The 72,089-nt window shown below is 33.6% G+C and overlaps 1 long non-coding RNA gene across 1 annotated transcript; it reads right to left on the bottom strand.

Moving 5' to 3' along the window:
- Positions 1-43,303: 43,303 nt before the first annotated feature.
- LOC126884402 (uncharacterized) lies at positions 43,304-51,930 on the bottom strand. Its single transcript, XR_007698008.1, has 5 exons — positions 51,689-51,930; positions 51,506-51,629; positions 51,344-51,450; positions 50,314-50,449; positions 43,304-47,179 (listed from the first exon to the last, which is right to left on the bottom strand). It is a non-coding gene; the product is annotated as an uncharacterized LOC126884402 (long non-coding RNA).
- Positions 51,931-72,089: the final 20,159 nt, after the last annotated feature.

Below are 72,089 nucleotides of genomic sequence, written 5' to 3'. Positions count from 1 at the left end.
TATCCATCCAGCATTGTTGTTAAGAGCAGCTGGTGTGGAAAGTTGATTTCCCCAAAACTCATGAATTTCTTCTTGGCTTGGGTAAGACTTATCGAGATTGTCTACGGTGAAATTGAGTTTTCGATCGAACGCCTTCTCAGCAGTCTCAAAAAGGGCATTGTCGGATTTTCGGTTGTTACTCACTTTATACCTTCTTACTCTTCCTGAATAAACTGAGAGTCTTTGTTTTAATGTATCCAGGCACTGTTGGGCTGTGTTGTTTTCTGGATCGTATCTTGAGTGTCTTGCAGTATTCCGTATTATTTCTTCAGCTCTTCTGATGATTCTTGTACTTCTTACACCTCGTATATATTCTGTGACTTGACCAATATCCCTACGCAGCAATTCAATCTTTCCGAGCAGTCTTTTTTCCCAGGGTGCAATTCTGCTACCAATCCTTCCGTTATTAGTACCCCGTCGTGTTCTGATCTTAATGCCCATTACATTAGCAATTGCTGTTGCTGCACAGTAGATTAGCATGTGCAGATACTCTAATGTGTGGGCTTCTACGACATAATTGGGTAGGACTTCAGTGTTCACAATTTGTAACAGCACACCTAGTCTCTTACAAGAGTTTATTCGTGGTAGCGGTTGTCTGCTAAGTGGGTTTGTTCCATTAAACTCTTGTACAGCACGTGCCATTTCGCTTACTAGGTTATCATGTAGCTCGTTGTTTTCCTGATCTGTATTGTCAGGTTGAGTTTCTTGTACGGCAAGCTCAGGAATCTGCTCATGAACTTCATTGGGGACTTGATCTTCAATTACAACATCGTTATGAATCTCCCGTTCGACTTCGCTTCTGATGGTATTGCGTCTAGTCTCTGGGATAAGGTTGTTTCTTATAATTACCCGGTATTGGTCTGATACTCGTTGCTCCGATACTTGAATATCTGGGTACGTCCTGCAAAATTCGGCATACAGCTGTTGTCGGTAGCCGATTGTTTCTTTACCGAGGTTTGTCACCTTGTAGTAGAAGCGCAAAATATTTTCATTAATGGACACAGTCCATTTCATGCCACAGGATATTATTATTATTATATTATTATCCAGATTAAGCCATACGGCTCACACTCCCTCTAAAGGGAAAATTGACTCATCCCAGATACCTACGGTATCAAAAGGATTGAGCTCTGGTGGGACTCTTTCCGTGTTATCGAGCCCTAGGTGACTTGGTATGCAGGTGTATCTCCCAAAAATTTTCGTACACATCTGGCCGTTGCAAGTAGTACTGCTTTCTGCATGGTCTTATAAAGATGTTCATTAAGACCCAGCTTTTTTATGCTTTCGAGGAAAGTCTTCGGAATGACTCCAGTAGTAGACATAATAATCGGTATCGTCTGGGTACTTTGCATTCTCCATTGTCTCCGTATTTGAATTTCCAGATCTCTGTATTTGGCGATCTTTTCAGTAAATTTAGTACGTAGATTATTGTTGTTAGGAATCGCCACATCAATGAGGGTTGTTTGTCTCGTTAATTTATTGACTAATACGAGATCTGGTCTATTATGCGCCACTGTTTGGTCTGTGAGCACAGTGCGGTTCCAGTATAGCTTGTAGTTGCCATCCTCAAGCATACTCTCAGGGACGTATTGATAATATGGGAGATGGTCGGTTTGGAGAAGTCCCAGCTTGATAGCTATCTCCTGATGAAGGATTTTTCCCACTGCGTCATGCCGTTCCTTGTACTCAGTTGCAGCAAATGCCTGGCAGCCCCCTGTAAGATGTTGGATGGTTTCTTGGGCTTGACATCCATATCGGCATCTGTCGTTTTGAAAATGAGGGTCTTTAATGATATATTTCAGGTAATTTCTGGTTGGTATAACCTGATCCTGAATGGCCAGTAATGAACCCTCCGTTTCAGGGAACATCTTTCCTGATGTCAACCAGTAGTTCGACGCTATATTGTCGACATTATCTTGGCTGACCTCATTGGGATGTCGCCCGTGCAGAGGTTTACCCATCTAGGCGCGCACTTTTTCGTCCTTAGTAAGGTGGTTTATGCGCAGTTCTGCTTCCCTCAGTTTTATCGGTGTTGTGTCATCTACTGCGCAGATAGCGCGATGTAGAGTAGATGTTTCAGCCTGCATCTGAAAATAAGATCTTAAATTAGCAATTTGTTTGTCTAATTGCTCACCTATATCCATAAATCCTCTTCCTCAATGTTGCGTGGTAATGTCGTTCTTTCTACAGCACTTTGTGGATGGTGTTTTTGTGCCTTTGTGAGGTGCGTTCTTACTTTTCGCTGAAGATTTTCTATGTCCGTTTTTGTCCTCTTAACAATGCCAAATAAATAGCTAAGCGCGGAACATGCGTATGTGTTTAGTGCCTTAAACAAATTTCTACTATTAAGGTGTGAGCGAAGCAGCTGTTTTACCCTTCGTATAAATTCAGTAGTTATCTCTGTTTTCATTTGTTTATGGTCAATTCTCCGCGCTTGCTTTACTCCAAGATATTTATACATATCGTTTTCACCCATGGCCACGATGTTCTGGCCATTTTGCATATCGAATCCTCCGGGCTGTACTTTGCCTCTGACTATATTTAAAATACGGCACTTGTCTAGTCCGAAGTGCATGCTAATATCATTAGAAAAAGTTTCTACAGTTTTTAGCATCTCATCGAGTTGGTTTCGAGTGGAAGCCATTAATTTCAGATCATCCATATACAATAAATGATTAAGCTTCGCCACCACATTGTTGTTATTTTTGATGCTAAAACCTGCATCTGTGGAGTTCAATAGCTGAGATAGTGGGTTCATAGCTAGACAGAACCACAGTGGACTCAAGGAATCTCCTTGAAACAGGCCCCGGCTGATTGCGATATTTTCAGTTTCGATGTTATTTTCACCAGGTATTTGAAGGTGAATTCTAGTCTTCCACTCCGTCATTATATGCTCTAAAAAGGTCACTATATTATCATCGACTTTATATATTCTCAATATATCTATAAGCCATTCATGCGGCACTGAATCAAAGGCCTTCTTGTAATCAATAAAGGCAGTAAAAAGATTCCTCTTTTTGGAATATGCCTGATTAGAAATGACTGAGTCGATGATGAGTTGTTCTTTGCAACCCATGGAACCCTTAGCGCATCCTTTCTGCTGAGGCTCTATGATATTGTTCAGAGCACAGTGTTGGTAGATACGCCGGGCTACACAGGATGTGACCAATTTATACAAAGTTGGAAGACAAGTAATTGGGCGGTATTTGGCTGGATCTTGGGTGTTATTTTGATCTTTCGGAATTAAGTAAGTGGTTCCCTGAGTTAGGAATGATGGTATATCCTGCGGATTAGAAATAACATGATTAATTAGTGTTGATAAGCATTCATGAACACTCCAAAACTTCTTGAGCCAAAAGTTTTGAACTCCGTCTGGTCCAGGAGATTTCCAGTTATGAAGCTCTTTGATGGTATTTGAGACTTCTTCAGTAGTGAAGGGTTCGTAAAGGGTGGTAATGTAGTGTTGGCAGTTCTGTGTCGTATCTTCTATCCATCCAGCATTGTTGTTAAGAGCAGCTGGCGTGGACAGTTGATTTCCCCAAAACTCATGAATTTCTTCTTGGCTTGGGTAAGTCTTATCGACACGTTCTACAGTGGAATTGGGTTTTCGATAGAACGCCTTTTCAGAACTTTCAAAAAGAGCATTGTCGCTTTTGCGGTTGTTACTAACTTTGTACCTCCTTAGTCGTCCTGAATAAACGGAGAGCTTTTGTTTTAATGTATCCAGGCACTGATGGGCTGTGTTGTTTTCTGGATCATATCTTGAGTGTCTTGCGGTAGTCAGCATTATTTCTTCAGCTCTTCTGATGACTTTTCTACTTGTTACACCTCGTATGTATTCTGTGACTATACCAATATCCCTACGTAATAATTCGATCTTTCCGAGCAATCTTTTTTCCCAGGGTGCAATTCTGTTACCAGTTCTTTCGTTATTAGTAACCCGTCGTGTTCTGATCTTAACGCCCATTACATTAGCAATTGCTGTTGCTGCACAGTAGATTAGCATATGCAAATATTCCAACGTGTGAGCTTCTACGACATAGTTGGGTAGGACTTCAGTGTTCACAATTTGTAACAGCGCACCTAGTTTCTTACAAGAGTTTATTCGTGGTAGCGGTGGTCTGCTAAGTGGGTTTGTTCCATTAAACTCTTGTACGGCACGAGCCATTTCGTTTGCTAGACTATCGCGCAACTCGTTGTTTTCCTGCTCTGTATTGTCAGGTTGAGTTTCTGGTATGGGAATCTCAGGAATCTGCTCCTCAAGGATTTCATTAGCGACTTGATCTAAAACTAGCTCTTGGTTATTAATCTCCCGTTCGACTTCGCTTTTGATCGTATTGCGTCTAGTCTCTGGGATAAGGTTGTTTCTTATGATTACCCGGTATTGATCTGATACTCTTTGCTCCGATACTTGAATATCTGGGTACTCCCTGCAAAATTCGGCATACAGCTGTTGTCTGTAGCCGATCGTTTCTTGACCGAGGTTTGTCACCTTATAATAGAAGCGCAAAATGCTTTCGTTAATGGACACAGTCCATTTCATGCGCTGCCTCGGTCGTCCCGCTTGAGTGAGCGCCGGCTGATGTTCCAGCGCAGCACCTTCAGCGAGTGGAGCTCTTGCTGTTGTTTGGCTCGCTTGTGGTTGTTGTTCTTGTTGTTTGGCTGTAGCTGTTTGTGTGACAGGGGCCCGCCTCCTCAACACCCTGCCACCGACGTCCCGCATGCTGTCACGTCCAGCGCCTGCTTATTATTATTATTATTATTATACAATAATATCGAGCCAAAGCAAAGCTTATATGGCTCAAAATACAAAATAATTGTAGGTCTTAAACTAAATAATATAACATAAAATAAATTCTTACAAAATAAAAATTAAATTAATATAAATATTCAGAAGAATTGGTTTTTACAAAAGTTCTTACAATAGCAAATTAAAAAAAAGATACAAAAATTAGAAAGTATACATAAAGATTACAATTTTTTTTCATAAAGAGAAAACATAATTTACTTCTAATAATTTACTTCCCGAATGACAACATTATCATTGTTAGCTGCATTATTATTATTTACAATAGTTGTTGTGACAGATGGAGTGTTAAATAATATGTGCTTTAACATTGTAGGTGGGTAAAAATTGTTATATGGGTTATATGGTTTTTTTTTTATATCAGTTTGGTGGAATGACTCATCAGCAATTCGTTCAATCCTAGTTCGCATTTGTTTTACTAAGTTAAATTTTACTAAGTGTTTATAATAAGACCAATAATTCGGGTATTAACATTAATATTAATACCTGGTATATTGGTTTAGGAACCAACTAAACTTATTTGTTGTTTTGCATATTTTTTTTTGACAAATCCTTTAACATCTAGGATCATCGAGTTTTCCTTGTCACAGTTAGTTAAAAAGATGAGGTAGCCTTTTTATTTACTTCAATTTTTATTATCTACTTCCCTTTCAGCTAGTATAATTCACTTTGTCTACTTTTTTTCTGTCTTGGTTTTAAATACTAATACGTTTCAGTATCCCCACTCTAGATTTGCTGACTCAGAACTCCAAAGCTCGACGTTGTTTCCTTCGATACAACTGAGAAACGGTAGCATTGTGAACGTCTTTAAACCTAGGTTTCTTCGTTTAATTTAAATTCAGAGACAACATCCAGGACAATGCCAGCTCTCACACGGCTCTTATAATATCTGAGTATTCATACAATCCAAAACTATATTTTCCTTCCATTATTAATTTTCAAAAATTTTTGTATTTAAATTTTTGATATGTCTTAAGTATGTATTTATTTTACAGGTGTAAAAAAAGTAAAAATTTTTACGGATTCCCAATTTACCATAAATTGTATGACAAACTGGATAAAAAATTGGAAAAGAAATAACTGGAAAACTGCATCTGGAGGACCTGTCAAAAATAAGGAAGATTTGCAAAAATTAGATACAATAATTGGAAATTTTTCGGAAGTAAAATGGGTGAGTTTAATTTTAAATCTTAGCGACATTGATTAATTCCTCTTGTGAAAATATGTACAGGGCTATTCACTATATTTTGACCCCCCTAAAACTGCTTTATTTACAGATTTAGAAAAAAATGTAAAATACAAAAGTTATTCGATTTTTAAATTATGATTTTTTTGACATATATATCGTACTAATGACGTCATCCAACTGGGCGTGATGACTTAATCGACTATTTTTTTAAATGAGAATAGGAGTCGTCTGATAGCTCATTTAAAAGGTTATTCAATTCCCTATTCAGTAATATAAACATTAACGTAATTATTTATACAGGGTGTCCAAAGAATTTTTTTTAAATAAATTAATTGACACAAAAAGAAAAATGTATGTAATTTATTTAATTCAAAATACATTCTACTTCGGTTAGAAAAAAGAAATAAATGTTTATTAAACAAATAAACATTACTTTTCACTTAAATTCAATGTTTAAGCTGCCACCCATCTGCCTCTTGGCAGTTTGAACATTGAATTTAAGCAAAAAGCAATGTTTATTTGTGCAATAAACTTTTATTTCTGTTTTATAACAACAGTACAAGATATTTTAAATTAAATAAACTACCTACATTCTTCTTTTTGTGTCAATTAATTTAATTTAAAAAACATTTTTTGGACACCCTGTATAAATAATTATCTTAATGTTTATATTACTGAATAGAGTAATAGAGAATTGAATAACCTTTCAAATGAGCTATCAGACGACTTCTATTCTTATTTAAAAAAATAGTCGATTACGTCATCACGCCCAGATGGATGACGTCACTAGTATGATATATATGTCAAAAAATCATAATTTAAAAATCGAATAACTTTTGTATTTTACATTTTTTTCTAATTCTGTAAATAAAGTAGTTTACAGGGGGGTCAAAATATAGTGAATAACCCTGTACATATCTATACAGTATAAATCAAAGAAATATGGAACATAGATTTTTAAGACACAGTGTTTGAACTGCATTTGAGATAGTGGACCAATATAAAAGTTCCTGACATTAAAACCAGAAATCATAGCAACATTAACATTGGCATGTAGAAAATATCTTTGAACTAGAACCTCCTACTTCTATTTCTCTTTTTAGGAGTTTACTAAAATAGCGAGCCCAGCCGAATGAGCCGAAAGTAGATAATCGGACTTAAGGGTCCGCACCGCGCCAAGGAATAGAACCGAACCGAACCCACTACATGCACAGACAAGGCGATTACAGATCGTTTTCTATGCATACGCGGTACGAATGGGTTATTATTTTTATAAGTTTATGGATATGTATTTAAAACATATAATTTAACCTAAAATATTTATTTTAATATTTATAGTGCTAAATATTTCATGTGTACGTATTTATGGATAATGAGATTGGCATTATACATAATATTTTGTATATTGTTTTAAAGCTATTTCTTTGTGGCGTTTGTGTAATTTATTATTCTAAATGGGAAATAAGCCACAATTTAACTTAAAAAATGATTTTGTTAACGTTTCGACCTCCACTTCGGACATCGTTGTCAAAATACAAATTATTAATAAATTAAACAAAAATGTTCTTGCTTAGTGAAAAAAATTCTTTTAATAATATAATTTAATCTAACTCATTCATATTGGCAATTATTAGATGATTTTTTTTACTAACCAACAACATTTTTGTTTAATTTATCAATATTTTGTATTTTGACAACGACTTTCGAAATAAAAGTTAATGAAATCATTTTTTAAGTTAAATTGTGGCTTATTTCGCATTTAGAATAATAAATTACATAAAGGCCACAAAGAAATAGCTTCAGACAATATTTTAGGTGAACAAATATGTTTTAGGTCAAAACGGCAAACAGGTGTATGTTTTCAAAAAACTTTTGATAGTGTGTAAAAAATATTTTATTATCAGCTAAGTACTTTCGACACATAACGTGCCATCATCAGAGCTTCGTCCTCTTATAAAACCTTCATAGAAGAGCAATTGCTAAACGACACAATAAAAAACATGGATACTGGGCAAAAGCCACAGATATAGGGTATAATAACCCTTTAAAGTGAATAAAATCACATCTAAATTCTTTTAATAATTAATAAGACAACATGGCTGAGTCAAACCATTTTGAGCCCACGTGAACAGCAGATCAGCTGAGGAAGACTTTTATAAGAGGACGAAGCTCTGATGATGGCACGTTATGTGTCGAAAGTACTTAGCTGATAATAAAATATTTTTTACACACTATCAAAAGTTTTTTGAAAACATACACCTGTTTGCCGTTTTGACCTATTTAGAAGTGTGTACAAGTCTTGCAGTCTTTTCCAATTTAAATATGTTTTAAATACATATCCATAAACTTATAAAAATAATAATCTATTCGTACCACGTATGCATAGAAAGCTAGAAGTATCTGCAGTCGCCTTCTGCATGTAGTCAGGTCGCCGGTCGGTTCGGTCCTATAATAATCCTTATACCTGATTCTGACCTAGAAGTGGGCTAAACTAAGTATTTGGAATCAAATGTAACTGATTTTTACAGAGCAACAAAACCGTCGTATTTTAAACTCCTAATTAAAAATGTTGTCATTATGGTATATTATAAAATTCAACACGTGTTATTATTTTGTCTAGGTCATGATTATAAAATTAGGTTTGCTAGAATGCATAAAAACAATTTTATTCAAAAAGTAGTTTTTGTATTGAAAATAATATTAAATTACTAAATAAATATTAAATCCATCCATCCAATGGCACTACAGCCCAAATCGAGCCTTGGCCTCCTTCAATAAGCTTCTCCAATCATTTCGATTTACCGCTGTTCTTTTCCATGAACGCGTTCCCAGAAAGTTCCTGGCATCCTCATCGACTTCGTCTTCCCATCTCTTTTTAGGTCTTCCAACAGGTCTTCTTCCCTGCATTCTTGAATTCAGCAATTTTCTGGGGATTCTACTCTCATGCATGCGGACCACGTGCCCTGCCCACCGTAATCTCTGCAGTTTAGTGTGTTGTGCTAGAGTTGGTTCGCTATATTGCTCGTATATTTCTCTATTATACCTAATTCGCCAGTTGTTATTTTCACTTATTGGGCCCAGTATCCTACGTAATACTTTTCTTTCAAACACATCTAATGCATTGGCAGATTTTTGTGTCACCACCCATGTTTCGCAGCCATAACTTACTATGGGCCTGATTATTGTTTTATATACCCGGAGTTTTGTTTTCCGGTGTACGTCTCGCGATTTGAATATGTGGCCCATCGCAAAATAGGCTTTATTTGCCAGCACAAGCCTTCTATTTATTTCCGATTCTTCTTCATTGCTTGCAACCAGATCCATTCCTAGGTACGTGAATCTATTCACATGTTCTATATCGTCAATAAAGTGTTGTTGCGCCGGTCTATTTGATCTGGTTTGTATGAGTAGTATTAAATATTAAATAATATTATAAAATAATAAATTAATAAATAATTTGATGTTTTTTTCATTGTCTTAATTGTTAATTGTTAATAGAAAATCTAACAAGAGCATAGGCGTCAAATTTCGGGCCAATGCTTTGTCAATGCATGTATTTTTTTCGAATTTTATATTTATTCGAATAATAAGTATTTTTGAAAAATTTAAACGCAGAATGAAAGATTACATTATTATCGAGGGCCGAAAGTCCATTAGAATAAAAAAAGTGTCATTTGAATGAGATATTTAAAATTAAAAATCACACTCAATTTTCTCTTCTTTTCACCCCTGTAACTCATTAAAATACACATTATATAAGTTTTCAGGGGCTTTTAGCACTCGGTAATAATGTAATCTTTTATTCTGCATTTAAATTTTTCAAAAATACGTTTTTTTAGGATTCGAAAGAAATAAATGCATTTAAAAAGCATTGGCCCGAAATTTTGCACCTACCCTCTTAAATACTAAATACAAAGTAAACTTTAAATACCAGTATTTGCTGCAAATACTTATTAGTTACTATTTGTTACTTTTAAATTAAAATTTCAGAATAGCAACCTTTTAACCTTTTTATAATTAACTCGAGTTCTTCAATCAGAAATAATTAGACCACCTTTGGAAAATAACCGTTCGCAAGGCACTGATGTTCCAATGACACTAAGACGTTCTTGAGCTACTTGTGCATGATAAGGAAAATATGTTTATTTTCTCTCCACCATTTTAACGAATCTTCATTTTGCGGCAACCGATCGCATTCCCTAAATCTTTGCATTTCTATTATTGCCCTGCTTGTGGTAGTGCCTCGTGGTTGATCCTGCGATTCTATAATATCATCCGGATCTGCAGATGTTTTCTCATGGTCTAATAAAGTTTGAGTCGTAAATCCTTTATCTTTTTGTTTCATTCCAAGTTTTTCTGCAATAAGAGCGATTCTATTTTCTGTGCTATTTCCGCATTTGTTGGATCCTTAAAAGGAATTAGTCGAAAACTTTTTGTGTCAAGAAAAGTTGAAATCGACAGTTTATCGACTGTTTAATAAAATTCCATTCATACATTTTTGAACTAGTGTTTACGTACATAGTTGTTATGCTTATAATAGCCTTAACAATTTATAAATCTTTCCAACATATAAAATGTGGAAACATCTTGCAGTAATTTGAGAGGATTCCCATTTCCTGGATTTTTTGAAAATCTAAAAGTTTAGCAGGTGCTTGTAGAACTCTTTTTAAAGTGGCTTATGGTATTTTTTATTTTGGTTAAATTTTTAATTATTTCCTCATATCACTTTTGATAACAACATCTGAGGTGGAAGTCGAAACGTCAATAAAATCATTTTTTTAAGTTAAATTGTGGCTGATTTCCTCATCCTTTAAGCCATCGTTCACAATAAAGTTTATTTATTGTGTGTGCAAAGCCTCCAAAATGTTTCATTTTCATATCATTTTGTGTACCACCTTTAACATTTTGTGCATTATGGGAAACAATAATGTATTAAAATTTTGTTTTCTACGTTCTCTAAGTTTTATAAGACAGCTTTATCTTAAAAATAATGCATGATGCATAATTATCATCCACTTCTATAAAAACGTTCCATGAACTACTAAATTTTTCTATTTTTGTTTGGCACTAGTGGCATGGTATGCGTTCTAATAGCAAACCCAATTTTATAATATAAACAAAATAATAACACGTGCGTAGAATTTTACGATGGTCCATAGTGGTAACACTTTTTATTAGGAGTTTAACATACGAATATTTCGTTGCTCTGTTAAATCACAATTGAATCCGTCATTGCGAAAACAATCTATGTCCGTATTTTGGGTAAAATGACGACGCTTTTCAACGCCATGAAATTTACATTTAAACGTATAAACATTTAAACTTTTTTTGCCTTTCAGAAAGATTCATTTATAACCCATAATACTTATATAAAATATAGTATTATCTCGGAATATCCAACTATTAATGGACATATTTTTAAGTTTCCTGAAAAATTTACACATTGTAACATGTATTGTTTTCGCAATGACCGATTCAATTACAGACAAAAATCACAATGAATAAAATATCACTTTATCGTAATTTAGCCCGCCTCTAGACTCGTTCGGCTGATTTAAAACAGACTGAAATGGTAAATGTACACGGGCTTTTGCATTTGCGTGGCTTAGTTCAGAATCCAGCAGTCGACTGAAGTATTGGACTTGTATAATATAATAATTATTTGAAAATATATTGTTGGCCAACCGCCTAGAGCCGAAATACATGTATTTGCTATGATCCCTTTAAAGCTCGCTGGACCTGATACAGTATGGTATAAATAAAAGGAATAAATTCGTTATTTCGTAAGTAGGCGACTTTTAAGGAAAAATCCTGGAACAGGTCGATTTTTATTTTTAAATCATGATTTTTTGACACATACTAGTGACGACAACCATCTGGGCGTGGAGACGTAATCTATGATTTTTTTAAATGAGAATAGGAGTCGTGTACTAGTTCATTTAAAAGGGTATTCAAATCTCTATTCAGTAAAATAAATATTAATATAATTATTTATACAGGGTATCCAAAATTTTTTAAATTACATTAATTCACACAAAAAGAAGAATGTATATAATTTATTTAATTTAAAATATATTTTATTGCTCTCAGAAAACCGAAAAAATTTATTGTAAACATTGTTTTCGCTTAAATGCCTCTTTTCAGTTTGAACATTGAATCTAAGCGAAAGGCAATGTTTATTTAAAACTTTAAAAGGGGGTAAACCCTTATATTCTTAAATACCCTTAAAAGTATTTATTTGTCAAATAAGCATTTTATTTCTGTTTCCTGACAGTAGTAAAATGTATTTTGAATTAAATTAATTACATAGATTATTCTTTTTGTCTCAATTAATTTAATTAAAAAATTTTTTTCGACACCCTGTAAGTATAAATAATTATGGTATTTTTTATATTACTGAATAGAGAACTGAATAACCTTTCAAATGAGCTGGCACATGACTCTCTTCTCATTTAAAAAAATCATCGATTACGGCATCACGCTCAGGTGGATGACGTCACTAGTATGATGTATATATCAAAAAATCATAATATAAAAATAAAAATCGACCTGTTTCAGGATTTTTTCCTGATTCCATACTGTACATATATGTATATACAGTGATGAACGCGCTAATAACCGGCAAACTAACACAAAAGATGGACAACATAATACATTCCGAAACAAAAAAAATGAAACTAGTGGAGGTGGAAATTATCGTTATAAACGTATAAACTAACATTACATTACGTAGTTTCCCACCTTTAGATGTATCATAGAATTATGAAAACTATCACTGTGACATTAGAATTTTATTAAATACTCCTGTCACAGACGTCTTAAGGTGGGAAACTATGTAATGTAATGTTATTTATTTATTCGTGTATAACGGTAATTTCCACCTCCACTAGTTTCATCTCTTTTTGTTTCGCAATTTATTATGTTTTCCATCTTTTGCGTTATTTTGCCGGTTATTGGCGCTCTCATCACTGTATAGAGTGAGTCACCAATAACGGGACGGAAGATTACAGCCAAATGGTAAAAGATTTGAGAAAATTTTTAAATTAATAGATTGTAAGTTGATAAAATTTAATTCAAGTTATTTAAGAAATTATAATATTTTTACATCTAAATAGTTGGATATTGGTTAAATATATTTCATGATTGATTATTACACATTTATTTACAGGGTGTTCAAAATTTACAGTTGCATTATTGGATTATTCAATGTGTCATATGATGCTTACAGTCAGAAAAATGAAAGAATACCCATGAACGATCATATCAATCACTTATTTTGTATTTGCTATCTTTTTCTATAACAAACATTTGTTATTTATAGAAAAAGACAGCAAATACAAAATAAGTGATTGATGTGAATATTCATGGGTATTCTTTCATTTTTCCGACTGTATATTAAATGGAACACCATGTATATTAATAAATTATTATACTAAACAAATTTTACTCTTTCGAATGGTATATGGATGTCCTATACCTAGGTCTCATCGTTTTTGCGTAATTTACAATTTTCTTAAAACGGTAAATTGATTTTAAAATATTTACAGTCACTCTCGATATTTAAACCTATATCTTGGCATAGTTGTTATAAACGACTGTACTTGTAAATAAATATGTACACTTTTAGTTGCTGTAAAATAAATTTTTACATATTAAATACATAACGAACATAAAGAATTTTAATAGAACCATAGTATCATATGGTTCTTCTCGGAGGCACTTTTCAGTACGTCACAAGTGACCGAAAAAAAGGTAAGTCCGTGATAATACACATTTATAACATTTATTCTAACATGACATTTAAGTTAAATGTGACAGTTGTCAGAATCGTAATCAGCCAAATATGAAAAGGGTATTGCAGTATAACCCTTTTATTTGCGATTTGGTATAAAAACAAATCAGTTGTGTTTTTTGCATTTAAAAAATGGCATTTTCTTTGATTTGTATAGTCTTATAAATTCTACAGATTATAGTCGTATATATAATTCGTAAATCATTTTTTGTTGGACCATCTATCAACAACTAGAATAAATGATATAAATGACTGTGATCACAGACGTACCTTTTTTTGTCACTTTTAAATTAATACGTTAGAAATAAATCGAAAAACTGTGACGCACTGAAAGATTTATCTGAGAAAGAGTATACATAAATAATACAAAATGAACCACAACTTACTAATACTATAAGTAAAAAATTATCAGTTATGTAATAGATCTTCAAAATGCTTTCCATCTTGTGCAATACAACAAGCGATTCTATCTTCAAATGATTTGCTTACGTTATTTAACATAGCTGGTGTTATAGACGCGAAAGCGTTCGAAATTATTAATTTCATATCATCTGGAGTAGTAGGAAGTGAACCCATTTAAAAAAAATCCATTTTTGTCAATCATGGTGACCTAGGTGGCCAATTATATGGTCTGCCTCAACCTATCCATTTATTTCTAAATTTTGCGTTAAAGTAGTTATTACCATCTCGTCCAAGTGGAGCGACATGTTTGTTCCGAGTCCACTAAGTGGACGGTTTTCAAGGAGGATCCAAAAATCTTTTTTTAAGAAAATTTAAAAAGTTGTTCCATTCAGATTTTCGTCAAAAAAATACGGATCGATATCGTACTCACCCAAAATACCGCCCCAAACATTATCACTCCATCGGTGTTGGCGATCAACAGTACGAAATAAAGCATCATTCTCTTCCACGCATGAAACAAAAGACAAACCAGCTACCGGCTGTTATTAAGTAAAAACACATGTTATTTTTATGAACGCTCTAGACTCAGTATATTATTGAAAAGAGATAGGTACAAAAAAACGCTTAGGAATGTTTTCAGATTTTAAGTACAATTTGAAGTTCCTGGTTTGTTTACTTTTGTGGCTATCTATTGAATTTTTTGTTGTTTTTGTTGAATTTTTGCATTTTAAAGTTTTTTATATGTATTACAAAAACAGTTTTTTCATAACTAATTTTATATTGGAGTTTGAAATTGCATGGTAAGTGTATTTTATTATGTTAAGTGACAGGTAAGGAACAGAGGAACAGGAATATAAGGTTGTGTTAAGTTTCCGCCAAAGTGAATGAAATGACAAAAAGAAAATATGTTATTGATTTTTTTTATAAATTGTTTATTTATTTATTAATCACTAATGAAATTAAAATAATTTATTAAGCTACTTCAAATGTAACTGTAATTCTGCACCAAAATTTTAAAGCAAAACGTACATTTGACATTTTATGTTTTGATAACGTCAAATTTTAACCCATGATCGGAGCAGTAGCTACTTAATGTCACTTGCTGTTGCGTTTAGTAAAGTACGCCGCACAAACCTTATGGAAATGAGGTGCCAGTGGATTTAGTTCATACTTTGGGAAAATACTCTTTGAAGTATCCTGATAAAAAGTTCTCATGGGCACATCTCGATCGTATGGAGGATTTTCAAGATATAGAGTCACAAACTCGGAAAATTATAAGATTTACCGGGTATTCCAATTCCCTGAGTTACTGGTCATCTGGCAACATGTAGAAGTTTGGATTAAATAAAACTACTAGTAGTCTAGGATTTTTTCCTGGCTATCCAATTGCGACCTTTACTTTGACCTTGACCTTCAACGGACGTCATCTTCTAGAGTTTCGAGGGTTTTCAGCATTAAATTGATATAAACAGATTACTCATAGGTTTTTGGCTAAACACGAATATGCCATTAGAATTGACCTCCGGAGGACGTGGTGGCCAGGGCCACTGCAAGGGATGTCATCTTCTAGAGTTTCGATGGTTTTCGACATTTAATTGATGGAAATGAATTACTGGAGGGTTTTGTGAGGTCGCTAAACACGAATATGCCACCAGAACTGACTCCCGGAGCACCTGGTTTCCAAGGTCAATGAAAGGAGCTCCTGGAGTTTCGAGAGTCTTCGGTACTACATTAATGCAAACGGATTACTTATAGGTTTTGGGTTGCTGAACGCGAATACGTAATCAGCACAGACACAGGAGCACCTGGTGCCTAAGACAGGTTATCTTCTGGAGTTTCGGAGGAATCAAATGGAGGCATTTAATTGATGCACAATTAAATGCCGAAAACCATCGAAACTCTAGACTCTAGAAGATGACGTCCCTTGCAGTGCCCCTGGCCACCACGTGCTCCGGAGGTGTTCTGATGGCATATTCGTGTTTAGCGATCCCAAAAACCCACGAGTAACCTGTTGATATCAATTTAGTGCCGAAAACCCTCGAAACTCTAGAAGATGACGTCCGTTGAAGTTTAACGGTTCGACACGTTACGACATTATTTTTGAACTTTTTAATTATTTTTATAATTATTTCTTTTGATCTTTTAATTAAATTTCTCTAATTTTCTCGTAATTCCCATTTATAACTATTATTTCCTCTTAGATTTTAAAAATATTTATTTTCAAAACTTCACCATTTTCACTCAGAGAAAATTTTAATAGTTTTAATTTTTTGGTTACACTAAAGTCACTTCCAACATCATTAATAAGTATCCTATAATTATTTTAAAAAAATCATCTATTCTGTATTTAAATTCCAAACTCATGTGTCTGTAATTTGAAATGGTCATATACATTTACATTCTGTCAAAGTCCAATTTTGTCATGTACTTTTCAATAATGGGAGATTTTTTTGTGTGGTAATGGCTTTTTTTACAACTACAATCTTTACTAAAAACAATTCCCTAGTTTCTCTTTTTCTCCTTTGGTTTTTTCTTACACTTTTCCATTGAAACTAAGACTGGGAAAATATTTGTTTTAGCCTTTTGGGGAAGTAATACAACATGAACATGGGAAGTCATAGACCCCTCACCCACCTGAGAGGAACCTATTCCGGCTACATAGTCAGTCACCTGGGAGCAAGCGGAGCGTTCCAGCTCCATTTTCTGTCTCCTCACCTGTGCTTATAGGAAGCATGGTTTTGCACTATCCTGGTGCTCATTTTCTGGAAACCTTTTGGTTAGTCGTTCGAGGAATGGGTTTGTTTGGGAACAATCAGTTTGGTGATGTTTTTTTTTTTGGTTGGTATATCGAACCGGGTGGCCATGGGGCCCGTGCTGCAGCCTGAGTAGGCTTATTGCACACCGTTCGGTCTCGGGTTAAACCATCATTGGGTTTTTGTCCCCAATGGGTTCGGGATTACTTAACTTGAAGTTAAGTCGTCTGTTACCTATAAGAGGTCCATTCTCCCAGCTAGCAGGACAAGACCCTTTATTAGGTTCTTTACCTGACTTCTGACACTTAGGTTCGAGTTTTCGACCCCGTATTGCAGTCGCCATCGGGTTTGGGCTGGACAGTCAAATATGACATGTGAGGCAGTTTCATCTGCCTCCCCACATTTCCTGCAAATAGGGTTTCCGTGAAAGATCCCCATGTTGTGCAGGTGTTTTCTTAGGGTGCAGTGTCCGGTTAGTAAGCCAGTTACCGCCCTAAGCTTTTTCATTCCGAGTCGTAGGGCCTCATCGGTTAGCGAGGGGTTTGGCCGCCCCATCATTAACTTGCTGTGCCGCTGTCCCGAAATATCGTTCCAGTGTCGGGTGTGCTGCGCAAGGATCCATTTAGCAACGGCTCCTTTGACAGCCGATTTGGTCACCCCTAGGCCAGGCTCAGGCCCAGTAAGGGGGACAGCCGAGCCCTCTCTCGCAAGTGAGTCGGCTCTTTCGTTTCCTTCAACCCCCGTATGTCCCGGCACCCACCCGAGTTCCACTCGGTTTCGGTAGACCAGGGTTTCCAGGTGTTGTCGGCATTCCAGCACAAGCTTAGAGTTAATTCTCCAGCTGGCAATGGCCTTAAGTGCTGCCTGACTGTCCGAGAGAATACGTATGGTCCTATTCTCAAGGCCCATTCGAATATTCTCTACGACGCAAGTCGTGATAGCAGCCACCTCCGCCTGGAATATAGTGGTGTACTGCCCAAGAGTCATAGATATGCACACCTCGGGTTCCACACCATACACTCCAGCTCCAGAGCGCCCGCCCATCACTGAACCGTCCGTGAACCATGTTAGCTCACTCTGCGGTCTTTTATCCCCCTCCACCGGGGGTTTTAACCCCAGCTTGAAGGGAGGATCAAATTTGTGAGTGACCGGACTCCAGTCACTCACCATATCCAGGATGGGGTCACGAATATGCCCCACAATCCTGGTGTGCCCGTATGACCTTTGCCTCCAGACACCATTTAACTGCAGCCTGTAGGCCCCTAGCCTCGCCTCGGCCATTACCAGAAGGTGCAGGGGAGGGATGGTGATGGCCATGGTGATTGGTGATGTTAGTAACTATTGTGTTTTTATATCTCAGACGTTCTGGTTTAATGCACTATGTTTATTAATTATTTTTTTTTAAGATTTAGCTTACCTTTGTTTTGTTATATAACATATTTATAGAATAGTGTAATAAGTTCCCAAACTATTGTATCTATGGTAAGTTACTTGTGCACAAGGAATAAGCGCAGAAAAGGTTTTATACTTTATAGGTTTTTATACTTTATTATTGCTTTGATTGGTTGAGGTTATTCGGGTAAATTTAGGTTGTAATATTAATTGCTTGTTTCCCAGATATTTTGTTGTCTATTCGCTTTACTTCATTTATTCGGTCATTTTAAGTCGTTTGTATCTTAACTTCAATTTATTTAACGTTTATTCATTAACTTTGGTTAATTAATTCTATTGTATTACGAGGAAAACGAAAAGCCCTAGATACAAAGTTTACTACTTTTTAAACAATTAGAATAATTGAAATAAAAATATAATAAACAATATTTTAAATCCAAGACTTTTCGTTAATAAACTGCTTTCTGGCTGCATCCCATATCTCCGGATTTTACAATATATAATCACATAGAGACGACGAACTAGGAGAAAGCAAATAGAGGACACTTAGGCCACGCATTTACCTTCTCTTCGTCTAGGAAAAGGACCGAAAGACAGTTTCTAAATACTCACAAATTGAGTAAAAATGAAAAAGATAAAAAAGGGTTCAAGGCAGGTTTTGTTTATATTCGATTCAGAGTTGGACCACCATCTCCATATAGTAACTATTTCAGAGAGATTATGCAGTCACAACTCTGAAGGGAATACAAACATTCTGCCTCTTTTAAAGCAAACCATCGCGATGCGATGAACCCGCCTTTTGAGACGCAAAACAGCGACATCTCTCGTATTACGAGGAAAACGAAAAGCCCTAGATACAAAGTTTACTACTTTTTAAACAATTAGAATAATTGAAATAAAAATATAATAAACAATATTTTAAATCCAAGACTTTTCGTTAATAAACTGCTTTCTGGCTGCATCCCATATCTCCGGATTTTACAATATATAATCACATAGAGACGACGAAATAGGAGAAAGCAAATAGAGGACACTTAGGCCACGCATTTACCTTCTCTTCGTCTAGGAAAAGGACCGAAAGACAGTTTCTAAATACTCACAAATTGAGTAAAAATGAAAAAGATAAAAAAGGGTTCAAGGCAGGTTTTGTTTATATTCGATTCAGAGTTGGACCACCATCTCCATATAGTAACTATTTCAGCATCCTTATGCATCATCAGTGAAGATTATGCAGTCACAACTCTGAAGGGAATACAAACATTCTGCCTCTTTTAAAGCAAACCATCGCGATGCGATGAACCCGCCTTTTGAGACGCAAAACAGCGACATCTCTCGTATTACGAGGAAAACGAAAAGCCCTAGATACAAAGTTTACTACTTTTTAAACAATTAGAATAATTGAAATAAAAATATAATAAACAATATTTTAAATCCAAGACTTTTCGTTAATAAACTGCTTTCTGGCTGCATCCCATATCTCCGGATTTTACAATATATAATCACATAGAGACGACGAAATAGGAGAAAGCAAATAGAGGACACTTAGGCCACGCATTTACCTTCTCTTCGTCTAGGAAAAGGACCGAAAGACAGTTTCTAAATACTCACAAATTGAGTAAAAATGAAAAAGATAAAAAAGGGTTCAAGGCAGGTTTTGTTTATATTCGATTCAGAGTTGGACCACCATCTCCATATAGTAACTATTTCAGCATCCTTATGCATCATCAGTGAAGATTATGCAGGAAAACGAAAAGCCCTAGATACAAAGTTTACTACTTTTTAAACAATTAGAATAATTGAAATAAAAATATAATAAACAATATTTTAAATCCAAGACTTTTCGTTAATAAACTGCTTTCTGGCTGCATCCCATATCTCCGGATTTTACAATATATAATCACATAGAGACGACGAAATAGGAGAAAGCAAATAGAGGACACTTAGGCCACGCATTTACCTTCTCTTCGTCTAGGAAAAGGACCGAAAGACAGTTTCTAAATACTCACAAATTGAGTAAAAATGAAAAAGATAAAAAAGGGTTCAAGGCAGGTTTTGTTTATATTCGATTCAGAGTTGGACCACCATCTCCATATAGTAACTATTTCAGCATCCTTATGCATCATCCCTTCAGAGTTGTGATTTTTACTCAATTTGTGAGTATTTAGAAACTGTCTTTCGGTCCTTTTCCTAGACGAAGAGAAGGTAAATGCGTGGCCTAAGTGTCCTCTATTTGCTTTCTCCTATTTCGTCGTCTCTATGTGATTATATATTGTAAAATCCGGAGATATGGGATGCAGCCAGAAAGCAGTTTATTAACGAAAAGTCTTGGATTTAAAATATTGTTTATTATATTTTTATTTCAATTATTCTAATTGTTTAAAAAGTAGTAAACTTTGTATCTAGGGCTTTTCGTTTTCCTGCATAATCTTCACTGATGATGCATAAGGATGCTGAAATAGTTACTATATGGAGATGGTGGTCCAACTCTGAATCGAATATAAACAAAACCTGCCTTGAACCCTTTTTTATCTTTTTCATTTTTACTCAATTTGTGAGTATTTAGAAACTGTCTTTCGGTCCTTTTCCTAGACGAAGAGAAGGTAAATGCGTGGCCTAAGTGTCCTCTATTTGCTTTCTCCTATTTCGTCGTCTCTATGTGATTATATATTGTAAAATCCGGAGATATGGGATGCAGCCAGAAAGCAGTTTATTAACGAAAAGTCTTGGATTTAAAATATTGTTTATTATATTTTTATTTCAATTATTCTAATTGTTTAAAAAGTAGTAAACTTTGTATCTAGGGCTTTTCGTTTTCCTCGTAATACGAGAGATGTCGCTGTTTTGCGTCTCAAAAGGCGGGTTCATCGCATCGCGATGGTTTGCTTTAAAAGAGGCAGAATGTTTGTATTCCCTTCAGAGTTGTGACTGCATAATCTTCACTGATGATGCATAAGGATGCTGAAATAGTTACTATATGGAGATGGTGGTCCAACTCTGAATCGAATATAAACAAAACCTGCCTTGAACCCTTTTTTATCTAATTCTATTGTATTTCCCTTAGTCAGGCTTGTGTCTGCTTATTCATATTATTATTTATATTTGTCGGTATTTAATTTAGTTGTACGTAGCAAGCGTACTATAACCATTTGCTAAAGGGTCTCATGTGAGTTGTACCCTATAGGTAAAAAAGAGGTATTTTAATTTTGTAACATGTAACATCATTGTTACATTACGGTATATTGTTTAATATTGTAACCATATACCTTTTGTCATGTTAGAGTCACATCCTATTCATTTTGTAACTCAGAGATTGTGCAAATCTAGGTAGTTATTTTTAATAAATATTTACTTATTTTGTATATCATTTATTCTTATTATTCCTTTATGTTGTAACAATTAGAAATTGGGTGGAAGAAGAGTTCTAGTAGGCTGAATACTATTTCTTAAATAGAAAGGGGTCTGGAGAAAAATTAGGGGATATTTCTAAAAGCTACTTGCTGCGGCAGCTCATGGTTGTGCGGTGGCAGGTCATAGGTTCGTTTAAGGAACTAGGGAGTATCAACTACTATTACCAAATGAAATAAGAGTACTTACTCAGATATCCTAGGGTGTTTACATAGAAATGATCCTGGATATATTTTGTTTGAGGGCGCCTTACCAGGAGTTTCTTTTATACAATCCAATATTTTCTTGATATGTATACTGTAAAATACTTTTAAATATGTGGTTAAAATTTTTGCTAATAGGTAGTTATAAATAAACAGGACAAATAAAATTACATATTTATTAAAAACTTTTCCTGTCAAACAACAAAACAAACATTAGAGTTTATAGGTTACATTGGCGATATTTACCTGTGACTAAAATATATCTACTTTCTATAAAATAGATATGGTGCACCAAAAAATAAGCAAATGTATTCTTTATTGACTTGATATCTGACACATTTAAAATATAGCATTTATATTATTAAAAAGGAAAAATGTTTATTTTTACTGAAACTTGAAAATAACAACTGTCAGTTACGTCACTTGTCAAATATCATTCCAAAAATATTTATGTCTCAATTAATTTTTATATGGTTAAATCACAATTTTGATTTAACAATCATTTTTATAATGATGGAAGCAAATATCTTTCTGATCCAATCAAAAGTTTACTCGTTATATTTTTATTTTTAAATTAAAAAAAAATTATTTATATTTATCAAAAAAAATTACTTTAATCCTTGAATCTAAATTTTTAATTAAAATAGTCACTATACCTTAAACTTTGAAAATATTCATCTCACAACATTACTTCACCATCGGAAAGTTTTGACAGATCACTCATACGTCACCATACGTCACTCGACGGATGACTGGAAAATTCCACTGGTATGGTGGATATGTAGGTATTATACCATAACAAACAGGAAAATGTTAATTTACCTCTAGTTTTCTAATCCAGGAAACTTAGGTTTAATCCATTACCATGTAACCATAACCAGTATTATTATAACAGCTCACCGGCTTCATAAAGGATTAAATACGCCATACCATAAGTTTACAAAGCGTATAAACCAAAAATTGACTAACCAACAGAACTGCTACACTATTAAATGATCAAACCATTAATTATCTTCACCAAAAGAACTTTAATATATCCCAAATTTAACTTGGAAATTCTTTTGTGGAACAAATATATGCCGGTTAGAATCTAACTTTTTGACATGTTTATCGGTCAAAAACTATATTGAGACTCTACGTTCTTTGCAATCAAATCTAAATCTTCCCATCGATGTCGAACTAAACTTCGGTTTTTCGTTCGTTGCAGCCAATCACGACTCACGATTTTTACTTGACATTTGAATAGGCCAATGATTGCTTTCTGGTTCTGTCATAATTCTAGAATATGATTATGACAAATACGCAGTTATACACAATACAAGAAGAATGCTTGGAAAATTACCTCCAACACGCATTTCTTTTAAGAATATAACAAGGTATTGTGAAACAGTTCATAGGCGGGTTATAAATTTTTATTTGACTTGAATTTCTATAAAGAACTGACAAAAATATTTGGATTTACTTAGAAACGGATTGTAAAAACTATATAAATTAATATATTTATATTTCCGCTGGTTTTATAAATGTTATAATGTTCACATTTAATGATTAAATATATTTAATATAGTTTTGACATCAGTGTAAGATACCTGGGAGATTGGTCGATCCCATCTTCTGGCGCCCGTAACTTCGTCTATTTTATTTATCTCCTATATTCTTCTATTTTTACTATATTATTTTATTTATTCTATCTATTTTCTGAGCATCTATTTTTTTATTATTTCCATTTCTAGTCATCATCACTATCTACTTTGAGCTACCGTCTTCGACAGGCATGCAAATTGGCCGTATCCATCCTTGAGTGTCAATTTGTCGTTCTCTTGGATATATCGCTAGCCTAACTCCATTGAGTTTGCAACTGTCTATTCATACTTCTATTATCAGTCCATCTATCTCTTGATCTCACTCTTTTCAATTTTAATTCGCCATACAAGTACTACTGCAAAAGTAGTATTTTGTTCCATCGGCTTCTCAATGTAGAATTTGCTTCATCTGTATTTTTTTGTTACATTAGTTTATTATCTTTTCTACTTCTGTTGGAGTATATCTTTACTTTCACTCCAACAGAAGCTTTCTTTTTTGCTACATTGGCGCCCAACGTGGGGCCAACCTTATGGATCTAAGACAGTAGTTCTTTTAGTCCATTTCTTTTTCTTTTATGTGAATTTTCTGTATTATTACTTTTTGATATCTTTTTATACATGTTATTTCTGATTTATTTTTGTCTTTAAATTTTTTATTAATACGAAACAGGTAGACATACTGCTATTTTTGATTAATATGTTGAGACCTCATTTTTAGTTTTAGTTGTACAGCTCACATTTTAGGTTGAATTTTGTATTTTTATTGGAAACTTAGTTATGTATTTAAACTGAGTATGGATAACTGACATGTGTTCCATTATTATAGATTTTTATTCCTTCTACCAATGGTAGTATGTTTGCACGTACAATAAATCGTTGACTATATGCATACGTTTTTTTCTAGTATGGTTATATTTTACACATAACAAGAAGTCATTTTCAGTATTTAGATACTTTATCTACTTTATTGATTTGATTATTTATATATTTTGCTGGCATTTTTGATTTGTTGGTGTATCGCTAATATTGTCTCCATATATATTTGTCGTATAAACATTAGATTATAACGAGTGATCCAAAATTATTGGGATCAAAGGTGGCTCTGAACGACAGAGATAGCTATACAGTACATGTCGATTCTTAATTCGGATAAACTTTCCATTTTATGTCAACTTTGACAGACACTTGTCAGTGTCAGTGTACATACGTCAACTTTGACTTTCAAGTTTTACTAGACCAGGGGCCTGATTCTAATTCATTTCGACAGTCGCAATTTCATTTCGACACCGCCATGACAGCCGCAGAATATAGCGATTCTTATTCATTTCGATATTAGTTACAACTGGGGATATTAATCTTATCATGTTGAGACTGCTCAGGATTTGGGTTGGCGCTCCCGTTTATTGGAACTTGTTGATAGTCTGGGAAAATTATCGAAAAAATGCCATTTTTGGGAAAAATTATTTACCAGCTATTTTATTGCTAAAATCGAATCTTAAGATTGCATATACAGTGCGTCCATAAAGTAACGCATAAATTCATTATTTCGTAAACCAGCGACATTAATGAAAAATCCTGAAACGGGTCGATTTTTATTTTTAGATTCAGATTTTTTGGCATATATATCATACTAGTGACGTCATCCATCTGGGCGCGATGACGTAATCGATGATTTTTTTAAATGAGAATGGTCATGTGATAGCTCATTTGAAAGGGTATTCAATTCTCTATTCACTAATATAAACATTTACCTAATTATTTATACAAGGTGTTCAAAAAACATTTTTTTAATTAAAATAATTGAAACAAAAAGAAGAATGTACGTAATTTATTTAATTCAAAATACGTTTTACTGTTGTCAGAAAACAGGAAAAAAATGTTTATTTGAGAAATAAATATTGTTTTTTGCTTAAATTCAATGTTAAAGCTGCCACCCACCTGTCGCTTGGCAGTTTGAACATTTCGTTTAAGCGAAAATCAATGTTTATTTGTCAAATAAAATTTTTTTCTGTTTACTGACAGTAGTAAAATTTATTTTGAATTAAATAATTACATTATATTCTTCTTTTTGTCTCACTTATTTTAATTAAAAAATGTTTTTTGAACACACTGTATAAATAATTATGTTAATGTTTATATTCTTGGATAGAGAATTGAATACCCTTTTAAATGAGCTATCATATGACCCCTATTCTCATTTAAAAAAATCATCGATTAAGTAATCACGCCCAGATGGATGACTTCACTAGTATGATATATATGCCAAAAAACCGTAATTTAAAAATAAAAATCGACGTGTTTCGGGAATTTTCCTTAAAGTAACCACTTTACGAAATAACGAATTTATGCGTTACTTTATTAGTAATATGGGGTATGACAAGTCCGCAGAAAGTGTGTTATTTTATTTATAAACAAATTAGCACTTCTAAATCTTCTTTATTTTTCAATTAGTGGTCTGTAACTCCTAAAATTTTTCCTTTGAGCCAAAAACACTCAAATAAAAATTCACCGTAATTTAGTTCTGCACAAAGTTATTTTTTTTCCGATTTCCTTCAACAAAAATTTTACTCAGAAAATCCGAGTTTTCCCAAAAAATCTGCAATTTTCAATTAAAATTTTAGGGAAGTACCTAATTATTTATCAATAATTAAATAATTGATGACATGAAAGATTTATTATAGTAGATTATACAGAGGGGCTAAATTATGGAATAAATTCATTTCTTTAAAACGGACGATTTTGGAGCAAAATCCCGAAAGAGGTCGATTTTTATTTTTAAATTACAATTTTTTGGCATATATTTCTTACTAGTGACGTCATCCATCTGAGCGTGATGACGTAATCGATAATTTTGTTAATGGGAATAGGGGTCGTGTGGTAGGTCATTTGAAAGGGCGTTATTCTCTATTCAGTAATATAAACATTATTATCATTAGGTATTTATACAGGGTTGCCAAAAAAAATTTTTGAATTAAATTAATTGGCGCAAAAAGAATGTATGTAATTTATTTAACTCAAAATACATTGTACTGCTGTCAGAAAATAGAAGAAAAGGTTTATTTCACAAATAAGCATTTCTTTTCGCTTAAATTAAATCACAAACAGCCTCCCTCCTACCTATTGGCAGTTTGAACATTTAATTTAAGCTAAAAGCAATGTTTATTTGCAAAATAAACATTTTTTTCTATTTTCTGACAGCAATAGAATGTATTTTGAGTTAAATAAATTACATGCATTCTTCTTCTTGCGTCAATTAATTTAATTCAAAAATTTTTTTGGCCTCCCTGTATAAATAATGATATTAATGTTTATAATACTGAATAGATAATTGAACGCCTTTGTAAATGAGCTACAACACGAACCCCTATTCCTATTTAAAAAAAATAATCGATTACGTCATCACGCTCGGATGGATGACGTCACTAGTTTGAAATATATGCCAAGAAATTTAAAATAAAAATCGACCTGTTTCGGGATTTTTCTCTAAAATCGTCCATTTTAGAGAAAATGAATTTATTCCATAATTTAGCCCCTCTCTGTATATCAGGAGACCGGCGACAATCTAACCAATAGTTTAGCAATAATTAAAATGTTAATTAAAAAATTTCGGTCGAAATAATAACCAGAAAGATTATGATACACCAGAATAACTATGATTTTCGTATAAAAAAGCACTATACCTATTCAACGTTCCTTACAGGATTGAAATTGGACCATTTGAGCGGTCTCAGGAATGTTATAAAGAAACAATTTTTTGGCTTATAAACAAATAGAACCCCTCAGAAAATATTAGATTTAATTAAATTAAGTTAACGCTGTTGAAAAGGGCACGGCTTCTGTGTCCTTTACGAAGAAAAACAAATTGAATTGCGAGGAGTGATTCCAGGTATAACCGGTCAAATTTGACCGGCATTTGCGACAGAGTTATAAACAACAGGATTTTAATCTTTGAACCATTAGATACCTTTTAATTCCGGTCCTCTTTGTACATACAAATTTTCATATCTTCAAGACACTTATAACAAAAAAGATTTATGTCACTGTCACCAAATTATTTAATTATTGATAAATAATTACTTCCCTCAAATTTTAGTTGAAAATTAAAGATTTTGTTTGGAAAACCCGAATTTTCCGAGGAAAATTTCCGTCGAAGGAAATTGGAATAAATTATCAATGTGCAGAATTACTGTCAATTTTTATGTGAGTGTTTTGGTTTAAAGTTAAAATTTTCGGAGTTATAGAGCAATAATAAAAAAAGATTTCGGAGCACTAATTTGTTTATAAACAAAATAGCACACTTTCTGTGGACTTTGCACAGCTATATTACTAATATAGGAAGTCTTAAGATTTGATTTCAGCATGTCCAGCAATAAAATAGCTGGTAATTAATTTTTCTTGTTTTTTACTAATTTTCCCAGATTATTACCTTACATCTTTCATTGAGTTGATGATTCATGTTGTGGACATTCTCAATTATTATATTTCTAATTTAATACTATTCTATCTAATTCCTCAAAACAAGCAAATTTCAATTAAACCCAGCTATATTATAATACCTTTTGCTTTAGTTTTCCTTGCAAGAAATAAACAAAACACATCTAAACTAAACCTAACCTCGCTTTTGGCCAATCATTCATCTCCGTGTCAAATAATTTCGACAGTCGAAATTATAATATCAACACCCTTTTTAAAGTCGCTATTAATTTCGATAGTCGCTATTTCATGACGTCACTTCGTTAGTTCAACTAAAATCCACAAGGCTCGCACAATCGCATTTCAACCGTCGCCATATTGAAAGCGACTTGTTTAGTGTCGAAATTTGATTTAGAATCAGGCCCCAGTGCAGGGTTGTTAACTCTACGGATTTTTCCGTAGATCTACGGATTTTCGAAATTATTTCGGATTTTCGGATATCGACCACATTTCTACGGATTTTTCAGCTGCAGCCATCAAGAAGCTAAAATGAGGATTTTTTACTCTTAAGGTGTCATTCTTCTTCTTTTTTGGTCTATCAAGTAACATTCTTCTTCTTTTTTGGTCTGTCAAGTGCCATTCTTCTTCTTTTTTGGTCTATCAAGTGTCACCATTCTTCTTTTTGGTCTGTCAAGTGTCATTCTTCTTCTTTTTTTGGTCTGTCAAGCATCATTCTTCTTCTTTTTTGTCTGTCAAGTGTCATTCTTCTTCTTTTTTTGGTCTGCCAAGTGTCATTTTCTGTCAGATTTCTGCACTACGGGGGCCTGATTCTAATTCATTTCGACAGTCGCAATTTCATTTCGACACCGCGCGATTCTTGGGGATATTAACCTTATTATGTTGAGACTGCTCAGAATTTGGGTTGGCGCTTCGGTTTCTTGGATTTTGTTGATAGTCTGGGAAAATTATCGAAAAAATACCATTTTTGGGAAAAATTATTTACCAGCTATTTTATTGCTAAAATCGAATCTTAAGATTGCATATATTAGTAATATGGGGTATGACAAGTCCGCAGAAAGTGTGTTATTTTATTTATAAACAAATTAGCACTCCTAAATCTTCTTTTTTTTTTTCAATTAGTGGTCTGTAACTCCTATATTTTTTCCTTTGAGCCAAAAACACTCAAATAAAAATTCACCGTAATTTAGTTCTGCACAAAGTTATTTTTTTTCCGATTTCCTTCAACAAAAATTTTACTCAGAAAATCCGAGTTTTCCCAAAAAATCTGCCATTTTCAATTAAAATTTTAGGGAAGTACCTAATTATTTATCAATAATTAAATAATTGAAGACATGAAAGATTTATTATAGTAGATTATACAGAGGGGCTAAATTATGGAATAAATTCATTTCTTTAAAACGGACGATTTTGGAGCAAAATCCCGAAAGAGGTCGATTTTTATTTTTAAATTACAATTTTTTGGCATATATTTCATACTAGTGACGTCATCCATCTGAGCGTGATGACGTAATCGATAATTTTGTTAATGGGAATAGGGGTCGTGTGGTAGGTCATTTGAAAGGGCGTTTAATTCTCTATTCAGTAATATAAACATTAATATCATTAGGTATTTATACATGGTTGCCAAAAAAAAATTTTGAATTAAATTAATTGGCGCAAAAAGAAGAATGTATGTAATTTATTTAACTCAAAATACATTGTACTGCTGTCAGAAAATAGAAAAAAAGGTTTATTTCACAAATAAACATTTCTTTTCGCTTAAATTAAATCACAAACAGACTCCCTCCTACCTATTGGCAGTTTGAACTTTTAATTTAAGCTAAAAGCAATGTTTATTTGCAAAATAAACATTTTTTTCTATTTTCTGACAGCAATACAATGTATTTTGAGTTAAATAAATTACATGCATTCTTCTTCTTGCGTCAATTAATTTAATTCAAAATTTTTCTTGGCCTCCCTGTATAAATAATGAAACTAATGTTTATAATACTGAATAGAGAATTGAACGCCTTTGTAAATGAGCTACAACACGAACCCATATTCCTATTTAAAAAAATAATTACGTCATCACGCTCGGATGGATGACGTCACTAGTTTGAAATATATGCCAAGAAATTTAATTTAAAAATAAAAATCGACCTGTTTCGGGATTTTTCTCTAAAATCGTCCATTTTAGAGAAAATGAATTTATTCCATAATTTAGCCCCTCTCTGTATATCAGGAGACCGGCGACAATCTAACCAATAGTTTAGCAATAATTAAAATGTTAATTAAAAAATTTCGGTCGAAATAATAACCAGAAAGATTATGATACACCAGAATAACTATGATTTTCATATAAAAAAGCACTATACCTATTCAACGTACCTTACAGGATTGAAATTGGACCATTTGAGCGGTCTCGGGAATGTTATAAAGAAACAATTTTTTGGCTTATAAACAAATAGAACCCCTCAGAAAATATTAGATTAAATTAAATTAAGTTAACGCTGTTGAAAAGAGCACGGCTTCTGTGTCCTTTTCGAAGAAAAACAAATTGAATTGCGAGGAGTGATTCCAGGTATAACCGGTCAAATTTGACCGGCATTTGCGACAGAGTTATAAACAACAGGATTTTAATCTTTGAACCATTAGATACCTTTTAATTCCGGTCTTCTTTGTACATACAAATTTTCATATCTTCAAGACACTCATAACAAAAAAGATTTATGTCACTGTCACCAAATTATTTAATTATTGATAAATAATTACTTCCCTCAAATTTTAGTTGAAAATTAAAGATTTTGTTTGGAAAACCCGAATTTTCCGAAGAAAATTTCCGTCGAAGGAAATTGGAATAAATTATTAATGTGCAGAATTAAATTACTGTCAATTTTTATGTGAGTGTTTTGGTTTAAAGTTAAAATTTTCGGAGTTTTAGAGCAATAATAAAAAAAAAAGATTTCGGAGCGCTAATTTGTTTATAAACAAAATAGCACACTTTCTGTGGACTTTGCACAGCTATATTACTAATATAGGAAATCTTGAAGATTTTATTTCAGCATGTCCAGCAATAAAATAGCTGGTAATTAATTTTCCTTGTTTTTTACTAATTTTCCCAGATTATTACCTCACATCTTTCATTGAGTTGATGATTCATGTTGTGGACATTCTCAATTATTATATTTCTAATTTAATACTATTCTATCTAATTCCTCAAAACAAGCAAATTTCAATTAAACCCAGCTATATTATAATACCTTTTGATTTAGTTTTCCTTGCAAGAAATAAACAAAACACATCTAAACTAAACCTAACCTCGCTTTTGGCCATTCATTCATCTCCGTGTCAAATAATTTCGACAGTCGCCATCGCCATATTGAAAGCGACTTGTTTAGTGTCGAAATTTGATTTAGAATCAGGGCCCGGATTTCTACGGATTTTTGAAGCGCCATCTACGGAAATATTCAGTTGCGTTCTTGCGTTGTTAACAACCGTGGCCCAGTGATATGCTCCCATATCACTGTACTAGACTCTACACAAAATTATTATTAATAAAAATGGTTTTCACGCATGAACAAAAGCGATCTATGCTCGAAATATATTTGAGAAATGGTCAAAAAATTAACGGAGAATGGGTTTACTCCAACCGAGACGCCTTTGCAGAATTTAGTGAAGAATTTCCCAATGTTGCAGTTCCTTATAACGTGTTTTGCAAAACTCTTCGTCAAGTTGTAAAAGTTTACAGAGAAACGGGAAGTGTAAGTCACAAGCCAGGGGCAGGCAGGCCTAAAGTGCGAACTGAAGAAAACGTCGAACTGGTCAGAGCAGTTATTGTAGATCAACCGCATACATCAATTCGGCATTTATGTCAACAGACAGATCTCTCATATGGAACTTGCCAGCGTATTCTTAAGAAAGATTTGCATTTTTATCCGTATCGTTTACAAGCTTTCCATGAACTCGCCGTTAACGACTATCCCCAAAGGCTAGGCTTCTGTAATTGGTATCTGGACAATCTCGGTAATAATGGTGATGTATTAAGCAAAACTTTTTTTACTGACGAATGTTGGTTTCACCTTTCTGGATACACAAATTCTCAAAATATGAGGATGTGGAGTGCAGATAACCCACATTATTTTGTTGAAACTCCTTTGTATCCACAGAAACTTGGAGTCTGGGCTGCTATAAGCAAGCGACGTATTGTAGGACCCATATTTTTTGAAGGGGTTCTAAATGCTGAAAGATACCGTCAAGAAATTTTAACTCCATTTATAAATCAGTTGATGGATGATGAATTAACAGAAGGATATTTTCAGCAAGACGGAGCTCGAATTCATACAACGCTGCAAAATTTGAATTATATTATGGACTTTTTCGACAATAGGGTCATTAGTTTAAATACACCTATTATATTCCCCCCTCGATCCTGTGATTTGACTCCCTGTGATTTCTTTCTGTGGCCATATTTAAAAAATTTGATTTTTAAAACTCCTGTAGCGGATTTGGAAGATCTTAAACAAAGAATAACTAATCATATTGAAGAATTAAATAATACTCCGTCAATCTTAAACAATGTAATAGAATCAATGACAAGGAGAGTTACTTTATGTAGAGATGTTGGAGGTGGACATATACAACATCTTCTTTGATTTTGTTTATTATTTTGTATATTAACCCGACATCGGAATTGGAGACACTACAGTGTGTCAGTGAGGTTATGTTCATGTTACAAGGTAGCTTGCGAAGTCTACACGGCTATTGCTAAAATGTAATTGTTTGTATCTGTTTTATAATTACGTTTGTCACTCTGTGCCTTATTAAATACACAACATATTAGGCAACGAGCCACAGAAAGAATCTACACAAAAGTCAAAAAATGTTGTTAATTGGGGCCATCGAGCATTTCGATCCTGCTAAAAGTGATATCACATCTTACGTGGAGAGACTTGAGTAGTTGTTTTTATGTAATGTAGTGGAGAAAGACAAGGAAGTTCCATTATTGATTACTTTAATTGGTGGAGAAGTTTACAGTGTTTTAAAAGACTTATTTGCACCAGAACTATCAAGTTCAAAAACATTTTTGAAAAGTTAAAAAGCGTTCGGTCTGAACATTATAGTCCAAAGAGGTTAGTTATTGCTGAAAGGTATAAATTTTACAACATAAGTCAAGAACCTACAGACGATATTAAAAGTTTTTTGTCAAAACTAAAAAGTGTAGCTCAATATTGTAAAGGGCCTAGCTGGGTAAGATGATGAAAAGTGCCCCCAACTCGATACGAATTGCATAGGGTAGGTGGGGGTAAAAGTACGCACGGGCAAAGGTACGCACTTACATTTTTCAGTAACTTCTTATATGTTGGCGATAACATCTTGTGGCATATGTTTGTACTACTCAGTAGCATTGGATGAGAAACTTTGGCGCAATCAGGGCGAACACAACAACAAAAATGAGGTAAAAATTATTTTTGTACCTCTTGATCTAATTTTTCTTAAAAATTGATTGATTCTAATTCTTAATCTTTCAAACTCAGATTATTATTGGTTAGGCATGTTGAAAGTTTATTGTTAGAAGTCTTCTTCTACATGACAGTTTGAAGTTCATATGTGCATAGTTTCATATTGAGGTTAGATATATTATTGGTTGCCGGATGGGGCAAAGGTACGCACTGCTAACGTTGGAATGGGGCAAACGTTCGCAGTGCGTACCTTTGCCCCCAGTGAGGTATACTTGGCAAATGCATGTTTCAAGTCAATCTTCAAAGTGAATATCAAGTTGAGCTTGATATTCTATCAGCTAATTTTGTCTCAATTGCAAAATGTCTCAAATCGGCAAAAGTACGCATGTGCGTACTTTTGCCCCATTGGGTGGGGCAAAGGTACGCATTTACATTTTTTTTTTCAAAAAGTTATCAACACTACAAAAATAATGAAGAATTTCCATTTGCCTAATATGATTACAAAATGTATCAATTTCACTTTCATCTATACTCTGTGCCAATTCAAGCATTAGGAGATTCACTAGAGATGAAAATATAGAAAATGCGTACATTTGCCCCCACCTACCCTATAGGTCAACGTTTGGCACATATAGAGAAACTCACTTTCTGAAATTTTTAGCCCCCTAGGTGGTCACGTCACTCACCTAGAGCCTAATTCTTTAGGCTTTTTATGTTTTTATTTTTTATCTCAGCCGCATTGAAAACTAGAGAAAAACTGTAAATAAAAAAGTTCTGTCCGAATTTTTTTTTTATTTTTGACGAGAAATTCAAATTTTAGGACGATTTTAAAATTTTAAATAAGTATAAAAAAATAACTAAGACATTTGTTCTCACGAAAAAAATTTATAACGTGTATTTTTGCATAATGTTTCACCCTGAATTTTTTCAGATTTTTAAAATTGGTGAAACGTACTTTTATAAATAAAAAACCGCATTTCTTCGCTTTTTTTTTCGCTTTTTGATACAATTTTATACAGCGTGTTTAAAAAAGGTAACACCGTCACTAGGATAGGTAAAAAACTGAAAAATAATTGGGGTTAGCCTAATAAAAAATTTTTGTAATGTCATCCATTTTCAAGATACAGGGTTGAAGAACACAAAATTTTACGATTTTGCCGAAACTACTGGCAACATTGTAATAAAATTTGGCAGGTTTTAAGAAGTAGTTATTGTTCATTTTTTCACATACAATTAAGAATTTTATATTCATCATTGGCGCGCATACGGGTAATGGTCTGAACTTTTTAAAGAAAAAAAGATAGTACGCCACTGACATATTTCAAGTTAACAGTCATTTTTAAATTCCTCGTTCAATTTGTGACAAAAAATCTATCTTCCCATTTTTTCATATGACGCGCCATTTTTATGCAAAAATAAAATATTTTAATCCTTACAATACAAAGTATTCGAATTTCTATGTAAGTTTCTATACATCTACATTACACTCATATGGGCCATTCCACGAACATACGCCTGTTTTGGATTACTTCGACAACGAATATTTTACTGTGCAACATAAAAAGTACGAAAGTAAATGGCGCTAATAATTATTCCAATAAACAACAATGTAATTTGCAATTTACTTTCGTTCTTCTTATTTTGCACAGTAAAATATTCGTTGTCGAAGTAATCCAAAACAGGCGTATGTTCGTGGAATAGGGTATATTATGTACATCCATAGAAAAACTTAATTCCAATACTTTGGAAGCGTTAAAATATTTTATTGTTTGCATGAAAACGGCGCGTCCTAAAAAAAGGGTAGAAAGCTTTTTTTGTCCGAAATTGGACGAGGAATTCAAAAATTATTATTAATTTTAAATATGTCAGTGGCGTACTATCTTTTTTCTTTAAAAAGTTCAGACATTCCTCGTCTGCGCGCCAAAGATGAATATAAAATTCTTAATTGTATGTCAAAAAATGAACAATAACTACCTCTTAAAACCTGCCAAATTTTATTACAATGTTGCCAGTAGTTTCGGCAAAATCGTAAAAAATGTGTAAAATTTTGTGTTCTTCAACGCCCTGTATCTTGAAAATGGATGACATTACAAAAATGTTTTATTAGGCAAATCCCAATTATTTTTCAGTTTTTACCTATCCTAGTGACGGTGTTACCTTTTTTAAACACTCTGTATAAAATTGTATCAAAAAGCGAAAAAATGCGGTTTTTTATTTTTAAAAGTATGTTTCACCAATTTTAAAAATATGAAAAAATTAAAGGTGAAACATTATGCAAAAATTCACGTTATAATTTTTTTTCGTGAGAACGAATGCCTTAGTTATTTTTTTATGCTGATTTAAAATTTTAAAATCGTCCTAAAATTTTAATTTCCCGCCAAAAATAAAAAAAAAAATTTTCGGACAGAACTTTTTGACACTTACAACATTTTTATTTAAAGTTTTTCGCTAGCTCTCGATGCGGACGAGATAAAAAATAAAAACATAAAAAGCCTAATTAGGCTCTAGGTGGGTCACGTGAAAACCTAAGGGGGCTAAAAATTTCAGAAAGTGAGTTTCTCTATATGTGCTAAACGTTGACCAATATGCAATTCGAATCCACTTTTCATCATCTTACCCGGCTAGGCCCTTTACAATATTGAGCTACACTTTTTAGTTTTGACAAAAAACTTTTAATATCCTCTGTAGGTTCTTGACTTATGTTGTAAAATTTATACCTTTCAGCAATAACTAACCTCTTTGGACTATAATGTTCAGACCGAACGCTTTTTAACTTTTCAAAAATGTTTTTGAACTTGATAGTTCTGGTGCAAATAAGTCTTTTAAAACACTGTAAACTTCTCCACCAATTAAAGTAATCAATAATGGAACTTCCTTGTCTTTCTCCACTACATTACATAAAAACAACTACTCAAGTCTCTCCACGTAAGATGTGATATCACTTTTAGCAGGATCGAAATGCTCGATGACCCCAATTAACAACATTTTTTGACTTCCCAATTAACAACATTCAGAATTATATCCGTATTTTTCAATTTATTAATTTCCATATATTCTAAAAAAGATAACTTAAGGCCTTTATTTTGAATATGCAGAATTTGTAACTCTTCATTGAAAGAATGATTATGATCTAGAAGGTGAAGTGCGTATGTAGAAGTGTCTGTTTTTCTACTGTTGAAAGCCCTTTTGTGTTCTGCTATCCGTTTGTCAAAGGTTCTGCCAGTTTGACCGATGTAAGTTTTCGGACAGTCACCACACGTTAGTTTGTACACACCACTCTGTAGTTGCTTTTTCTTTCGGCTTTTATTGTTCTTAATATGAAGAAATTCCCATGACAAAAAATAACTTCGAGATAGAACTAAACATCATTAAACAAATAGCAGTAAACAATGGCTATAACGAACAAACAGTTAACAAAATTTTAAACCAAAAACTCCATAAGAAAGCCCTGAAATTAGTGTATCCACCACCACAGAAAGAACCCAGTACCTTCTGCTCTCTCACATACACTGGCAAGATAACAATAAAAATAGCCAGATACTCGTACATAAAAAAGAAAGGAGTAACACCAGCTTTCAGAACTAATAACAACTTAAGCAAATATATTAAGAATAATAAAAGCCGAAAGAGAAAGCAACTACAGAGTGGTGTGTACAAAATAACGTGTGGTGACTGTCCGAAAACTTACATCGGTCAAACTGGCAGAACCTTTGACAAACGGATAGCAGAACACAAAAGGGCTTTCAACAATAGAAAAACAGACACTTCTACATACGCACTTCACCTTCTAGATCATAATCATTATTTCAATGAAGAGTTTAAAATTCTGCATATTCAAAATAAAGGCCTTAAGCTATCTTTTTTAGAATCTATGGAAATTAATAAATTGAAAAATACGGATATAATTCTGAATGACCAACTCTAGACAAACAGCTCCCCACTCCTCAACCTCTTCAGTTAAAGACTTAAAAAGGCAAACACATTGTAAACTACACCACTTGAAATTCCGGTGTCAGACACCGGAGGAACAAGACGTGCCAGCAGCGGAGCGGAAAACAGCGACAACAGCCAACGAAGTAGGAGTGGCTTGACTGTGAACTTTTCAGTTCAGTCTTGAATGCAAGCAAGACAGCAGTGGAGCGCTTTTCACTCTCTGAGGCGAGAAGGAGAGGCAAAGGCCGATTGACTGGATGTGGTGAAACTTAGGGAATTTGATTTTATTGAATTCTCTGAGACGCCGCAGCTAGACATCGGTTAGCGGAAAAAGCAATAACGGGCTCGACGTGAGCCCGTTACGGGATGTCTACTGTGCCTCCGTAAGGGTATCGACACTGCAAGGTGTAGTTCTTTGGAATCTACATCGGGCAGCCCCGGCCCCTAGGTCAGTAGAACGAGAACATCAAGAGAATCCCGTACCTAGTTCTGTCTGGGTACGAGAACTACCGCGATAGATGCAGGGAAACCAACCCTGAAGCCGAGCTGGCGTCGGGCCAGGCGGCGAAAAAAAAAGGTTCGTCCAAATTAGGACTTCCTCCCTCAGACGATTGATCGAGCTAGGTCTCGATCACCCCCCCCCCTATGGCCACTCCGCCAACACATGAGGATCCACGCAAAGTGGATCTTACCCTTACAGGAACATCAAACAGAGGAAAGTGAAGAGGAAACCGAGATGAAATCCGAGGAAGACTCCGAAGAAGACACCGACACCGAGGACACGGAAAATGAAACCCCCTGCGAGGCAGAGAGAGGAAGAACGAAAAGGGCTAGGAGGACTTAACTGCCCGTACATGAGGCATGTTAATGAGATGTCCAAGCAACTTCAAGTTCAACTGCTTGAAAAAGAGGCAACCCGGCATAGAACCGAAAACGAGCAACTAAGGGCCGAAATCGAGAGACAAAAAAGAGATGACTAAGATGTCAAACCAGATGGACGACCTGCTGAAAGAGTTGCAAGAAACTCGGAAACTGATAGAGAAGCAACACCAACAGGAGAAGCTGACAAAACCCGAACCGAAAAAGAACCCAGCGATCAAAAAGCCACCGCCGGCTGAAGAACCGAAGCCAAAAAAGAAGAAAGAAAATTTCCCACCACTGTCACGAGGACCAGCAGACCCAAAAAGCCAGACCCCACCCCAGAGCAAAACACAGATGGTGAGACGTCTGCCTTGAGGCGATCTGGCGATTCGGAGTCTGAGGACATGGAAACAAACGAAGAAACCACCGTGCTGCCTGAACAACAGGCAACACCTCACAGAAAGCCGCCTGTAATTAAATTACCAGTAGAAATGGATATAAAACCCAAAGTGGTTTTAAGAGGATTTCCCTCAAACACCACCAAGGAGGAAATCCAAGAAGAGATGGAAGCGCAACACCAAATAGTCTGCCAAGCAGCTAAGAATATGACCACAAGAGCCGGCCCCAAAAGGAAACTACCGATGTTCGTACTGACTCTGAATCGCGAGGACGTAGAAAAGGCTAAGCAGATCACCAATCTGTGCCACATGAAGGTAGTGGTAGAAGACCTACGAAAAGCGACAGGGCCAACGCAGTGCTTCAACTGTCAGGGCTTTCACCATGCACAGAACGCGTGCCACAAAGATCCCAAATGTGTGAAATGCGGAGAAGATCACCCCACGAAGCTGTGCAAAAGACCCAGAGACACAAAGGCAACCTGCGCTAACTGCAAAGGAAGTCACCCCGCAAGCTACAGAGGATGCCCAAGATGTCCAACCTGGAGCAGACCACCACAACAGACGACAACAGGCAACCGGAGTCTCCTATGCCAAAGCCACACAAGGCAACAACCAACAAGCCACCACAGCGATCCTCCCAGACGAAGACTACCTGGTCAGACTAGTGACCAAGGTAGTCCAAGAAGTCATCCAAGATACCAGACAGACGATCAGGTAAAACCAGTATACAAACCAAAAAAATCATAAAAAGGCGTAAGCCACCAAAAAAAACAAAAAAATCTTGAGCGCCAAGCCATTGGACTGAGCCCAATTGGGCCTGGTACAATGGCTTGGAGCCCAAGCAAGAAAGCAATTTTAGTTCCGCGGATAAGTAATTAAGAAGATAAAAGGCTTAGAGCGCATCACGCTGGCCTAGTTTTTTGCATTCGATTAGGGTACCACATGGAATCTTATTACCCAGGATTCCATAGTGAAGAGCATTTGGCTACGATAGTTGTGCCCTCATCGCGCATCAGCGTGCTATGGGGGGGGGGGGGGAAAGGGATGGCCTGGGGCATTGGAGCGAGGTGGGGTGATCCCTGTTTTTTACCCGGGTCAAAACACCTCGCCCCAATGAATTGTTACACCCGAATGTACATTTTCGAAAGGGTGAACATCTCCCACAGGTCGGGTTAAATCAAATGGCTTGCTTGCTTGCTACTACATCACTTGAGAAAGGCACTCTGCCGAAACAGCTGTAGTCACTTAGTTGTAATAAATTTTGTGGAAGTATAGAAAACTAACGTTTTCAGTGTTTTATTGTTAGACTTTGTTTCGCTGATGACCAAATTCTGATCGCTCAGGATCATGACGACTTGCGTTACATGACGTGGAAGCTAATAGAAGAATATAACAAATTAGGCCTCGCAGTCAACATTAAGAAAACTGAAGCCATGTGTATTGGAGGGATAAAACAGTCCATTACATTAGATGTTGGGTAGAAATTAAATATTGTGATGAATACAAGTATCTGGGCATGAAGATAACTCAAGATGAGATACTCGATGCTACTATAAATGACAGAAACATACAGGGTAGAAAAGCCATATCCATGATGAACGGCATTCTGTGGGACCAAACAATATCTAAAGCGAACAAACAGATCATATACCGGGTGTCCATCTATATTTTCCCCCATTTTAACTGCCTATAACTTCTAAACGGCTTAAGATAGAAATATGCGGTTTTCGATGAAATGTTTTATTTTAGTAAAAGTTTTGTCTGAATGGATTGAATTTTTTATATCGATTTCAAATACGAAAAGAAAAATAGCGGATTTTTGAAAAAAACGTTGTTGACTTTTTTTTAATGGAACACCCAGTATATTTTTTTTGTAAATTGAAAGAAAGGTCATTCACCTATCTAGCGATATAAAGTTTTTTAAAATCGGTTGTCAAATCACTGAGTAATTAATTTTTAAAATGAGCGGTGCAACGTGGATATCACATACCTAAATAACATAACTAAGCAAAATTATATGATTTCCACATTGCATCTTTCATTTTAAAAATTATTTGCTCAGTCATTTGACAACCGATTTAAAAAATTTCTTATCGCTGGATAGGTAGATGACCGTTTTTCCAAGATACACAAAAATATACTGGGTGTTTCAATAAAAAAAGTCAATAACGTTTTTTTTTTCAAAAATCCGCCATTTTTTATTTAAAAGCGACATAAAAAATGATCATTTACCTAAAAACCTGAAAAAAACGGTCATTTACCTATCCAACGATATAAATTTTTTTAAAATCGGTGGTCAAATGACAGAAATTAATTTTTAAAATGAGAGATGCAATGTGGAAATCACATAACATAACATAAATTTGCTTAGTTATGTTATTTAGGTATGTGATATCCACGTTGTACCTCTCATTTTAAAAATTAATTACTCAGTGATTTGACAACCGATTTTGAAAAAAATTATATCACTGGATAGGTGAATGACCTTTCTTTCAATTTACAAAAAATATACTGGGTGTTCCATTAAAAAAAAGTCAACAACGTTTTTTTCAAAAATCCGCCATTTTTCTTTTCGTATTTGAAAGCGATATAAAAAATTCAGTCCATTCAGACAAAACTTTTACTAAAATAAAACATTTCAGCGAAAACCGCATATTTCTATCTTGAGCCGTTTAGAAGTTATAGGCAGTTAAAATGGGGGAAAATATAAATGGACACCCGGTACAATACCATACTTAAAAGTGTAAACAAGTCTCCACAAGATGGAGACCTTACGAAAATGGTACGGCCATATACAGCAAATGCCAGATGACAAGATCCATAAACAGATTTTGGCGTGGACACCACAAGGGAGAAGGGAAAGAGGAAGGTCGAGAAGAAGCTGGAGGGAGAGAATTGAAAAAGAACTAGAGGAAAGTCCAGGTCTGTGATTAAACAGAGAAGAATGGCGGTTAGGAGTCGGAAGGCGTAGGAGGGCTCTGTAGTAGTAGTTTATTATTCTGTAGCAGTAGTTGAAAAATTACCCACACTTTTCAAAAAATTTGTTTCGAGTCTCCAGAGAGTACCAAAGAGTGTAACGGATTAAAAGGGATAGGTACCTACTGGGAAACTGAAGCTATGTTTTTGTGGCATCTTAATAAGTTTATTCCAAAGTAAACTTAATATAACGAGCAAAATGAACTAAAGCACAGGATATCAAAAGGTAACTGAAAGGTCGACAGTTTAAAAAAATTATTAAAGTCAAAGTACCTATCGAGAAAGACGAAAACCAGAATATACAAAACCGTAATAAGAGCAACAGTCACATACGGATGTGAGACATGGGTGCTAAACAAAACAAGAAGAACTGATAGAGAGGTGGGAACGAAAGGTACGAAGAGCTATTTTCGGGGGAAAATACAGAAGACGGTTGGCAAAGAAGAACCAATCAAGAATTAAAGATGCCTTACAACGAACCAAGTATAACAAGACACAAAGAATCAGGTGGGCAGGTCATGTCGAGAGAATGGATAGAGCAAGATTGCCAAAGAAGGTACTGCTAAGTAGACCAGTTGGGACAAGAAGACGAGGTAGCCCAAGAAAAAGATGACGAGAAAAGTTTCAGGACGATATAGGATCGATGGAAATTACAGACTGGAAAGAGAAGGCGAAAAATAGGATACAGTGGAGAACCATAGTGCAGCAATTTTTACATAGAAATTAAATATAAGACATTAGTATATACCTACTATCATGTGTATTATGTAAAATTGTAAAACCCTAGGCCTACAAGGCCTGTAGTGCACATTAAATAAATAAATGAAACTCAATATAACTTAAAAAATTTACAAGTAATATTCAATGCATTACGATTTCAAAAAAGTTTAGGAGCGGGGGGGGGGTGGTCGGGTGCTTTAGTTCAGAGATTAGGTTGGCGCCTTTTTAATGAGCCAGTCCGGCCCTGCAGTTACAGAAGGTGAAATTAGAAGAATGGAACCAGAAAATTTAGCAGCAGTCGAAGAAAAATTAGATAAAGTAATGTTCAAAAAGAATGAAGCTACAATTAAGAAAGATGGTAGTCATGAAGCTGGTAGAAGTTATGTCCAACATAAGTCATGCTTTAGATGTGGTAGAATACATATGATTCATCAAAATGTCCAGCCAAAGCATGGCAATGTTTCAGTGGTAAGAAAGTGGCTCATACAAGTACCGTCTGTGGTTCGAAAGTTAGTTTATTAGAAGAAGGTGATATACAAGGTGAAGTGAAGGAGGAAGAATAATTATTTCTGGGATCTTTGTCTTCATTGGAACTAGAAAATTCAGCTCCAGAGAAAATAGTATTAAAAGAGGAACTCAATTTTATTTGACGTTGATACTGGTGCCTGTTGCACAGTAATTCATATACAGGATTTCAAAAAGTTTTTGTCAGCTTTAAATATTTATTCTGTTAATAAATGAAGTAGTACTAAAAAATAAAGTAGTACTAAATACAAAACATGATTATTACCATCAAATTCAGGGAAACTTGTATTTAACGCAAAGGAATGTGTCACTTAGTGATTTGGACACGCTTGGAATCAGCCTTCTATGATATCCCTATTGAAAAAGGCTGGGAAGAAAATATAAATTGATTAAAAGATTTTTACTTAATTAAATATATGTATACCATTTTTATTTGTGAATAAAACACTTCAAAACAATATTTTTCTGTTTATTTTGTATATCTATACATATTGCAAATAGCAAAAAGAGATCATTATTGTCTTTATTTACCAGATTACATGCATAGAAAGAGTTTTAATTTTAAAATGTTACATAAAGCTAGTTAACTAGATCATTGAATTAGTTCATTCACTTTTTTTCAACAATATTTTTATTTCAGTAATAACTATATTGTAACATTAATAAATTGTGTTACAAAATTAATTACAATATATTCAAACACTTACAAATTATATATAATTAATTGCTAATGCAGTGCACAGATTCTAAAGGAGCCGTTGGGGGATAGAGTATATGCACATTATTATAGTCGCTGTATGAGAAAGTATTCGAAATAATATTTTATTTCATTATTTCAAATACTTTTCTCTCTCAACACCGACTATAATACTGCGCATAGACACCATCCCCCACCAGCACCTTTAGAATCTGTGCACTGTACCTAATTTTACAACGTAAAAGTATAACAAAGTACAAAACCAACTATGGTATTGTGACATAACAAAAGTGAATCAGTAAATTACTTGATTGAAATTAAGGAACAATACACCAAATGTTGTAGACAGGTGAGCCGCAATACAACATAACTATTTGTTGTGTAAAATATTGAGAATTTTCATTTATAATATAACTATAATGTTTACGCAGAAAAAATTGAAGAAGTTCAAAATAAATTCCTTGGGTTTTTGGGATTTAAAATTAGAGTCATTAATGGGAGTAACAGGTTTTGCAGTTATGAAGAAATTAGAGCATAATATATAAATATCAATACCCTGGAAGAACGTCGTTATCACCATTATTTGAAAATTCTGTGTACTTTATTAAATAGTACAGCAAATAGTAATTATTTATTGTCTAAGCTTGATTTTAAAGTCCCTTCATACAGTACTCGAAATGCAGTTGAAAACACTTTTCATGTACCATTTCATCGATGTAATTATGGTCTCAATGAACCTATAACTAGAATGTTACGTCTAGCAAATCAAAATACTGAGAGGCTTAATTAATTTTAGTTCCACACCTAACCAATTTATACGCGACTTGCAACAAATTAATATTGCCTCTTAATTGTTTTGTTTTGTCCACCATTACCAGTCTGTTTCTAATTTGTTCTATATGTAATTTATTTCTTTTAACTATTATATTTTATGTGTTACATATATGATTTTTTTCATATTTATTAGTATCCCAAAATTTGTAAAAAATTGTAACTGTATTGGGCTTGTCCTGTGGTAATAAAAAAAACAAAATATTTTTTAGTTTTTTAAATTTGATATTTTTTTATCTCATTTATGTTTCACAGTAAAATGTTACTCGAAACTAATTAGCTAGCTCATTGAATTAATTCATTCACTCATTAATTTGACAATATTTATTTCAAGAATATTAAAATAAGATAACATCAACTAAGTTAAACATTGTCTTATAAAAATAATTACAATATGAGGATTTTCGTGCAATAAGGGCGAACTCCAATGGCGAGTGCGCCCTTGTTGCACACAGAGTCTCATATATTGAAACACTCATATACTGCTAATATCTGTATGTATTTACTAGGATATTCTCTAAATTTATATTTTTATTTTATTTATTTACGGGGTACCACTCAATTATATAATATATTGGGTGGTACCCCGTAAATAAATAAATAAAATAAAAATATAAATAAATTTAGAGAACCTCCTAGTAATATACATAACATATTACAAATATATCAAGTGATACATTAAATACAAAAATGGAGTAAATACGACAAAAGTCAGCCAAGCAGCCCTATAGAATAAAACAAATATTAAAATAAGATAAAATACATAACAAACAGAAATCACCTAAGTTATAAAAGTTTTTTTATATGTTGTCTACAAACATCATCAGAAGTGCACAGTAACAAATCAAAGTATTTCCATTTAGAATCATTCCATTCAATAGAGAATGCCTACCAAAATAGCAGCTATGAAATTTAATTACAAAATTTTGAGATAATCTAATGACTCTAGAGGGAACATTAAAATCAATTAGATACAACAGCAGATCATTGCAATTTATTCTGGAATTCAGTAGTTTATGTAGAAACAAAATATCAGCGTAAATCTGTCTGGAAGATAACTTAGGTAGGTTTAATGTGTTTCCAATTACGGAGTAATTACTTAAAGGTTTAACAGTAAGGTAAAGGTACTTAATAATCGCTTAACGGTTTGTGCAGTTCAAAACTTCAATACCTAATGAAGTTATTTTGAACTTTTTCAAGCTTGACAATTTGGACTTCATAAGTGGGTGACCAAACTGAGCAATACTCAAAAACAGATCTAACTAGGGAAATGTAAATCAGTCTAATGGAATTAATGTTGTGCAAACATCTAGAAGTTCTGATAATGAAGCCTAACATTTGAAATGCCTGGTTATTCACATCATCACAATGTGCATAAAAATTTAGTGTAGAATCTAATTGAACACAGATCTCTCGCAGTTGATACAGCTTTCAGTGGTTCTTTATAAAGTGAAAGTTTAAAAAAGTACAAAACCAACTAAGTATGACAATATCTTATGCAATTTTCAAATGAAGTGAATTATTCAACTAAGGAACACTAAATCAAATGTTAGAGCCATGCACAGGGAGGCTCAATACAACATAACTGTTTTCCATGTAAAATAGTGAGGATTTTAGTTTTTTAAATTTACAAGCAAGGTAATTTACATATTTTTGATTTATATTAATTTGGCTATATGAAACTCTTAAAACGATATTTGTGGGACTACCCTTTCCGTGATTATGTGCAACGTAGAATTGATTACTAGAAAATATCAGTTATCTTCTTTCTTATATAAATCTTGGACTTCCCGAATTAGAGGATATTGAAAATTTGTTAATGCTGCACAGCTTGGAATACAAATGAAGAATGTGGTACTAGACTAGCAGGTACAAGACTTAAAATTTTATAGCTTTTAATGCACCTTATAGTACTTTCTACATGTATTCTTGCTTTAGCAATTGTTCTGGTTTGAATTACCTGTTGTGGTGTAAATTGAGCAGTTGTTAAAAAAGGTGGTATATTTAAACATACACCTGGAGGAAGCAAATCAGAAATTAAAAATCATTTATCAGCAATTATTAAGTCACCTGGTACCATCTGCTCTAACACACCACAATGCTTTAATTTTTTTTTACCAGGTACTGAACCTGGATATAATTTGCTAGCATAAGTAACTACTCCATTCGGAGCCACTCCAGTTAGACATTTTTAAGTATTTTTGTGTACATATGAGCTATATGTTGCTTTCTGTTTTTCCATATTTTTCGGCTGGTTACAGTAGATTTCTGTTAAGTCTAAAATTGTTCTGCAATTTGTAGAATTGTTAAAACATGTAGCCATACATAATTTATTTTTATTCCTGCTGGGAATTTCTTTAATAGTATTTTTAAATATTTTGTTTTGCTTGAAATGAATTCTCTAATGCCTAAATCTTTATTCACAAGATTTACCTTTAATTTCATCAATTTAAGTAGTAATTGATCAATTTTAGGTACATTTACAACAGCCCAATATTGATAATCATTTAATTGAAATGAGTCCATTAACTCATATAAACACATAAATACATCTCTACATGGTAAACCAGTATAGAGCAAAATTTTTTCATCGCTACCTTCAATATACCTAAGTGAAAAAGACGCAGACAACCTCTTTGCACTATCCAGTGCTTCCTGATGTTCTTTTTTTTTAAAGTAATTTTCTGCTTCCTACATTGCAACCGAAGGAAATGGAGAAGCTTCATTGGCAGCGCTGCGTTTATTTTCTTTTTTCCTTCTTACTGCACATGCAGGTGGAGAGGTACTGGGTTCTGAACATCCTATACATTGAAATACATAGGGTTTTAAAACTGTTGACTTGTGGTATGTTAAGTTAAATGTTATGTTTATATGGTATTAGCTCCAGTTAGTAATGACAATTATATATTTTCCCTAAAAATACTTGACATTTCAATTTCCACTAGAAAATCGTTATCCAAAAAAAATTAAAAGAAATTTGTTGAAAAGGTGTGTACAAGCGTTAATTGTTGTTATTGAGAAACCTCAATAACAACTAATACTGTGGCTAATCCCATATAAACATAACATTTGCAAGATGTAAAACATATCGTGGGCGTACTGGGAAAATCCACTAACTCTATATTTTTCAATTTTGACATTTTACTACCATTAAATCCACAAACATCAATATGTTAACAGGAAAAACCCTATCAGGAATATCTCCAAATTCGTCATCCACCGTGCTTAAATCGGCACATTCAATGACAAAGAAAATCAACTAACTCCACCTTTTTTCAAGTTTTCATGAACAAAATAATGTTTTTCCAAATATTTTTATGTACATGTATGTGCACCACACCTGTGGTTAACATCCTTCAAAATCATATCCAGGTACCAAAAGTTGAATAGCCAGTATACCCGATTTTTAAGAGGTAATCCATAAGGTATTCTTCTTCTTAAAGTTCCCTCTCCTATCGGAGGTTGGATATCATAATGGCTATGGTCACTTTGTTGGCTGCTGCTCTGAACAGTTGTAATGAACTACAGTTAAACCATTCTCTAAGGTTCCTCAGCCAGGAGATGCGTCTTCTTCCTTGGATCCTTCCTTGCATAATAATTCTCAGCAACTCATATTTTTCTCCTCTGGTAATGTGACCCAAATATTCCAGTTTTCTAGTTTTTATACTCTTCATAATTTCTAACTCCTTATTTAAACGTCGTAGCACTTCAACATTGGTAATCCTTTGCACCCACTGAATTTTCAATATTCTTCTGTAACACCACATTTCGAACGCTTCCATTCTTCTTATGTGTTGTCTCTTCAATGTCCTAGTTTCCATTCCGTATAACAATATAGAAAATATGTAGCATCGTAGAGCCCTCAATCTGAGAGGCAACTGAAGGTCTTTGTTTGTAAGCAGTGTCTTCATTTTTATAAATGCTTGCCTTGCAGTTTCAATTCGGACTTTAATTTCTTGGCTTTGGTCATTTTTGTCATCAACCCAGGTTCCCAAATATTTGTATGTCTTCACTTTTTCTATTTGGGTTTGCTCTATCATTAACCTTTCATTTCCATGTTCTGTTTTTGAGACAATCATAAATTTCGTTTTTTTCTTGTTTATTTTTAGTCCGTAATGAATGCAATAATCGTTAATTCTATTTAGCAATTCTGACAATGCAGCAAAAGGAGGCAGCGCACTAATAATAAAAAATAACATTGAACATTATGAGGAGCTAAAATATGAAACAGAACACATACAAGCAACTACGGTATGTGTCAAACTCAAAACTAATTGCGAAGTTAATGTAAGCTCAATTTATAGCCCCCCTAGGCATTCCATTAAAAAAGAACAGTATGTAGAATATTTGAAAAGTTTGCAAAAAAGATATATCATTGGAGGTGACTTTAATGCAAAGCACACAATGGGGATCAAGATTAACAACAACTAAAGGAAAAGAGTTACTGGCAGCCATAAAAGAACAGAAATGTGAAGTAATATCAACAGGTAGACCGACTTATTGGCCAACAGATACAAACAAAATACCGGACTTAATTGATTTATTTATTATAAAAAATATTTCATATAATTATGTAGATATTAATGAAGGTTGGGATATGAATTCAGATCATTCACCCATAATACTCACTGTGAGTGACACGATTATCAGAAAGGATTGTAACCAATACTAACAAATAAACTAACAGACTGGGTAAGTTTTAGATCAATCCTTGAAGATAGAATTGAATTAGCAGTACCATTAAAAAAACCTGAACAACTAGATGAGGAAGTTGAGTTGCTTGTACAAAATATACAAAAATCAGCATGAGAAAGTACTACTATAAGATCAAACGTCAAAGGAAACAACTATCCGAAACAAATTAAAAAGTTAATTAAAGAGAAAAGAAAACTTAGACGGAAGTGGCAACAAACCAGAGCACCCCAAGATAAAACAAATTTAAACAATGCTAGTCAAAAACTTAAAAGAGAGATTCAAAATTTAAAAAATGAGTCAATCAGTTATTACCTGAGAGAGTTAACGGATGATAGTAGCACGGAGTACTCTCTATGGAAAGCAACAAAAAGGCTAAAAAGACCAGTAACCCATTCTCCACCCATTAAACTAGAAGACGGTAGCTGGTAATGAGCAAAAGGCAGAGAGATTTGCCACATATTTATAAAATACATTAAAACCGCATGATGACCAAAATAATGATCAAATATCGATATAGGCTAATCCGACAGAGGAGAGAATCAGACCAACATCCCCGAAGGAAGTAGCTGGTGAAATAAAAGACAATATAAATCCTAAGAAGGCACTTTTTTTCTCAAAACTTTACTTTTGTGAGTTAGTGGATTTTCCCAGTACGCCCACAATATTCAGTTGTGAGATAAAAATAAATGAAACTAGTAGAGGTAAGAAATTTAGCGATAAAAACCTCTAAATTTACATTTTATTTATCGTTTTCCATCTTTAGACGTATCAGAGAAGTATGTTGACTAAAATTGTGACTGCCACAGTGAGAGTGACAAGGAGAAGCTGCAGAGTAACAAGGAGATATAGAATAAATAACATAGAGATAAAGAGAAGAATGGGAGTGAACTCAGACATAATAGACTACATTGAACAAAAGAGATTAACCTGGTACGGACATGTCAGAAGAGCAGACCAAAATCGTGGGATAAACCGAATAACATAGTGAAGAGAGTCAGACCCCGAAGATCCTTCAGAGATTAAGTGGACGAAGCAATGGAGAGAAGAAATCTACAGGAAGGGAACTGCTAAGACAGAAAGAGCTGGAGAGAACAGTTGAGTGAAGGAATACAGTGGAGACTGTGGAAATCCTTAGTATATATATAGTGACAGTTGTCAAACTGGTCCGATGTGTCTAAAGGTGGGAAATAATGAATATAATGTAAATTTATAAGTCTTTAATACAAGTAAAACTACTTACTTTGCTGTTTTTCCTTTATATGTAAGGGTTGATCCATGAGAGGTACTGAGTTCCACAAGAGTTGACCCACAAGAGGTACTGGGTCCTGGTAAAGGCTACTGGAAACTGCTGACTGTCCACGTTTTGAATTTGATTTCTGCAAAATTTAAATACATTGAAATAGATAGGGTTTTAAAACTGTTGACTTGTGGCATGTTTTTAAATGTTATGTTTATATGGGATTAGCCCCAGTTGGTAATGACAATTACATATTTTTCCTAAAAATACTTAACATTTTAATTTCCACTCTGAAAATTGTTATCAAAAGAAGATTCAAAGAAATTTGTTGAAAAGGTGTGTACAACAATCAATTGTTGTTATTGAGAAACCTCGATAACAACTGTGGCTAATCCCATATAAACATAACATTTAATTGTAAGATGTAAAACATATTCAGTTGTCAGATAAAAAGAAATGAAACTAGTAGAGGTGAGAAATTTAGTGATAAAAACCTATAAATTTATATTTTATTTATCGTTTCCCATCTTTAAACGTATCCGAGAAGTATGTCACCTAAAATTGTCACTATCACAGTGACAGTGACAAGGAGATGCTGCACAGTAATAAGGAGAGATAGAATAAATAACATAGAGATGCCTAAAGAGAAGAATGAGAGTGAACTCGGACATAATAGACTACATCGAACCGAAGAGATTAACCTGGTATGGGCATGTCAGAAGAGCAGACCAAAATCGTTGGATAAACCGAATAACAGAGTGGAGACCGATAGGAAAAAGGAAGAGAGTCAGACCCTGAAGATCCTTCAGAGATGAAGTGAACAAAGCAATGGAGAGAAGAAATCTATAGGAAGGGGACTGGTAAGAGAGAAAGAGATGGAGAGAACAGTTGAGTGAAGAAATACAGTGAAAACTGTGGACATCCTTAGTATATATACTGTGACAGTTGCCAAACTTGTCCGATGCGTATAAAGGTGGGAAATAATAAAGATAATGTAAATTTATAAGTTTTTAACACAAGTAAAACTACTTACTTTGCTTTCTTTCCTTTATTGATAAGGGTTGATTCTTCACAAGAAGTACTGGGTCCTGGTAAAAGCTTCTGGAAAGTACTAACTGTGTCCCATTTTGAACTTGATTTCTACCAAAATTAAATACATTGAAATAGATCTCTCAACACATGTAAAACTACTTACTTTGCTCTTTTTCGTTTAGATGTTATGTTGTACCTCAAGAAACTGTTTGGATTTGTTATGCTCAAAAATTTCTCGGTCAGAATTGACATTGGCAAGAGCAAACCAAAGAATGGACAGATTCTTTCTGTGAATTAAATAATAACGCGATAAAATCAATTTTTTTTTTTCACTATATTTTCTTACCTTAGTAATAAAATCCACCTTTTCTTTTCAGCCGGATCCTTTGGAAACACAAAGTATCTACATCTACCATTTTCACTATATTGTTTACAGTCCGGGGTAAAGCACATTACCATTTTTATTTTACAAAATACTTGGTCACAAGTTTCTAGCCGATGCTTGGGAATATCGCTAAAAAACTATATTTCACAGAAATATAAGACCCAATTATGATAGATAATTTTAGAAAACACTATTTTTAAACATAAAAAGTAGCAGAGGAAGCAAAATTTAAACTTTATACGAATTAAAAGGTCTTGAGCTTGAGTTCTTCCTTTTTTTTGGGTTTCGATTTTTTTTTAATCATTTACCCAGTACATGTTATTGGTTATGCGCGTCTTGCTCAAGGCAATGCACAACCAGGTGTCCTGTCAACTTCAGATCTATTTTTTTTTTTTGGTCCTATGTGGTCCTTGTCCTTCTTCTTGTTTTTCTGTAGCTAGAGGGGGAAAAGTGTTACAACATTTAAGGTTAACTTAAGACTTTTCTCGTTTGGGGGTAGCTTCCAAACATTTTCACATAGGTTTAGGGCTGGCTACCTTCGGTTAGGATTAAGGATTTTAAGGATACAAATATAATTTTTGACATTTTAGGAGATTCCCTGTATTTTCTGAAGTATTTATTTATTGTTATTGTTATTATTATTATTTTTTCAAAATTCTATAGATCTACTTGAAAAAATTTGATAAATTTATTGATTATCTTAATAACTTTATTCGAGGGTTTATATAAAATGCTCTGTAAAGATATTGGACTGTCTGTTCCAGCTTTTATTAGTTCTAGATACAAATCCATATCTTTATGTTTATTTATGGGGCACTCAAAGATGATGTGTACCAATGTTCCCATAGTACCGCATTCGCATATCGGTGTTTCCGTTTTGCCTATTTTGTGGAGATAACAAGGAGTTTTGCAATGTCCACTTCGTAAACGATTAAGGTTAGTAATATTGTTCCTACCCAAATATCCACATTTGTTATACCAAGGTTTTATAGGGAAACTATCCTGCAGTCCATAATAGTCCGGATATTTTCCTTTAATTTGGGAATACCAGTTATTGTAAAATTGAGTCAAGATGTTCTTTTTTGTAACACAAAAGATATCTGTGCTGATGTTTTTTACATCATATGGTACTCTTAATTCTCTCCCAATATTGGCCAAGCTATCTGCCACCTCGTTGCCTTTAATCCCCTGATGTCCCGGTACCCATTCTAATCCTATTGAAAATCCCATATTATTTGCATCTACCAGTAGTTTTTTGGTCATTATAGTTACATAATCCATTTGGTCCCATTTGTGACTAGATATTTTGGATAAGGCACTTTTTGAATCTACAAAGATCACTGCTTTCATGATTTCCTTTTCAATACATACCGACATGGCTTTGTATACCGCTATTATTTCAGTTGTGCAGATTTGTGTGTAGTTATGGAGTCGTGACGAATATTTATAATTGATGCTTGGGATGTAAATTCCAAATCCCGATTGATTTGTTTGTGGGTCTATTGATCCATCTGTATATACGTGGGTATGATTATTATATATTCCACCATATTTAGCTATGAACCTTTCGTTCGATTCAATTTCATATTTTTCAAATTCTAGACTTTTAATTGTAATGGGGTATAGAAGAGTTTTTCTTTCTACCTCATATATAGGATTGATTTTATATCTAATTATGTTTTTTGTTTTTTTGAGTATATTTGTATATGCTAGTGAGTAATCAGGTATGACCTTGTTCCTCCAGAATCTATTGTTTGCATTTATTGCTTCGTTTAGCTTATTTAGACTCTTTACTATGATATTGTTTTTTTCCGGCATTTGTTTGAGTATATATTTATGTGCTAGTATCTCCCTTCTAACTTGTAACGTTGTTACTGAACATTCTGCTTGCAATATTAAGATGGGTGTAGAACGTAGACAACCCGTTACGATTCTCAAGGCAACATTCTGTACTTGTTCCAACCTCATCATCAAACTTTTACTGCAGGGGTTTAAAAGATTGGCTGCGTAATCTAAATGAGATCTAACTATTCCTTTGTATAAACTCAAAAGAATGTTCGGGTCAGCTCCCCATTTTGTACCACAAATTGCTCTCATGACATTTATTCCTTTGTTTGCTTTAGTTATCATGTCGTTAATTTGAATTGTCATATTCAAATTGCACTGTAAATGAAATCCCAGATACTTTATTTCATTTTTCCATGGAATTTCCATATTTTGATATATCAAATGTGGGAAGTTATAAGCCTGACTTCTTTTTCTAAATATTATTGCTTTTGATTTGTGTGCTGAAATTTTAAAGTTGTGTTTCTCAAACCACTCCTGTAAATTTATTATATGGGTATTTAAGGAATTAATTAGCTTGTATATATCAGATCCTTGCACCAGAATTACAAAATCATCTGCATATTGAAAACACTCCATCTCATGGTTTATTAAATCATGTAGGGATCTAGTATAGAGATTAAATAATATTGGACTGAGTGGAGACCCTTGAGGCAATCCAGTGGATGCTTGCATTGGGCCTAATATATTATTTGATTTGTCTTTAACGTAGATATTTCTGTTGAGCAAAAATTGCAAGATCAAGTTTGCATAAGTTATTGGGATGTCATACTTTAATAAGTATTTATATAGCAAATATATATTGACTGTATCATATGCCCTACTGATATCCAAAAAAATTCCAATTGTATTTAAATTTTTACTAAATCCAGTTCTAATATAATTAATTGTTAAAGCTAAGTTATCGTTGCACCCTTTGTTTCTTCTGAAACCTAACTGCTTAGGGCTTAGTATCGATTTTTTTTCCGTTATTTGTTCTATTCTTAATTTAATTATATTTTGCAAAATTTTGCCTACACATGACTCTAGAGCTATGTTTCTATAATTATCCTCACATAAAGGGTCTCTATTGGGTTTTAAAAAGGGAATGACAAGGGTGTTTTTCCATTCTTGTGGAAAACCTGTGTTTCTTTTAACTATTTGATTAAATATTTTTGACAATGTATCTAGCGCCACCAGGGGAAGTCTGTTTATCATGCTATATGTTACAAGATCTAAGCCAGTAGCCTTATCCTTTTTATTTATGACACTTATTATTTCTTGCCTTGAAATGTCCTCCACATCCTCGTTAGTTAGGGTAACCATGAACTCAGGATCTGTTATGTCAATTGCCAAATTATTTAATATGTTCTGAGCTATGTTTTTGTTGGGAAGTTTAGCAGGGATTACAGCATTTTGATATGTGGAGAATAGCTTAACTGTTCGCCATATTTCAGATAGAGGAGTGTCCCTTGTCAATCCATTGCAAAAGCTTTTGAAGCTATTTCTTTTTTTTGTTTTAAATATTTTTTTACTGTATGCAAATATTTTTTTGATTTCAATATAATTTTCATTGCTTGCTTCTTCCTTATATTTTTTAATTTTTTCTTTTCTTGTTTTTATTAAATTAGAGCATTCCTTATCCCACCAGGGAGGGCTTTTCTTTTTTCTTATAGATTTTTCTGTTTTCAAGAGAGGTATTTCCTCATCACTCACCATTTCCATAATTTGTGTAAATGAATTATAGTCTTCACACCCATTCTTCATCAAGTCTTCCATTTTTGAAGCATAATTCTCCCAATTGACATTCTTTGTATTTCTTTTATGACTTTTTTGTGTTACTATATTTTCATTTACAATTGCGATTTTGCAAGAAGTTGGAAAATGATCACTGCCTCCAGAATCCTCTAACACATCCCATTGGCATATATTTGCAATTTCCGAGGAAATTAGTGTTAGGTCTACCGCTGAGGCATTCTGTCCAGGTAGGGTAATCCGCGTGGGTCTCCCATCATTGCAGCAAACTAGATCCAAATCCTCTAAGGATTCAGCAATTATTCTTCCATTAACATTAACAGACACTTGACTTCCCCAAAGTGCATTATGTGCATTCATATCCCCCATTAAAATTTTATTTCCCCTGATTTTATTTATGCGTCCAACCCAACTATTTAAATTTATTTTTGCCCTAGGATGGATATAAATGTTAATAACTGTAATGTCCCAATCTATTATTTTTATTGCTAAAATTTGAATTTTACTAACATTATTATTATACCTATATACTATTTTGTGATCCAGACTATTATGAACCACAGTAGCTAGGCCACCATAACCATCCCCTCGATCCAACCTATGTATTTCATATCCTCTTAGATAGAAGTGATGATTATTTTTTAGCCAAGTTTCATTTAATAGAATTAATTTGGGTCTATGTTCGCTTATGAAATATTTCAGACTGTTATAGTTACTGCTTAAACTTTTTATGTTCCATTGGATAATAAGTGGATTCTTGATATCCATCTAAATCTAGCAACTTTTGGTTCGATGAGCTTTCATGTATAAATAGCTGGTTCAAGTAATTGATTATATGTTCCTTATGTTTCCAATCTAGTTTTTTTAATATCGCATTCAGTGTTTTTTCTGTGTCCCTCTCTAGTTGCTCTGTACGGGAACATCCAGGAGTCTCATTGTTTACTGCACGAGCTCTCTCTTCGCTTCTCCCATTTGGAGATAATAAATATTGATTGTGTACTTCTTTATTGTATGTCTTATTTGTTTCATTAGCCTTTCTTTTATTTTTGTTTGAGTTATTCTCCATTTTTCTACTAAACAGGTGTTCAGGGTTACTCTTTACATTTTCTATCCATCGCATATTGATGGGAATTGTCTCTAAATTATTTATTTGAGTTTTATGTAATGTTGGGAATTCCTCCTGGCTCATTCTGAATATATTATTCTCTTGCGATTTTCTAGTAGAAACATAAGGAAATCTCTCGCATGCCTCGTAGTATGAAAGATTGTCCAGAGACATGACAGCCTTAATATTCCGCTGTCTCACATACTCTGGACACTCCTCATAGGTACTTATATGAAAGCTGCTATTACAATGTAAACATTTCATCGAACAATCCCCTTCATGTATTTTTTCCGCGCAGTTTTTGCATTTTTCTCCCCCTCTACAAAGATTTTTTGTGTGTCCAAAAAGAAAACACCGATAACATTGAACCACTGGTATCATGTATGGTTTTACCCTAAAAGGGATCCCATATATATTCACTTCCTTCGGGATTACTTTTCCCGAAAAGGTAAATGCGACCGTTTCTGTATCAATATATTTCTCCGTGTCATATTTAGACTTCCGTTTAAATCGTCTTATTTCTAGTACTTTAATGTTGGCCGAAGCCAATCCCGAAAATTTGATTAGATCTGCATCCGATATACTAGTATCTACATTATTAACGACTCCCCTACATGTTACGTTATTTGCCGGAATAAACAATTCATATCCATCATTTCTGACCACGTCATTTAAAACAAATTTATTAGCATCCTCCCATTTCTTGAAAGCAACGCTAATTCGGTTTTTTCCTTTTTTGCTAAGTTTAAGTACATTCTCGATTTTTTTGTCATTTATGTATTTTGCTAATTTCAAAAAACTATAATTACCGACGTTATCGCCTTTTGACTCCATAAATACCTCAAAGGGACCGGTATCAGTGTACTGATAATAGAAATGTTTTTTTCCTTTTTTTATTTCATTGTTATTATTAGTGATTGAATTAGCATTGCTATCAAGTAATGGTGTATTCTTTAAACTACTATTATTTTCAGTGTTTTCTATATTATCTAACATCTCCTCATCACCGGGGGGGTTAGCCCCCCCGGTAGTATCCCCCATAATTAACCGTGTAATGCAAAGCTGTCTCTTTTTTACCTAACTAGATAATGTATAATTTATTTTATTCAAAGAAAGTACAGGAAATTTAGGAATTCAACAGATAGGAAATTTGTTAGTTACCTCTATTATGTAGTTCCTATTTTGTTTTTGTCGCCTGCGTTTTTTTTTGAATTATCACTTCCACACTGAACTGTCACACAACCGAACGTTACGAAAGCTCATACAGAAGTCTTGAGCTTGAGTAACTTTCCAATTCTTTGTTGAAAGAGATTATTAGAGATCATAACAACACTGAAGATAGCTGCAGTTGGCGTTGCGTCACACTCCGGCGGTCTTTCGGATTAAAACACGACATACGTAATTTTTTGCACAGATAGCTGCGATCCCAATAATTTTGGATCACTCGTTATTTTTATTTCTGATTTTTGGGTTGTTTGTTAAAGCACCACAAAGCAAAATCAGTCCAGAAATTAACTTCTACATCCACATAATTTTTTTTTAATTGGTAGTGTTAAACATAACAATTACTTATAATAATTGTGATAGTAAAGTAGTTCCAGACTTAGATCAGCTTCTAGTTTTTGTCGATATTATGTCGATGCTGGTACCGTATAATGCTTATAAATATTATAAATCAGATACTGTAGATTGAGATTTAAATATAAATTCTTTGTTAGCTAAGAAACCTTGATAATAGTCCTTATTTGTTTATTAAGTTTTAGAACAATCCTCAGAAGGAGATTAACTTAACAGTGTTGTTCAAGCTAATCTCTTCTTCCGTTTGTCTTTTGCTCAATTTTTATTATGGTTAGAAATTTAGGCGAATGTTGGTTTTTTTTAATCATCAGATCATGCAGGTACCTGCATTACTCGATTTCATCTTTTGGCTTTGTTGTTGATGACTTTTAATTTATTACTTATTAATTTAATTATTATGTAGTACTTCATGTATGAGTTTATTTTATGGTATTACACATGGTGCATTTTAATTATTATTTTGAGTCAATGTTATTAATTGCTAATCCTGTCAGTAGGATTATCCAATTGATAAGAACTTCACTTGTATTTTTTTGCACACTTAACCCATTAAGTTAGAAGGGCTGTGATTATTATATAATATTTATATATTTGGATAGGTAAGCTCATACTCTTGGTTAATAATGATGGAACTATGCTACACTACTTATCTCAGGTTGTGTGTTGTATTTTGGATATGTGATTACATATTTTTGTTATATTATTTTTATTATCTTGTTATTGCATTTGCCATTTTGGAAAAATGTGGTGGTTCTTAGTTTGATATTGGTTTACTTTATCAACATTTGTCACGGAGATCTTAAATACTTTGTAATAATTTATATCCTTATTCCCTACAAAGTATGATTCTGGAATTAGTTTGTAAGTTTGATTTATGTACGGATTCTCAGGTATTTAAGTATGGATGTATGTATGATGTATGTATGATGTATGTTTGTATGGATAATGTATGTATGGATAATGTTTATTTAGGTTATATTATGTCTCGTACTTCATAGTATGTTTGTACTTTGACCGTTGATGGAAATATCCGGTGTACATATTTATCAATCAATGCTTTGAATGTCTCTATACATAGTAGGTTCATTCCATTCAGTACTTAGGGTGTTTAGACAAATGAGTTGTTCGTTTTAATATATTCCCACTCCTTTCCTTAGGCATTAGTTTTGTTGTTTATATTCAGGAATATTCCCTGGATAATGTTATGTATGCGAGAACGCATGAATATACAGTTTTATTGAAAATTGTTTGCTCGTTCTCGTCATATTTTTTTTCTATCATTTATCATGGTGTCATAGAACTTGTAAGTTCACCATTTATTCTTTTTTATCTTTCTTACTTATTATTACATTATTGGTACCTTATTTGTGTCTGGTTATTCTCACACATCTGTTGTAGCAACATGCTATAGTTAGCGAATACCATCACGAATTAAGTTTATGTAGTTTCTAGAATACTTTAGTCAATAGGCTTTAGTTTTGGTTTAGCTTGGTTACATCTGTTACTTAGTCTGGATAAGTGTGACGAACGCTACCTCACACTTTTAGTAATTTTTGTTTTGACTTATTTTGATTACTTAGTTTGGATAGGCTCATGCTCATATTACCGGATGAAGGTGTATGTAGACCTAATTTATTTATTTTATTCAGTATTATTTACCATTGGATCCAATAATTTAGTTTGGATAGGCTCATATTACCGGATGAGGGTATATGCAGACCTAATTTAGTTTATTTAGTATTAGTGATAATTGGTCCATCAATTTTCCTGACCGTTCTTCTTTGGATATGCTCTTATATAAATCTGGTGTCCATTGATAGTCCGATTCTGGATTAAGTGTCCGATTCTTCACTTATTTTGTGTATTTGGTCGGATAGGCTCGTATTGCCAGATGTGGGTGTACGTAGACCTAATTTGTTTATGTGATTTAGTATTGGTGTAAATTGGTCCATAAATCTTCCTGGTCGTTCTTCTTTGGATATGCTTTTATGAATCTGGTGTCCATTGATAGGCCGACTTTGGATTCAGTGTCCGATTCCATATTTATTTTGGTTATTGAGTTTTGGATTCCTGTGGTATGTTTATTAGTTGTATTATTTGGCATTGTTGAGAATTGTTCCATAAATCTTCCTGATCTGGATATGCTATTATGAATCTGGTGTCCATTGTGAGTTTAATTTTGGATTAACTGTTCGATTCTTTACTTATTTTAGTTACTGATTTCTTTGGCCTTACTTTGTTATATTTACTTGTGAAATGGTGCGAATTGGCTCACACCTTTTCCTGGTTGTTCCGTACTTGGATATACGCTTTATAAATCTGATGTCCATGGATAGTTCAATTTTGGTTTTAGTGCCCAATTCGACACTTAGTTGTTATTATGAACTTTAGTGCAATATTTAGTTTTTGTTTTGGCTTTTAAACAATATGTCAATATTTAGTAACAGAGAGTAGCTAACATTAATGTGACTTTGAGTCATATAATTTATTTATTTTCCTTGATCCTTAGTTTGTGTTTAGTGGTAATCTTGCGAATCAACGTGGAATGTTAGACTACTGCAAATTTAGTTGTTAATATTTTGAAGTTTAGGAAAAAAAATTGTTTTTGATAATTTTTTTTTCTCCGAGTAGAAGTGGATTGTAACGGTTCGACACGTTACGACATTATTTTTGAACTTTTTAATTATTTTTATAATTATTTCTTTTGATCTTTTAATTAAATTTCTCTAATTTTCTCGTAATTCCCATTTATAACTATTATTTCCTATTAGATTTTAAAAATATTTATTTTCAAAACGTCACCATTAAACCAACTTAAAACTATCTTTTGGATTTGTTGGGTTGGTAGCGGCCCTCTGGTGGTGAATATGACTTCGTGTTCTGAGATAAATTTGACATTTTCTTGTGGGAGAAGCCAAGTTCGCTGACCACTTGATTTGTGAGCCTGGAATAGGTAGGTCGAAGTACCCAAAATGGCGGAATCTTTCTCATAAGTAATAAGCCTTTATTGGGAAATAAAGTTCCCTAGTATGTACATGGTTTTCACAGTGTTTTCCCAGAATCCATCCAGTGTTTGCTAGAGGGAAAACAGTAATGAAGAACTGAGAGATCCGGTAAATAAATACATATTTTTTGACATAAAGAGGTTAATGACATTGCATGTTACATTATTTTTACATCTAATAAAATATTTCTTCCAATTAAATTTTCCTAGTAAATTTATTAGTTGAATTTAGTATCTTTTAATCATTTCAGTATCTATAGATAATATTCACCCAGAGAAAATTCTAATAGTTTTAATTTTTTGGTTGCACTAAAGTCACTTCCAACAACATTAATAAGTATCCTATAATTATTTTAAAGAAATCAGATCTATTCTGTATTTAAATTCCAAACTCATGTGTCTGTAATTTGAAATGGTCATATACATTCACATTCTGTCAAGGTCAACATTTGTCATGTACTTTTCAATAATGAGAGATTTTTTGTGTGTTAATGACTTTTTTTACAATTACAATCTATACCAAAAACACTTCCCTAGTTTCTCTTTTTCTCCTTTGATTTTTTTTTTCTTGCACTTTTCCATTGAAAATAAGACTGGGAAAATATTTGTTTTAGCCTTTTGGGGACGTAATACAACATGAACATGGGAAGTCATAGACCCTCACCCACCTGAGAGGTATCTATTCCGGCTACATAGTCAGTCACCTGGGAGCAAGCGGAGCGTTCCAGCTCCATTTTCTGTCTCTTCACCTGTGCTTATAGGAAGCATGGTTTTGCACTATCCTGATCATTTTCTGGGAACCTTTTGGTTAGTCGTTAGAGGAATGGGTTTGTTTGGGAACAATCAGTTTGGTGATGTTAGTAACTATTATTTTTATATCGCAGACGTTTTGGTTTAATGCACTATGTTTATTAATTATCTTTTTTAAGATTTAGCTTACCTTTGTTTTGTTATATAACATATTTATATATTAGTGTATTAAGTTCCCAAACTATTGTATCTATGGTAAGTTACTTGTGCACAAGGAATAAGCCCAGAAAAGGTTTTATACTTTATAGGTTTTTATACTTTATTATTGCTTTGATTGGTTGAGGTTATTCAGGTAAATTTAGGTTGTAATATTAATTGCTTGTTTCCCAGATATTTTGTTGTCTATTCGCTTTACTTCATTTATTCGGTCATTTTAAGTCGTTTGTATCTTTCTCTTAACTTCAATGTATTTAACGTTTATTCATTAACTTTGTTTAATTAATTCTATTGTATTTCCCTTAGTCAGGCTTGTGCTTGCTTATTCATATCATTATTTATATTTGTCGGTATTTAATTTAGTTGTACGTAGCAAGCGTACTATAACCATTTGGTAAAGGGTCTCATGTGAGTTGTACCCTATAGGTAAGTTAGAGGTATTTTAATTTTGTAACATGTAATATCATTGTTACATTACAGTATATTGTTTAATATTGTAACCATATACCTTTTGTCATGTTAGAGTCACATCCCATTCATTTTGTAACTCAGAGATTGTGAAAATCTAGGTAGTTATTTTTAATAAATATTTACTTATTTTGTATATCATTTATTCTTATTATTCCTTTATGTTCACATTTAATAATTTAATATATTTAATATAGTTTTGACACCAGCGTAAGATACCTGGGAGATTGGTCTATCCCATCTTCTGGCGCCCGTAACTTAGTCTATTTTATTTATCCCCTGTATTCTTCTATTTTTACTATATTATTATATTTATTCTGTCTATTTTCTGACCATATATTCTTCTTATTATTTCCATTTCTAGTCATCATCACTATGTGCTTTGAGCTACCGTCTTCGACAGGCATGCAAATTGGCCGTATCCATCCTTGAGTGTCAAGTTGTCGTTCTCTTGGATATATCGTTAGCCTAACTCCATTTAGTTTGCCTCTGTCTATTCATATTTTTATTATCAGTCCATCTATCTCTTCATCTCACTCTTTTCAATGTTTATTCCCCATACAAGTACTACTGCAAAAGTAGTATTTTGTTCCATCAGCTTCTCAATGTAGAAGCCCTTTATTTTTTTGTTACATTAGTTTATTATCTTTTCTACTGCTGTTGGAGTATATCATTCTCTTTACTTTCACTCCAACAGAAGCTTTCTTTTTTGCTACAGAAGGTCAAGGTCAAAGTAAAGGTCGCCATTGGATAGCCAGGAAAAAATCCTAGACTACTATTACTTTTATTTGATCCAAATTTCTACATGTTGCCAGATAACCAGTAACTCAGGGAATTGAAATACCTAGTAAATCTTATAATTTTCCGAGTTTGTGCCTCTATATCTTGAAAATCCTCCATATCATCGAGTTGTAACCATGAGAACTTTTCATCACAGTGCTTCAAAGAGTATTCTCCCAAAGTATGAACTAAATCCACTGGGACCTAATTTCCATATGGTTTGTGCGGGGTAATTTCCGACTTATTTCGAATGCTTTAAACGATGACGCACGGGTAAAGAACCCTGGACTCAAGTGTATGAAACGTAAGTAGATTCGTCTGTAAACAAAACATTTTTTAAAAAATCAGGATTTTTTTTGGCCCTTGGGAGCTATGCCCATTTAGCCATCACCAAATCCTAAACTAAAAACTATCTAATCCTAACAAGCAACGAGATTATGACGAAACCAAAACGAGCAAGGATGGGAAAAGGAAAAACACTTTTCACACCCAGGGATCGATCAGGGTGACTAACCACAGAATAGGTAGACCACGGAGGCAAGGGATATTATAACAACCAGGAAAAAAACAAAGGTTATTCAAAGCTAATCCTAATCTAAAGTTTTAATTTACACGACTTGAGAAAACCTAAAAGAATATTAAAGATTGAAATTTTATTTAGAGCCAGTAAATTCATGAGATTGTAAGGGGGGAAAAGGTTTTCTTGCATCAGCTGAATGTATAGTTTATTTATATGTATGTTAAACTTGTTAAATGCGAAAAAAATGTGATTTAAATCGCTTGGTATATTACATATTTCATATAAATTAGACTCTATCAAACCAATCTAGAACAAGTGAGACGGGAAACAGGCATGTCAAAATTTTAAACGGCTTATGGTAACTATATCATATCTCGACAAATCTTGATTTTTGTGCCAGTACTGCGTTGGGATCTCTGGATGTAAAAGTGTGTAACTTGTCGGGTGGTTTACGCAATATTGTTTCCATCTTAATTTCCAGCTATTCTTCAAATTATATTTACTTATCGAAATGCATTCTTGTAGCCCAATATCATTTGAAATTTCCGTTTAGACTACCGTCTTTCGCTAACTCATCTACTTTTTCGTTATTTTGGAGACCAATGTGCGCTTTAACCCAAGTAAAAATTATATTGAATAGTCTGCTCGTTAGGTCAGATATTAGTATTTTTAAGTCTACTATAAAGGGATTACTGCTTACAGAATTTGCATCAGTTGGCTAGAGAAACTTTTTAGGACTGATAAAGAGTCAGACAGTATGTTTATTTTTTTGATATCATGGTTGTCAGCGTATTGGCATGCTTTTATAATAGCTGTAGTTTCAGCGGAAAATATTGATGTCATGGGATTAAGTTTGAATTTTTTTTCAACATTAAGTGCTGGTATATAAAAAGCACAGCCTACTCCATGTGTTTGTTTTGAAGCATCCGTATACACTTGTATATGGTTAGGGTTTCTAGCAGTATAATTCTTAAGGATGCATTTGCTAAGTAGCATATTTTCACAGTATATCGGAATTTCGATTTTTGAGATCTTAAAAAATTCGGATTTCGGTGGATTTTTAATAATGTTACATAATTACATTACTAGTATTACAAGTATTTCGAAAAGCTGTGCATTAAGTGGGAGATGGCTTTTTGACCAATACTTTATTGTTAGATCGAAAGTGTTTAACATGGAAATTTTATGGATCAAATTCGGGTCTTTTATATATGATTTTAGAACAAACTTTTCCGCTAACATTTGTCTTCAGAGATCTAAAGGAGGTTCCAAAGCTTTCGCTCGCAAAGGTTCATTAGGGCTAGAGCACATAGCCCCCAAACACAGTCTTAAAGCAGCGTTTTGTATCACCTCTAGTCGTTTTAAAATGTACAAACTAGCCGATCCATAGAAAAGACACCCATAGTCCAAAACTGACCTGATGAAGGACTTATAGAACATTAAACATGTTTGTGGGTCTGATCCCCACCATGTTTTTCGAATAAGTTATAGAAAGTTTATTCCTTTGCTAACTGTTGTTTCTATTTTGTTGATGAATGGTTTCCAGTTCAGTTTCTTGTCTAAAATAATGCCGAGATAAGTTACTATATTTGCAATAGGAATGTTCATTTGATTAATGCTGATATTATCTATTTGTGGTGTATTGTGCCTTGTAAAAAACATAATATTTGATTTTTCTGTTGATAGTGAAAAACCAATTGAATTAAATTTTGCTATGAGTGCATTTATGTTTAACTTCAGATTCTGTGTACATTTTTCGAGATTTTTTTCAGTGTTATATATGACAAAGTCATCAGCATATGGTATGATGTTATAATTATTAGTTTTTACATGCATTTATCTAGTATATATGTTAAAAAGAAGAAGAGACATGACGGAGCCCTGTGGTAAACCACTGAAGCTAAGGGGCCTATTAATGAGTTGTTATCCGACCTAATATACACTAAGCGCCAAAATTAACGCACCACCTTAAAAATGGGACATTTTTAATGTCTGATATTTCCTAAACCTGTTGTCCGATTTTCGTGATTTTTTTAATATGTTATAGCTTTATTCTTCAAGAATATCGATGTAATATTGTTCTTAAACAGATAAGTGTCATTGTATACCGGGTGTAACAATGATAGTGTGTTTTTTCCTCAAAGTTTGGAACACCCTGTGGAATATTATAGCGTACATAAAATATTGAAATTACAACTCAACTGTAACCTTAGCCTATTTTAACATTTTGCTTTTTGATTCATTCGCTTATGTTGGATAATAAAAAAGTTAGGTACTTTAATAACTAGCAACGTTCTTCATCAATACAGGGTGTTTCTAAATAAGTGCGACAAACTTTAAGGGGTAATTCTGGATGAAAAAATAATGACCGTTTGCTTTATAAACATATGTCCGCAAATGCTTCCTTTCCGAGATACGGGATGTTGATTTTTTTCTTACAAACTGACGATTTATTTATTGCTCTAAAACCGGTTGAGATATGCAAATGAAATTTGGTAGGTTTTAAGAGGTAGTTATTGCGTATCTTTTGGCATACAATTAAGAATTTTATATTCACCATTGGCGTGCATACGGGTCATATTACCCGGTCATATTACCCGTATACACGCCAATGGTGAATATAAAATTCTTAATTGTATGCGAAAAAATGCGCAATAACTACCTCTTTAAACCTATCAAATTTCATTTGCATATCTCAACCGGTTTTAGAGCAATAAATAAATCGTCAGTTTGTAAGAAAAAATTCAACATCCCGTATCTCGGAAACGAAGCATTTGCGGACATATGTTTATAAAGCAAAGGGTCACTATTTTATCATGCAGAATTACCCCTTAAAGTTTGTCGCACTTGTTTAGAAACACCCTGTATTGATGAAGAACGTTGCTAGTTATTAAAGTACCTAACTTTTTTATTATCCAACATAAGCGAATGAATCAAAAAGCAAAATGTTAAAATAGCCTAAGGTTACAGTTGAGTTGTAATTTCAATATTTTATATACGCTAGAATATTCCACCGGGTGTTCCAAACTTTGAGGAAAAAACACACTATCATTGTTACGCCCGGTATAAAATGACACTTTTCTGTTTAGCAACAATATTATTACATCGATATTCTTGAAGAATAAAGCTATAACATATTAAAAAAATCACTAAAATGGGACAACAGGTTTAGGAAATATAAGACATTAAAAATGTCCCATTTTTAAGGTGGTGCGTTAATTTTGGCGCTTAGTGTATATTTCTCTATCCGATACCATTTGGCATAACATATTGCAAATTCTAGGAGGAATTTCTACATTTAATAGTTTTTCCCGCAATATTAATGTATCTACACAATCATAGGCACCTTTAATGTCGAGAAAACCTGCTCCTAAATACTGATTTTTCGAATAACACAACTGAATATCTAGAACCAAATGGGATACTGCATCTATAGTACCGAAACCTTTTCTGAATCCAAATTGTCGTGCAGGCAAATAAGAGTTAGAGTATAGATGAAATTCAAGTCTGTGTTTAATGATACGCTCAAATGTTTTACAAATACATGATAGTAAGGAAATAGGGCGGTAATAGTCGGCATGATTAGGATTTTTTTGATGTTTGAGTTTTGGGATTACTATAATTTGTTTCCATTTCTCAATAGTACCGTTTTGTAACCAAATTTCATTAAATATCTCAAAAATAAATAATTTTTCCCTGCTAGATAAATACCAGATCATATCGTAAGTGACGTGGTCCAAACCAGGAGCTGAGTTGTTTGAGTTTTTTAATGCAAACGTCAATTCATTAAAACTAATTGGCTCGTCAAAGAGTGGATTGGGAGACCCGTTGTCGCAGGGTAAATTTTTAATATTATTGCATACGTAATCCGGTGAAATTTTTTGGAGAAATGGTTCTTGCCATTCGAAAAATAATTACATTTATAAGTAGATATTGGGATTCTTTTCATTTTTTTTTGGCTTGCTGCCAAAGCTGAGTTGTAGAGGTGTTTTTGTTCAACTTAGTACAATACTGCATCCAATAATTTTTAGCTTTAGATTTTAGAAACAATTTTGTATGAGCTATTTCCTTTTTCACAAGTAGAAAATTTTCTACTGTACTATTATTTTTATACATGCGTATCATTTCTTTCCTTCGACCGACTGCAATGTTGCATTCCTCGTCCCACCACGGTGGCGGCAAACGTTTATTTTTAAAAGGTTTATTAAGAGGGATTGATTGATTAGCCGCAAATTCGATACCTTTTAATAGAAATTCGTATTTTTCATTAGTATTGAGTAATTTAGGCATATTATTGTAGTATATGTCAGAAAAGAAATGATATTGTGGCCAATTGGCCTTTTTTGTATTCCATTTAGTTTTGTGATATATTGTATCATCCTGTGTTACTACAGATAAATTAAGTTTCATGATAATGGGAAAATGATCGGAACCTAGTGTGCCTGACTTAACTGACCAGTCTATTTTGTTCACGATATCTGCAGAGCAAACTGTTAAATCTATTGCGGATTTGTAACCGAATCTAGAGATTTTTGTCGGATTTAAAGCATTAACAAAATTTGCGCCAGAAGTATTAACTTTGTATGACCCCCATAAATCATGATGGGCGTTAAAATCACCTCCAATGATGGATGTGCTATTAGTATTGTTTAAAAGATTGTTATAATTTTTTGTTGATACTGTGATATCAGGTGGGCAGTAAAGGGATATGAAAGAAATATTAGAATTGTTGCATTTAACTACCACTGCACATGCTTGTAAACCTTCTGCAATATTGCTTAGAGTGACTTTGTTAAAACTAAATTTATTTTTATTAGTATTGCAACTCCAGTAGTGCCATTAGCTCGATCTTCCCGGACAACCGAGAAGCCCGAGAACTGATAATTCCGGTTTGGTTTAAACCACGTCTCGCTAATCAAAGCTATATCAATTTTATACTCATACAAAGCTTTAATTAAACTAAGTTTATTAGACACCGCTGAACGGGCATTCCATTGCATAATATTAAGTGTGTCAGTACTCGTCATCAGATATATCTTTGGCTTGTTCCGATGCAATATTTTTAATATAATTAATATCAATGTTTAAAAGGTCCTCGACAGAGTTAACTTCTTTAAGCAACTTTTGAAATATAACAAAGAAATACTTTATGAATTCATCTCCAGACAAATCTGGTACGGGTTGTTCTCTAGGAGGAATAGTAATTGATTTTTTAGGACCAAAGCTAAAAGGAAACATGGGCTGGAATCTCGGATCCGCTACGGGAGAAGAAGGTTTACTTTTTTCTTTGGATTTTCTTTTGCTGACGGGTGTTCTCGTCTTTGTGAACTAAGCGAAGAAGTGGATGCAGAAGTATGTGAATAAAATTGTTTTGATTCAAACTGAGATCTTACTCGGGGTTGTGGAAGGGGGGGGAAATTCTTTATCGATTGTGTTAGACAACAACTGAAAATTGTTCTGCAATTTGAGAGTTAGCATACGAAGTTTTATTGAGACGTTTTGCTTCGGAAAATGTTAAATTTTCCTCAGCCATTTTCTTTTTAATCTCATATTGTTTCATATGGGTTGGGCAATCTTTTGAGATTGATTTGTGTGTGCTATTTTTGCAGTATATGCAACAGCTATCTTGTGGGTCGCGACAAGAATGTATTTCCCCTTTTAGTTCATGTGGTGAGACCGCTCCCGTCTGAGAAAAATTTCTGATTCGGTTTCTTTGTGGATTCCTATTCAAAAATGTCCCCTTTAAACAAATCTGAAGGGTGCCTAGCGGAATTTTTGGGCAGACATTGTTTCAACAATTTGTTTAAACAAATACAAAAGATCATGTTTTTTTGCTCTGGAACATATATTTTTAGATTTTTTGGGTCAATCTAAACAAGAAAGGTATCTTGTAATTTTTCTCAGAATTTGATAGTTTTGGAGTTATAGGCGATTTAAAATCTGAAAAATGCGAAAATACGCATTTTCGAGGCTTAAAAACTCATATTTACATTAGTATTTTTGAGGTTGCCAGATACTTAGATTGAAGTCTGAACATTTAGCTTCAAGATTCTGATCAGTGATCGCGTCTAACTTTAATTTATACGGTTGTTTTTTAATTGTTAAATATGCGTATTTATCCGATTTTTTGCCGGTGCGGCGCGCTGCCTTTCAGAAATCTCATATTTTCCGCCGAAAAACATTTTTTCTAGATTCTTTATGATATTCTAAATAAAATAAGTTTCTTGCCATTTTTCTCAAAAGTTAATAGTTTTTAAGTTATAAGCGATTTAATATCCGAAAAATGATAAAAAACGCATTTTCGGATTTTAAATCGCTTATAACTTTAAAACTATTAACTTCTGAGAAAAAGTCAAGACCTATTTTATTTAGAATGCCCCAAAGAACCTAGAAAAAATATTTTTCGGACTAAAATAGGAGTTTTTTGAAACGGAGCGCGCCGCACCGGCAAAAAAATCGGATACACACGCATATTTAACAATTAAAAAACAACGGTATAAATTAAAGTTAGACGCGATAACTCTTCAGAATCTTGAAGCTGAATATTTAGTCTTCAATTAAAGTATCTGGCAACCTCAAAAATACTAATTTAAATATGAGTTTTTAAGCCTCGAAAATGCGTATTTTGGCATTTTTCAGAATTTAAATCGCCTATAACTCGAAAACTATCAATTTCTGAGAAAATTTACAAGATACCTTTCTTGTTCAGACTGACCCACAAAACTCAAAAATATATGTTCCGGAGCAAAAAAACGTGATCTTTTGTAATTGTTTAAACAATTTATGCCCAAAAATTCCGCCCGGCACTCTTCAGATTTGTTTAAAGGGGACATTTTTGAATAGGAATCCACAAAGAAACCGAATCAGAAATTTTTCCAGACGGGATCGGTCTCACCACATGGACTATTTTTCTTTACTGCAGTTTATGCAAAGTTGTGTTGCACTACGACATTGCAGGGCCACGTGGCCATATTTCAAACATCGATAACACTGAGTCACCCTGTATATATAAGGCTCTACCGGGCATAAAACAGAATTAATATATATGTGCTTCGGTAAAACATTTCCCTGGAATGTAACAATCACCATTTGTCTCGGAACAAAAATTGTCTCACCATTTGATATAATTTTGCGTTGAACTCTCTGAATTTCAGTAATAGCTACATGTGATAAAATTTTTTTAAATAGATATTGTTCATCAAAGGTGGAGTCAACGTGTTTAATAACGCCTTTTCTAGATAATAAGTTATTAGGTATATACGCTTTTAGGTTTTCTTTCTCAAGATTTTTATTATTAATTAAATTATTAGCATCTCTGATAATTTTTAATTGTACTCTAATTCTACTTTTTCCTATACGGTCTATCTTAAGAATGTTTTGAATAGCAAGTTTTTGTGGAGAATACGTCCCACGGCCATTTCATGAAGATTTGAAATATTACGGTCATTGGTACTTTCAATGAAAATATAAACAAAGTTCGAGTAAATATGTGGTTTTTGTAAATTAAAGACCTTACTTTTTTGTTGCAACGTTTGCTCAGACCTGCTTTCCTTATCGCTGTTGTTTTTACCGCTGTTGTGTTGATCGGTGTTTTCGATGATCATAGAATCCTGTGTGTCGTCATCTTCTTTCCCCCTATGTCGGGGGGAGAATCGTCGGACATTTTAATAATTCACCTAAACTTATTCACTGATAATCACTGATTCGTAAAAATAACGGGCGGAGAAAGATATTTATCACCCACTACACTTTTAAAACAAGAGGCACTGCAAATCACTGCTAACTGGGCGACTCTCGCAAGCATACTGAAAAAAAAAATCAGGATCTTCTCCAGATTTATCCCATAAACAAAAATGTAACCGTGTTCAATACTGTTCTGTCTAATGCTGGTGTAGTTGAGTATGATACAGATGATAGTGGTTTCTCTTAAGTATTCTTCTTATACTCATTTGATTGATTTCCAGTTCACCCGAAAAAATTTTTTGTATTAGTATTTGGGTTTTCCGTAACAGAAATCAAGTTCGTTGACGTTGTCACAAATAATTGGTTAATCTTTGTTTAACTTTTTGTATGCAACATTATTGTCGACTCTTTCGTAGATAGCGTAATTCTTTATTTTTAGGAACAATTAAATTTAAATATACAAGAATGTTTATATTTTTGATAATTACTGCACCGTACTATCATATTAACTAACTACATCTTTTGTTTTAAAATCAATTTACAGATTACGAATTTAAATAATAGGGCTTTTCATCGACTCTCGTTTGTTTCGGTCTTCTGTCATATGTTGTATAATCTTTGTATAATATTCATATATACAGATTATACAACATATGATAGAAGCTCGAAACAAATGAGA

The sequence above is a fragment of the Diabrotica virgifera genome, chromosome 5, assembly GCF_917563875.1.
Source record: "Diabrotica virgifera virgifera chromosome 5, PGI_DIABVI_V3a".
Lineage (NCBI taxonomy): Eukaryota > Metazoa > Arthropoda > Insecta > Coleoptera > Chrysomelidae > Diabrotica > Diabrotica virgifera.
Note: the sequence above shows the minus strand (reverse complement) of the source record. Positions and strands in the feature narration are given on the sequence as shown.